Source organism: Falco punctatus, assembly GCF_963210335.1.
Source record: "Falco punctatus genome assembly, chromosome: 8".
NCBI lineage: Eukaryota > Metazoa > Chordata > Aves > Falconiformes > Falconidae > Falco > Falco punctatus.
In genome coordinates, this window is record NC_137588.1 from 63,476,889 (window position 1) to 63,546,945 (window position 70,057).

The following is a 70,057-nucleotide window of genomic DNA, read 5'->3' on the forward strand; positions in this document are numbered from 1 at the left end:
GATAGCTGAGTTTCTCAGCTGGGAAATTACTTTGGTTTTTGCAGATGGGGTTGAGCAGTGAGCCATCCTTTCCTTCTTTGAACCACCCTCCTTCCTAGTTCTTCCCTCCTGGAAGGAGATGGAGCACAATCCCAGTTTCACCCAAATGGAGAAGAGCTTTGCCCTTGACTTTAGCATCGTAACAGCTTACCCTGAACCTTCCTCTAGATGAAGAACTCGAGGGGACCCGCAGGCTTTCTAAATTTTCTCTTTTCTTTTGACAGAAAAGCATTCCCTAAGTGCTTTTCCTCCTATTAAGCAAATTATTTATGTTTTTGATACTTAGCCCATTTTAAACTGGGTTTTGAGCTCCGCCCTGGGTATAACATTCAGCTGCACGCTGCAGCAAAACCAGACTTGTGACCTTGATTAGGGGAATCACGTCATTAGCTCGCGTTTTGTTTGGTATGTTTGAGAAGAATGGAATATGCTGTCTCCTAGCCAGTATAAACAGAATCAAGACAGTTTTAGGAAAAAAAAAATATAATCTGTTGAAGTACATCTTCCCCTCTAATTTATCTTGTCTGTTCTCCTTTGTTTAGAACCAAGAGCATACACAGAGAAAGGGATGAAAAAGCCTGTGTGAGTGTCCAACGATGTGATTTTTCTCTATTACAGTCAGCAAAACTGCTTGATGATGTCTGTTCTTTTGCCTTGGAAACATGATGGGGAAAATAACAATGGAAATCCCTGGTGGCTAACGCTTTTTGTTTTTAATTTAAGTAATACAGCTGGAGTGTGGATAAGCTTTTGGATTGGGAATGGTGTCGGTAGTGTACGCTCTGGACTTGGGTCTCCTTCATGCCAAGGCAAAGGTGTGCACCATTGCCCCGGCCCCTGCTCCCCGTTCCCTGCCTCCCATCAGAGGGCATCTGGGCTGCACTGGAGCATCCAGGTCTCTGTCCAAATGGAGATAGCTGGAGAATCAGAGCCAGGCTTGCCAGACCGCCTCATAAATAACACTCGGCTTAAAGGCTGGCTGGTTCTGTAGAGCCTGCAGCCATCCATTGGCCCTGTGCATGCCCCGGGATGAGCGTTGCTGTCCCGGTGTGCCGTGCAGCTGCACTGGTGTGGGCTGGGCGCTGGCCTGGCCTGCGGAGAGCGGGGGACTCTGGGGCTGTTCTGAGCCTGACGGAGGGGAGCCCAGGAGCACGGCCGTGTCACAGCCTTGGGCAGGGAAGGCTGTAGCTTCCAGGTGAGTTATTTTGTTTATTGGGGATTGCGATGTTGACATGTTTGATTTGGACCTGTACTTGTGAACGTGTCAGGTTACCTCTGCACAGCCACTCCTGAGAACAGAGTGCAGTGCAGTGCCGAGGCAGCCTGATGACTGAGCCCCTGTTTGCAAAGCTTTCCTTTGTTGCTGTTATGATCTTGGAAAAACACCCTGCTAAGAAAAGGGGAAAAAAAAGTGGTGGAGCGGGAGAAAAAAAGGAAAAAAAGGTGAAGAAGGGGATGAAGCAGAGTTCTATGTTGGCTTTAATGTTAGTTTGAAGCTGATTGTCAAACCTAAGATAAAAGCACGGGGCTGGCAGGAGGTGGATGAGGTGATGGACCTGGGGTTACCACTGCTGGGTCATTGATTCCTGCTCCCACGGTCCTGGCGTTATGGCTGTTGTATCTTGACATATGTTATCAAATCCCGTATAGCTTCAGTGTGACTCGGAGAGCACAGAAACGTGGTAATAAGTGAATAAGAAATAACTTGGGCTGTGCAGGGGCAGGGGGATGCTCATGCGCACCTGTTCCGTGGTGGGTTGGCAGAACCCTACACTTCGTGGTCACACCTGCTCAGCCCCGCCATGGGGGGGGGGGGGGAGGCTGAACGAGGCCAGTATGGGAGTCAGTCCTGTGGTTTGAAGGAGCAAACCCAACCATGGTGACCAAGGTCACAAAGAAAAAGCAAGGTCACTGTGGCAAGGAGCGGTGTCGCCAATGAGTTGTTTAGGTTAAGTCACTTAAAGAAGCACTGTCAAAGGTATGAGCGAAGTAGTTTTAGTAAGAGTTTGTGGGGGTGCGACTTCACAAAGTGTGATGGCAAGGTTCATTCATTACTTATTATATGGATAGAACACAAAGAAAAAAAACAAATTAAAAATCAAGTTAGAATTAAACGAGAATGTTTTACACAGGGATCAAAGATGTCACGGGTAAGGGAGAACCTACTGTTGAGTTGTGAGGTTCAGAGTGGACCCCCTGGCTTTCTTACTGATTTGGTCGAGTTTAGCTGCAGCTAGATCCAATCTTAGTTTCAGATTTGGTCGACAGATTATTCTAAGGGTATCTAGAGAGTGAGAGTTTATTCACAGCTTAAGGTTCATCACAAAATTTTAGCAGCACTTAATCATCAATTTAACATTTACAGAGTGATTCAGTAGGATTTACTTCAGTTATAACAGTGATTTAATTACAGACCCCAAATGGTAACACTTGTATTGGTTATGAAGTATCTAAATCTATTCACATGCACACACAAACACAGGGGGATAGGTGTACCAGAGATAGATATACAAATGTATAAAGGTATATATATATATTAAAATTTCCCCCTGAGTTCAGTGCAATACTCAGGGTGAGCCTGGAGGAGCGGGGGTATCAGCCCAGGCTCCATCGTCAGCTCTCAGCGACGGTCCCCCCGACACCGCAGACCTGGGAGTTGGCATGTGACATCCCACGCAGAGGGAGATGCTGTTGCAGCCCACGGTGGTCCAGGACGGCTCAGAGGGTCTTGCATGGACCGCTGTGTATGGGGCAGAGGTGACTGGCTTTAGTCATCCATAAAATTCCATCCTGGCCGTAACCTGAGCCGGTCATTTTTCACTGACAATGGTACCGTTCCACCCGGCTGCGGGTCGGGTCAGGAATGTCCCAGGGCTGTCAGGGGATGACCGATGGCTGGGTTTGTTTCCACCTTTTCCAGACAACAGGAGTTCCTGGTACGGGCAGCACTGTTCCCACCTCAGCCAAGCAGGAGCTGTTGGTGCAGCCGAGGGTGCCAGCTCGCTCCGCAGACACCGGGGCTACCAGGGACCCCCAGGCAGCAGAGCAGCCCAGAGAGGGGATGAGATGCACCACCACACATGTTCACCATCACCTAAACCTGCCAGGGCAGGCAGTGCTGCGTGTTACTGGAGCCAGATAAAGGGTCACTGTTCCATAAAAAAAAAAGTTATGATGTGGTGCATGAACCTTGAGTCATCAGAAGGTAAAATACAGCTTCCCGTAAATCAGGAGGAAGCAGCAGAGGCTGCAGAACCAAGGTGAACAGGCTGATGGAGCCTGTTTCAGGCTGATCTGGATAAGGAAAGAAACTAAGCCCAAAGTGGGGTACTAGTGCGTACCCATTTGCCACAAAACTATTTTAGTTCTCTTATGGAAAACTCTGACAGCATTTAACCCACTGAAAATAAAAAACCATTGCTGAGGAAACTTCCTTTGAAAGCAAATAATGGTTGTGAACAAACCATTTTCTCAAAAACTCAGTTTTCTGCTAAAAGAAAAAGCAGACTGACAAAATTTTTGGCTCATCCTTGTGCTTACATGATGAAGTGGGCAGAGTGCTTTGTACCTAATTAACTGCAGTCTAATAGCAACTGTAATTTTGGCTGCTGGGCTGCATACATGGAAAACTGCCCTGATGTCCAGGTATTATAAAATGCACTATAAAAATTTGAAACATCTTACTAAATTAATCTTTCCCTACAGCTTAATAAGTTGCTAAGGGAGATATATTTCATTTAATTATAACTGTTTAACAAATCCAGCTAGCACCTTGGTTTTGGAGTTGTGTTACAGCCAATGTTTCCTAGACTCATTTATATAATCTACTTTTATTTTAGTCCTGCTATTTTAACCCTGTAATAACCCTTCCAGCTGCCATGTGGAGCATCTTTTCCCATCCCAGACTCCAGTGATAGGAAGCAATGGCCCAAGTAAGTCTGACTTCTAGGCAGTGGGGGGGGGGAAACAAAGCTTTCCCATTACAGATCTCTAACGGCGCTGCCACATGATAAATTTGAAAAGGAATATTTGGTTGGGACACCTTCCAAGGTACTTTGCCATAGCTTTTTGCCTTGTCTTGTTTGTTTCTGGAGCACTTTTTTCCCCTGGTTTGGTGCTCATTTTGCACCCACCATGGCCCTGTCATTGCCTGCAGAGGAACCCTGCAGCCTACGCTCTGTCTGCGCCTCAGCGCTTCCCAGGGCACCAGCTCTTCTGAATCACTCACAGCCTGTTGTGGTTTCATATATTCAGCCCTTTTCATCTGAACCTCTCCAGCTGCCCCATAAACATTAATGAAGTGGTTTAGTACGCATCTGTAGGCTAGGAAAAATGTCAGGATTCCTATTTTATAGATGAAACTGCAGACTAGAGAGGAAAGGCAAATAGTGGGAGGTTTCCTGATCCTTATCTGCTGCTTTAAGCATTGCATTGTGCTTCCTGTTGATGCAGAGCAGTTCCCCTGATGACCTTCATTATATTGTTGATTCGCATCATTAAGGAGAATGAAATTATTGGAGTTCCTTAGCTAGATATTTAGGCAGCCTGGGTTTTTCCATATTCTTGGTTTCGCTTTGTTGTTTTAATTTATTTGCTAGAATGAATCAAGGCTTGGTTAAAGTGATAATTAGATATTCAAGCGTTCCCATTATTCCTACAGAAATTCTCAGATACCTGAAAATAAATGGTACATCACATAGGAAAAACAGGAGCTGGAAGCTTTGGGGCACACAGGCGTACACATGCACCTGCAAACAGGCACCGCGGGCAGCTTGTCACGCAGCCTCGCAGAACGAGCTGCTGCCCATCATCTCCCGTAGCTGGCAGAAGTGGCAACTACTTGGGCAACTTCTGGGAGCTGTTGAAAATTTCTAGCAGGAGCTGATGCTGGGCATGTCGGAGGCAGTGCGGGAAATGCCTGGGTAAGGTTTCTTTGGAGTCAGGGTTTTCGGCCACCCTGGCAGGCAAAGGAATTGTAAGCCTTTCACATCCTCAAAAACTAGAACCAAACCTGCTCAGGAAGCAGGAGAACATGTATGTCTGTTGGATCGGGCCCATATGGCGAAGTACTGCAAATAAAAGAGCAAATGCCATGAGGCTGGTGGAGGCTTCCAGCAATGCACCAATTTTCCAACTCACCTGCTGGTGTCTGTAATCCTGGCAGGTAGCACCAAAGGCATGTTCCTGTGGTTAACTCCCTCGAGGTGTTGTTTCCCATTTCTGATTAATTGTTCTCATGTAATTGCCTTCGAATTGCCTTTCGCTTTCTTCTGCACCTTGGGAACCGCAGGGCTGAGGGCTCCCTGCTTGCCGGGTGCTGCATCTGCTGGAGCTGCGAGCAGTGGCGTTAGCTCATCCTCATCAACACCTGCATCCTCACCAGGTATCTGGGCTCCTTTAGAAAATGTGACCTTAGGAATGGCATTTGCTATTGAGAAACACTGCAATGAATGTTTTAAGGTAATCAGGTAATAAGGGAGGGGGGTGGGGTTTACTCCAAATAATGTGAATCCACTTGGACCAGGCAGTTCATGGGAGAACAAGTCATTGCATGAATCTGCAACAGATGCATTTTGATTAAAGTAAGAAACTGAGAATATGAAGCAATGGTTTATCACGTGTAGGGGTGACTCTGCTGTTTCTGAGGGCTGTGACAGCTGCTGGCAGTGCCCATCCCTCTGGCAGCCCTGCCCTGCCTTTTGCACTTGCTGATGGGTGCTGCCCAGGGACAGAGGGAATTCGCCTGGGGCTGACCCTGTGTCGGAGCTTGAGGGGCCAAAATTCAATATTCTAACCAAACATTGAGATGTAGAGCTGAAAGGGCATCATCAGGGACTGCCAAAGCATTGCCCAGTGCATCTCTTGGGAGGCTGGACATAGAGCATGGGTACCCCAGGTCTGCGGGGCTGTCACCAAGCTGGTGATTCTCAAGCTTTTTGATCCATCTACCAGCTACCCCGAGCACCGTGGACTACACAAGCCTTGGCACCTTTAACAGCACTTCAATTTTTTTGTTATTTATTTTTTGTAGCAGGGTAACCACACTGCGTTTCCAATAGCATCACAATGAATTTCTAACAGTAGTGTTCATAGCCGTATAAATTTGTGGCTGTTTTGTTTGTGTGGGAAGGATGTGCGGGTGGGATTGCACACGTGTGTGTATGTGGGGTCACAGCAGTCCAGAGGAGCTGGGGTTGAGACCAGGGTTACGCACTGGTTTCAGTGTCATTGAACTGGAAAGCTCTGGTTCTTGTGGCTTGGTGGCTGCATGGTGTAAGTACAAGAAGAGCAGATTTATTTTTTTGCAGTTGGCAAACTGGTTAACATGGATGAGGAAGCGAGTGTTGGGGGATCAACTGAGAACTGGGCTCTCGTGGTCTATCCTCAAGAGCAAACACCTCATCCACATCTCTGGAAAGGGGCTGCTGGCTGTGCTGGAGGCTGGCCCAGGAGCCCGCAGGGCGCTTGTTCACAGCCAGGGATGTCAGACAAGGGTGCACATGAAGTCACTTCTCCTCGGCAACTCCCCGTCTTTTAGGTTTTAAAGCTTTTGGGCAATCTTGCTGCGAGAAAGCTGACTGCATACACCTGATGTGAGAACAGGAAGAGCTTGAAGTAACATTTGCATGGTATAAAAAAACAGAACTCAAAGAATCAAAGCAGCAATTGAAAAAGGGAAGAAAAACACTTGAGTACATTAAATGTTCACTTGTGTTTGATGCTCTGAGCATTTCAGCCTGGTTGCTTCCATCCTCTGAGTACGGTCACCCTCCCCTTGCATGTTTTATTAATAACCGCTGAACTTGAACTACACGGTGAGCTCTCCAGGGCCGGGAGCTGCAGTCCTGGCTGGAGCATGGGCAGCCCTGGACCCCACAGGGTGAATTAACACGTAGGAAAAGCCTCAGGGGCGGCTCCTCACCCCCAGCCATTGGGACCTGGAGCTGGTTTCAGAGCCTGAGGCAATGCCCCCAGCAGCACCGGGCCCCTCTGACCTGCCCCGGCCCCACGCTTTGTGCTTCGTTAATGTACAGGAGCAGAGGATTGAAGAGGTGGATCCTCTGCTGCTGTAACCCAGCACACGTAAGCAGAATACCTGCGCTCGCTTGATGTGCATCCAAGACTCTTGCGGGACCTTGCTTTCGATGGGCTTCGCGTTGGAGACCTGCAGGGCTGTTGGCAAATGGAGCTTTCTGCGCTGGGCAGGGAGGTGTTGGCACGTGGCTGGAATGTGTGTCTGCTCCTGGGGCTCTGTGTAACACCCCGCCAGTGTCGCTTCCTTCACCGTCCCCTCCGCCTTCAAGCAGAACAATAACTCAGAGCCTCGGCACGTATGAGGTGAAGCCCTCAGCAGGATGAGGAACCCAATGCAGGCTCAGCAATGGGCATAAAAATGGAAGGAAAGTAGCATTGCCCCTGGTCTGCAAAGCGTGTACCCAGCAGGAAGCTGCCTGGGAACTGCCTTCCTATGGGGAAGCAGCCGAATCTTTGCCCTTTTAGCTCTGAAAGGGCCAAGTCTGCTCTACAGAAATAGCTTGTGATGGGCTCTTAGTAAATAAGTTGGGTCCTGGCTCCCAGCCTTCTCCACCCGCCCTGGGAGCTGGCACCGGTCATAAGAAACGCTGCGACTGAGCTGGACAGATAGGCGCGATGCCAAGAGGAGATGGCTTTTGGTTGACCTAGGAAGATTAAAAATGTTGAGCTTAGTATGGAAAAAAAAACAGACCTACTTGGAGGAAGTTATGAAAAATCATACAAATACATCTGAGAACTTGGCCGCTGTACAGCGGCAGTGCCGAAAATAGCTGCCAAAACTGGGCTGCATGGTGATGAGCAAAGCTTCAGAGAGCTGTGACTTCTGCTGAAGCGTGAGGAGCAGGAGGGTGGCAGGAAGAAGATGATGCCACATCTCGTGGTGAGGTTTTGCTCTGTCTTGAGTAATTCACCTGTTTTTAGCATCTCACATGTTTGAAAGTCAACTTGCATTTATTGGCTTGGTTTTAGGTGGGCTCGAAAGGTATTTGCTTGAAATTTGAAAGAAGAAAAAAACCACATAAGCAAACGGAACGCAATCTCCACAGGAAATTTTGGCGTCATTAAGATGACTCAACTCGTTAATATTAGTGGTATTATGTAACTGTGGGTCTCAAGACTTTATTCTTGTGTTGTGGGTGTGCTACTGGGCACATGGGGAGATAAAAGAATTTTTCAGGTATGAAGCTGAAAATTGAAATTTTCAGGTTTTTCAGTCACCCTTTCCAAATGCAGCACAAGAAGGGCCGGCACTGAGCCCCGCTCTGGGGCCGTCACCCACCGAGGTGCTCCCAAAACAGAGCAGGGTGCGCCGGGAAGCACTGGCACAGCCCCTGGGAACAGGCTCCTTAGTCATCCTGAATGTCCATGGGGTAGCACCAAGGTTTAATTAAAGGTTAAATAGATTGTGTTATGAGCGATGTAGTCTGGCTAAGGGCTCTGCCCACAGAAGTGGGGTCAGGAAGTGCAAAAATTACTTAAAAACTTCATGGCTTGATGGACAGGTGATCACAGGTCAGAAGTAAGGCTGAGCAAAAATTATTTCAGCTCATTTCAGCAAGGCAGCTGTGCTTCTTGTGAGATTGTTTGGTTTTTTTAATAAGCACAACCAAAACATTTTATTTTGATCTTATATGGGGTGATTTCAGCAAAATTCAGATGTTCTTGTGGAAAATCCCCTTTTGATCTAAACCATGTTTTCTGAGACAAAAGCACTGTGATGAGAAAGTTCCAAGCAACTCAGATTTCAACATTTGTTTTAGTTATTTGAGACCAGCGATGCTCTGCACATTCAAGTATGTGATTTCATCTTCTTTCATGATTTAGTTGAGTGACCCCCGTTTGCTCGTGTGCTTTTCCTTACCAGCAGCGGGTGCTGGCGGGGTACAAGGTGCAGTAACCAACGCCGTGAGACCGATGCCGGTTTCCACTGGCTACATAACCAAGCAGGACTGCCACCAGCCACCCCTGCTGTCCAGGGACATCCAGCCTCAGCACGGCCTGAAGGGCTGTAGATACAGGACACAAACCCAGCTGCTTCCCAGGGGGATGCATGAGTCAGTCCCAGCTGGATGTAGGTGGCTGAGAAGTGATTGAGCTTCTGCAAGGGCTTGTCCAGGGGTTTAGATCAGCTATTCCCAACCTTCTTCTTAGTGACTGTGCATCTAGTTGCTGGCAGAGTAACTGCTCCAACTAGCAAAAAATAATTAAAAATGATAAAATAAATGTATTTTTAAAAAAGGATTAAAATACATATGTATACATATACTTTTGTTTTCCTTGTCACCAAGGAAAGTCCATCTGCTGCTGTGAGCTGTCTTTACAGGTAACACAGCACAAAGCCTTGAAGGCTGGCTTTTAAGTGGCAGATGTATTGGCTTTCATCTCTAAACGTTTTGTGCAGGTAAATGACCGATGGAATTAGGAATATGGGTAATTTGGATGTAGAGGGCAACCAGCAGAGGAGCTGGGCTGAGGAAACCAAGGAACACGTGTGTGCTGTAGGGACCTCAGTGTTCATGCATGGACGATACATATCAAAGCATCCTGAAAATGGTGCCATCGCTTTGGATTTAGAGACCTTGTTTAAACAGGCGGTGTGTGACCTGCATGGGAAATCCTGTTAGGAAAAGAGACCTCGGAGAAGAGGTTGCCTTTTTATACTGCTCATCAAAGTCATTATCCCGACATCAAGGCTTTGCAAGGGTTTGTTCTTTTATTTTTCCAGTCTGATGGTTGTTGCTTATTGATATTGTTCAAGAAATTTTGCATCATTCAAAGGGTGTTTTGTGTTAGAGGGGGAGCACCCAGCTGACTGCTGACAGGATAGTGCTAAGCAGTGCCTTCATGTGTATTAGAGAAAATAATCCGAAATACACACCAAATGCAAAGGTTTTGAGGGACCAGAACAATCTGACTTATACCTGTTATTTACATTCCCTTTTCCAGAGAGTGAAAATACCGGAAACAAAAGAGAGGAGCTACTCTGCAGAATTTCCAGTGGTTTACAGAGTGAATTTCAAACTAGTAGAAATCTGCCCTGGGAAGGGGCTGGTATCGCAGGGAGTGGCCAAAGCTGGAACCACTTCCCAAAGCACTGATGGTCTGGCCCTCACCAGGACTTTGGTTCAAGACATCAGACTCCAATCAATGGAACTGTGAGGGTGACCATGTGGACCACCTCGAATAGTGTCCACCTGTCAGTAAAGAGCTGCTCTGTCTGCCCCGTCGTGTGAACGGTCCCATGTGCTGCAGAGGATGCAGGTACAAAACTAGACTGTTCTTCCATCAGATAAAACACGTTCAATCAAGTTCTGTTCATATGCTAAAAAAAAAAAATTAAAAAAAAAATCATTATGGGAGATGAACAGTGTACATGCTCAGACACTAACATCAAGCTGTCTTTGAGGTGGTGGGAAATCTGTACAGTTACCCCTGTTCTGTCTTTTCACACTTTGGATTGGGTCCCCACATAAACGCTGCAGATATACTGGCTGCTGGACTGTTTCCAGTCTGCTCCTCCAAAGTCACGTGTCAGCAGGCATGGCTGAGCAAGAAAAAAATTGTATTTGTTTTTTTAATGTGCAAGATAAGAGGACGTAAAGACTTGGGGTGACTTATGGCTGTAATATGTAATTTTTATTTTAAGCCTATTGATTAATTTACACAGTTTTATATTTGTACCTCAATGACATGTTCCCTCTCCCTCATACAGCTGTTCTTCAAAGTGAGTTTTCCATCATGCTGGTGCTGAACATCATGGTTCCATACAAGAGAATTTAGAAAGTTATTACAAATAAGGGGTATTTTCAAGTGGCCAGCCATTGCTGTAGTATTTGTTATGAAATAAGGACGGGCTTTTGGAAGCTGATGTTATTTTTTACTCACTTAGCACTGCTGTAATCTTAATTACACCGCTTAAGTTAATTCTCACATGAGAAAAAAAAGGACAGTGTTAGGCCCATTGCATTTTTATCCAGAATGATAGAATGGATTATTCAGTCAGCAAGGAGTCTCAGAATAATACAGTTTATCTTCTTTTGCAAGAGTGTGATAAATTTGATTAATCTCATCTTGTGGTCATGAAGATTAGTCCATCTGATGTGGCAAGAGCTGTTTTGATGATTGTACTAGAAGGGGTTGTTTTGTGGCCAAGACCTCTCTCTGCCGATGCTGTGCAGGCGATGGTGCCTTCTGCCATGAAATGCCGCGCTCTTCTCTAGTTCTGCTTCCCACCTAGACACAGCTCCAGCCTTACCTGCCTGCCCACCTGGAGGTGTTGCACGCTCCAAGAGCTCAAAAGGGAAAGTTCAGATTTGGTCCTGAGCTTGGACAATGCCAGTGGTAGATCCAAAACCATCAAGGAATCAGGTCTTCCCTTCCTGCACGAGTGCTGCTGGCTCATTTCACTGGATACCATGGATCCTGGAGTCCACTGTTAGCTTGAGTGAGAGTCCATAAGACACATCCATCTTGTCCTGCCTGCAGGAAGGGAGCGCAGCTCCGCAGCGAGGGGGGCGATGTGGGAGAGACCTCAGCCACATCCTTTGCAAACTGGGCAGTACGGCATTTGGAGCCCCTGGAGAAATGTCACTGGGGGGGCAAAACCACTAAGATGGTATTCTGTAATTGTCTGAGATGATGGATATCCCAAAGCGTCTGAAATGGCCTATTGCGTGGTACCCCCGGGTGGCTGGAGACACCCCGACGGGTGTGCTGCTTCACCAGGGGCTTCTCCAGTCTTTACAGCTGCTGAGCAAAGCTTTCATCGTGGCGACGAGGAAGACGGACAAAGCACAGCTGGGGCATCTTACATGGCACAAGGCTTTGTGTCCTCTGAGTCAGAGGATATCAGATTCCTACAGGAGGTGTCTCCTTGCAGGGATGTGTCCAGCCCTGCCCGACTCCTGCGGCCAGCTCTGCTTTGGACCCACTGGAACTGAGATGTCCAAGAAGAACTTGGAGGCTGAATTTTGTTATTGTCTTAGCTGAAAGATACTTGAGTCTTTTGAACTGGAGTGTCAAAAAGCACAAAAATGTAGAAAATCCCACATAGGGACCTTGTGTCCCATCCCCTTCCCCCTCTCGCTGTGATTCCTGGTGCGCACTGCTTGGTTTGGCTGAAGATCAGGAGTGAAAGGATATTGTTTCTAATTCCTCATTCTGACCCAGACCAGGACATGTGGGGAAGCATTTCTAATCTTTCTACGCTGAAATCTCTTTTTTTTTCAAGCCTGTAAGCAAGTAAAGGGAAATTTGCTTTTAGATCAGAGACATAGATACCCAAAATACTTCACTCACCTTGGGTAAGAAAATATTATGAGATGCTCCAGCTTTTAAATGCACTGGGTCCAGGAAGTGAAGAACTTGCTACTTTTATTTTAGTTAAAGTTAATTCTTGTGTAATCAATCTTTGTTTTTCTAATCTAATACAGTATGTGTGATGTGGGACTTTCCAGAACTGACAACAGATTTGGTTGCTGTGCTGTCTGTCCTGCTGGCCCTGATGGAGGAGTTAATAATTCCCTTTCCAAGGGGAAACTATAATATTTCCAAAGTTCATCTTTCTATGCAGTGTACTTCATAACCTTCTTCATTAACAAAGCAAAAATTATTAGATTGTATTTTAGAGGGGGTTTTGAGCAGAGAAAACTTCCTGTGAAGTTTTTCATTTTACACTTGATTTAAAAATAGAAGCAGAGGGGGTTGAAGGCAAACAAAAATATTTGTATAAATTATCTGCTTTCCACAGGAATTTTCTATTTTTTTGTGATTTGTTGGAAAATTGCTTTGCTCCTCTTCTTTCTATGCTGCTTCCGCCCTTTTGTGATCCAAACAACTTTTTCTAGCCTTTTCAGACAAAGTTTTTCAGTTTTCTGCTGAAGAAAGCCAGGTATTGTTTGGGTTGGGTTTTTTTCCTCTTTGGAGGCAAAATGAAAACTTTTGCATCTGCTATTTTTCCTCTGCCAGCACTCTCATTTTTGGGAGCCCTTTCATGGTGCTGCCTTGTTAGGGGACAGACTCATTCCAGCAATAACTTCGATATGTCTGTTTTGGGAGAAAATGCTGCACAGGAGGGACCGCTCCTTTTGTGTTTTCCCATGGTAGACCTGCATTCCTGAGCACGGTGGGTTTCTCCCATGGACCTTTACCATCACCTGGCTGCATGGACCGATACCGGCTCGGGGATGAGGTGTGAAGAGTGGAAACTGTGTGCACATCCCAGGTGTTGGAAGATGCTGCTGCTGCTCCGCTCCTGCCCCAGCCCAACATCCCGTGCGACTTTCAGGCAAATCACTCAGCCTTTGCACTGCGGTGGGCAGCCGCCCTCGGCTTCCTGGTGGGCAGCCACCCTCGGCTGGGGTGCTGCCTGGGAGCTTCCAGCTTGGGTGGTGGGTTTGCATGTTGAAGCAGAGCCCTGCACACTGAGCTGTGCTCCATGAGACGAAACAGCTTGCGGGAAAGGTAGGAACTGGAGAAATAAGTGATGCCTCGAAAAAGCTGCCGCAGGAGGAGACAAGCTGAGGAGGGAAGTTCCTGAGATGGAACTGCACCAAACCGCAGGAGCTGCTGTGCAGACGGGCGCTGGGGCGCGGTGCTGTCAGGGGTGCTGCTCCTGGGGGCACTCGGGGTTTGGGAGGCACCAGCCGTGCCTTCATCTCTCACAGCTTGGCCCTCACTTTTATTTAAAAGCACGTCTGGGTGTTGCACCCTGTTAAGCTGTGTATCTGGGAGATTGTCAGCCAGAAGCTGGCGCTTATCCCTGTGCCAGAGCCATCTCTCGGCTCTTCATGGCACAGAGCTCCCAACTCTGTTCACACTTCTCATTATACACAATTTGCCTTAGTTTCATTGCTCAAGTCGCCATAAACTCCAGAGCTTCACACAGCTCCCAGCTTTGTTCCTAGCCAGCAGCCAGCCCCGTGCCAGTCACTTCGCAATGCTCTGAGCCATCGCACAGGGCGAGGCGGTGGAAAGCCCAGCGCACTCGGACACCGCCAGCTCCTCCTCGCTGCAAGCTGGACGGTGGGCAAGGTGTGTCCTGCCCAGGTGCTTAAACATTATCTCAGGTCATAGGGAAAGCGGATCTTATGCAGCTACAGCATTTTAAGAGGAATATGGGAAATTAGTTTTCACAGTGAGCTGGGTAGGCTGGAATGTATAAACTTTTGGGCAGCAGAGACTGTCAAGGACTTCTGCAGCTGTTGGTGGAGGACTAAAAAATAAATTCAGGTTCCCTGATCTAAGTTTTCATCTTCCGACTGGACTGCAAGGAGAGAATTTTTATCTGGGAAATGACTTCAGGACAGCAGCATTAGAAAAACGCTGTTGTCCATCTCCACATTTTGCCATGGTGAAGCTTTCTGCAGGGCGGACCCTCCTGCCCACCTGTGCTGCTTTTGGCTGGGATAGAGTTAATTTTCTTCTTAGTAGCTTGTGAAATGCTATGGTTTGGGTTTAGTATGAGAGTAGTGTTGATAACACGCTGCTGGATTTGGTTGCTGCTGGGTAACATTTGTGCTAAGTCAAGGACTTTCCAGTTTCTCAGGTCTTGCCAGCAAGAGGGCTGGAGGGGCATGGGACTTTGCGGGGGACACAGCCAGGACAGCTGGCCCAAACTAGCCACAGGGATATTCCATGCCAGAGGATGTCATGCTCGGGATATAACCTGGGGGGAGTTGGTTGGAGGCCCCGATCGCTGCTGGGGTCTGGCTGGGCATCAGCCAGTGGGTAGGGAGCATCACTTGGGGCTTTTCCCTTGGGGTTTTTTCCTCTCTCCTGTTTCCTTTTCATTACAGTTGTTGTGGTTATTTATTTCAATTATTAAATTGTTCTTCTCTCAGTCCATGAGTTTTACTCTTCTTCTGGTTCTCCTCCCCATCCCAGGGATGAGGTACAGGGGAGCGAGTGTCTGGGTGGCACTGAGTTGCCAGCTGGGGTTAAACCTCTCATGGGATAGTTTCTAGCATGAGGAAGATGACTGTGCTTCCCCCCTGCAAGGGAATATGGCCAGAATAAGGTGGTGAGACAGGAGGTGGTTGGCAGGGTGTAGGCAGACCTGACAGCAGATGCTTAAGTGATGGTGTTTGGAGAAAAGTTTTATAAAATACACCAAAAGTAACATGCTGTCAGCCGTCTTGATGCCAGTGTTGTAAAAACATGTATGTATACATATATATTTATGCTTATACACAACACTTGCAGGGAGAATGGGTATCAGCATGAGAAGAAATGAATACGCTTTGGCAAAGAAGGAATACCTTTTATCAGCAGATCTAGAAATACAGAAATAGCCAGTACATTAACAGTGACGCTTTCCTTACAGCGCTGGCTGCACAGTTCATAGCCAGAGGAGGCATGGGATGAAGGCAAGGCTGGGAAACCTCTGCCCTTGGAAGCAGGGATGCGGATTCTCATGGAGCAGCAGCTGATGGCCAGCACGCCCAGCAGCTCTGGCCAGTGGCTGGTGGCTGTCTGACGGGAGGACACCGCAGAGAAAAGCAGAAGAAAGGTGGTTGAGTTAGTCCTGTATCTGGATTCAGGTTCACAGCCATAGACTTTGCAACTGATAAAGATTAAGATCTAAATTTTGGCATTTCTCATGCATTCTGTAGCCAGAACACAGCCTGTGCCCGCTCTCCGTAAGAGTGGTAGGAATGCTGATGTGCCAGCTGTGTGGTTTTATGTCAGTTCCAGAGAAGTAGATTAATTCCCATGGAACCAGCCGACCGCCTCGGCACCCGCTGTGTTGTGATGGGGATGAAAGACATTTTCTGCCTTACGTCGCCTTGCTGTCAGCGGTTTTAACCTCGCTCACGCGTCCGTTACTGCTTGATTTATCTTCACCGACATTCAGACTCTGACCCTACTGAGACTATTATCAGACCGTCTCTGGATTTCAGTGGCCAAGTGCTCCAAAGTGGGGGCCCCCAGCAAGGGCTTCCCCTGCCTAACACAAAATAAAGACCAGCCTCTGCTGAACTAATTCATCCCACTTCAGTCCCTCTCTTCAAGAGGTCCCTTTGCCCTCCTGGAACCACCTGGGTCATTAGAAATTGGCTTTTGAATGTACTGGAAATGTAGACTTTGTATTCCCACAGGCACGTGGGGGTATGGTGGAATGCATGTGTGCACTCTATTTTAATAATCTAGCCTTTTGGCGTTGTCAGATTTTTTGCAGGAGGTTTGAAACAGGGACCAGTTATCTCACACCAGGCACTGGGTCCTCATTTAACTAACTGCAACTTGGTGTAGACTTCTTATCCTACAATACGGGACTAGATTAGACTAGACTATAGCCAGGTATTATTTATAAAGCATTTGGTAAGTAACATCTGCTGCACTGAAAATTAAATTAAGGATGTTAAAGAAGAGTTTAAAGAAAACAAGTTTTGAGGAGGAAAAAAGTCTTTGTCGATACTTATATTCATTTGGATTTCAAATTTAAATTTCCTCAAAGATGTTGGCAGGGTTACTTTCTCCTTTGTCCATGCAATATATTTGTTCATATATGCCATTATAAAGCTCCTTTCAAGCTGACTATTATACTGGAATACAGCAAAACCCAAATTTAAGATATGAAACTGGAGGAGACTGTATTTCATACTGCATAAAATGCACTTCTGGAATTTTCTGTTCTTCTTTTCTGCAGTATTGCAAATGCCTTTATAAAGTATCATGACTAATGAGCTAAAAAAAAAAAAAAAAAAAAAAAAAAAAGGAAAAAAATAACACCAAACCTGTGGCTTTGGACATATTCACTTCAAGTTTGTGGTTGACATTTCCCAGGCTGCTTAGAGGTGAGCGTAAGTTCAGTCATCGCACTGCTGCTGCTTCACCAGTCTCTGCTGCTGTTTCTAAATGACTCTGATAAAATACTGTGAAAAGTGGATCTGTGGTAAATTGCATCATCCTCGTTATGTGTTTTAAGATGGTGACACACCACAGAACCTGTGTGCCTGGGTGACGGCCAGCCTCCCTGCACTCCTCCACCCCTGCAGCAGCCGCCGGGCAGCCCAGGGTGGGTGCAAGCCCCCTGCGTTCCGCTGTGCTGTCACTGCACAGCCCTGCCGCTCCAGCCATGCTGGTCTCCTTTGCCGTGGAAATTCTGCATTAGCTAGTGGTCATGGAGACAGCGGCTTTCTCTGATGGAAGGTAAAGGGCTGCTCTGGGTGGAAGTCCCCAGCCACCGCATGTGCTCCCCAGCAGCTGCAAGTGTCCAAGTGCTCTGGACCCAGGAATCCTGGAGCAGCACTTCGCTTTCTCACTGGCTCTCACTGTCCTGAACTGGGCAACCGCTCGTTAAACCCCTTTCCTTCCAAAATACAAAGAGCTTTCTCCTTCTTAATCTTTGAGAGGTTTTACTTTAACCTCATTAAACTTCATCGCCAAAACCCAAAGCAGATTGAGCAAAGCAGCTGATGGGTGTGAATGAGAGTTACAAGCTGACACTGAAGAAATGCAACAAAACAGCCTTTCCACATGCATCTTTAAACAACGTACATCGCCATCAGTTCCAATAGGAAGAAGTGGGGAGTCCCTGTTTGGCAGAATTCTTAGAAGTTAAACCAAGCCCAGCCTCTGGGTACAGGCCAGGCTGTTGTCTGCTGGCTCACTGCATGCGTTTTGTTGTTGTGGTGCTGGGAGATATTTATGTGGTTTATTTGTATATAAATATAAGAAAGCAGAAACATAAACCCTCCTGCGTACTTGGCTATTCTAAAATAAACCCACGAGACTACTTATTTTAAGGGAAGTAATGCAAATGCTATGACCATAGCGAGTGCAAGTGTCCCTGCTCACAGCCTGTCCCTGTGGCTACGAGTCGGGGGTTGCGTTATTCTGGGGGTGTCCTGTGATTCCCCGTGTGCAAACCTGATACACACCCATATCTCAAAGCAACTCCTGGTGCTGTAGGTGTACGTTAGGTGCTTCAGCCCGGGAGCTGCATTGCTGGGCAGGGGTTCAGGGCTAATTTGCACTGGCTCTTCTGTAATGCATCCTGGCACCTGCCTGCATTTGGGCACCAGACTGCAGCATGTCTCCTGGACCCACAGTGCTCTTTGCACCTTGCTTCTATCGTTACACATTCATTTAGTAAACCAAAATAGTCCTTAGTACTAAGCACAAGCAGCAGATCCTTTTGGTTTTAGTGTTTTCTCCCCTGGGTAGAAAACTAGCCAAGCCTGCTAGCAGTAAGCCAGACTTCGCAGCTGAGAGATTCCCTAGTGCAGTCTTTGTGCAAGAGGGAAAACAATGTCTTGGATAAGAAGTTCCCTGTGAATCAGTCCCCATGTGGTGGTGTCTCTCCATTGGTACCCTGATACCCTTGGCAATGGAGCCTGGCTCACACCTCTCGCTTTGCCACCTGCTGTAAAGCAGGAGGGATCGTGCGTGAAAGGGGGTGCCTGGATGTGAAACCAGCTGAGAAATATCCCGGCCACTTCTCTTTTCCCACCAGCAGATATTGCTTCAGTTCCCATTTCCCAATACTGCCTCGTTCATCGCCTTCAGGCCATTTTCACCAGCTGCTTGCCAAGGATTTCTGAACCTTAGACCAAGACATACTTGAGCTATTTTAAATTAAATCTTTGATATTCCTTTTGGATTTTGTCTTCGAATGGGCATCTGTCTTCCTTTCTACAAATTTTTCCCCTCTTTTATGACTACAAGCAATACAGGCTAGACTAAGATATTTACACCATGCAGGGCTCTGGCCACAAAAATAATCTCTGTCCTCCTCACGTCTTGCCTACACCCTCCTTTTCCCCACCCTTCCTTTTAGCTAGACCCTTCCGCCAGCTTTCTCTTTTATCAAGTGCCACTTCCCTGCCCTTTAAATATTAAAAGGACACCAACTTGTATCTCAAATACCCTGTAAAATTTGTGACTCTTAGGCCATTGGGAAATTGCTGGGATACTTGTAGTGAATCAGCCTGGAGTTGGCTGAGCAATACTTGCAGTCCTGCTCCGATCATCTCCTCGCTCCATTGCTGCTGCTGCTGCTGCGAGTTTGTGTCTTTTATCAGGGCTGGTCCCACCACGGTGCCCAGGAGCCTCATCTCCCACCACGGATGGTGCTGCCGTTCGGGGATCATAGGGCACAATGGTGTGGAGGGGGAGGAAAGTGGTTCTTCTGATGGTGCAACACCCACCGGGGTCTGGGTGTGAATTTCTGCTCCTACAGTGCTCGGGTGTTCTCTGCCCCAGGCTGTCAGACCAAACATACCTCGTATCTGTAGAGACTATCACAGTCCAATGCTGATTTTGGCCAGGAGCCTCGCTACTGCTTCAACATAAAAAAATCTGTAAGAGTTGGGTTGTTTCCAAGAGACCCTTCGTCAGGCACTACCCAAAAGGAGCAGCTTCAGCCCCAGACCGGGGGCTGGCAGCCCAGCTCTGCATCACTGAGCTGGTCCCTCTGCACCCCGGGCATCCCTGCGCCCCACTGCCAGCTACGGCTGTCACCAAAGCTCCCCCCGGAGACCCGCTCCTGCACCCCTGGGCTTTGTGCCTGATGGTAAACCAGGCAGGAAAGCAGCGGGAAAGATCCGGCTGGACACGGTGGGGGCTTGGGCCCCGGCTCCTGAGTGTGCTCAGCTGGCCCCGAGCAGCCGCCGGGGCTGCCGGATCGCCAGAACCCCCCCAGCCCCCACCTTGCCGCTATGATTTTCAGAGCTGTAAGGAAAAGGAAATAGGAAGTAGAGCTGCTGTGATGCATTTCTGTACACCACTGGGTTCTGGTACAGCTCCAATGTGTTGCTCTTTTACTTTGCAAGTATTTTTTGTTGCCATTTGCATCTGAATGCTGTAATCAGCAGGTGCAGCTCTTCACCCGAGCCACACCAGGTTTTCCTGGGGCACTTTGGCCAGGGGCATCTCTCCGTAGCTGCACCCAGCTGTCAGGGGTTTTGCAGTGATGTCATTTAGCAGAGTGAGGAGGGAAAGGAGCCAGTAGACTCATTTATCTGAAAGCAGGGCTGCCGGGGGAGCGTGGGCGGGTGCTGCAGAGCCTGGCTGGGGGTGTGCGGGGTCTGTCCCTGTGGTGACCTGGGCTGGCAGCCCGCATCACACCCACACCAAGTTCTGGGGCGTTTTTATTGCTTGTTACCTAAGGGTGCAAGTGGTTGAGGGGAAACTGGGAGCCAAGTCCTGATGGTGGGGCTGCACTGGTTTGCTCATATCTAGGGCTTGGAGAGGTGGCCCCAAGCTAATTGAGTGGGACGCTGGGGTGGGAAGCAAGGGCGGGTAAACTACAGGGTCTGGGGCTTCGTAACTCTTGATCTGGGGTTTCTAATGGCTGTTTTGGAAACATATCTAAGGAAATTTGCATCTTGTTATTTGAGCATGTGGCTTAAAACTGCTGCAGTCATTCCTGGGTTTAATCCCATTTTACCCTCAGAAGGTCAGTAAATACACAGTCACATCCCCGCAGTGGGTGCTGTGGGCATCGGGGGGCTGAAAGGCATCACTGGGTGCCCTGGGCAGGGGGGGAGTGTTGGTGGAGCCCCCTGGACAAGTGTGTCTCTGGCACATTAAGGTTGTTATGTTTTAAGGCAAATTGAAACCATTTCTTTTTTGTTATTGTTTATTCGTAACAGAAGCCAAACTATTGGCTCTAGGTGTTATTGTTTATTTTGGTTTGGTTTATTTCTTCTCAGTATTTCTGGTTCTTCCTCTCTCTCTCTTTCCCTGCACCTGTTCTTTGTTCCCACTGTACAGGAGCTTCTGTGTCTGTTTCTCCCATCCTCCTGTTGCGGTGCTGTGGATGGGGCCAAGCCTGAGGGCGGGCAATGCCTGTCCCTGTGGCAATGGGAGCATCACGCAGAACTCCCAAGGCACCGAGTGCCTCTTTCTAACCCGTCTGTGCCAATTGCCCCTCTCTCCTATATACCTCAGTAAGAAATGAGGAACTGTCTACTGTGGCTTATTCTAGTAATAATGGGCATTGAAGGAGCCTTCAGAGAAGCTTCCCACATTGTATAGAGGGCAAGGCACCTCTTGTGCTTTAGTTTTTCTGTATCTAGATTACTTTGGGAGGTTTCCTGAAAAATTAAAAGCACTTGTGAGCACAGCTGCAATGCGACCAAAGCCCAGGGCAGGCGGACTTTGCAGAACTGTTGGCTGTGCTTCCCTCGGGGAATCTCAGGAGACACAAACAGGGGGGACCAGATGGACTTCTGCATCTTCCAGCAGCTGCAGCAGCAGCCTGTGAAGGTTAAACCCCCCTTACAATTCAGTGAAAGCTTGTGGTATGGTATTTCTTGGTGCAGAGTGGTGGGGACTTGCTTGTTGATGGTCTGGCTTTCCTCAGATAGTAAGTTTACAGTCTTTTTTTTTTTTTTTTTTTTTGAGTTAAGGCAAGTATTAAGACAGCACTTCAGAACACCATAGCTAGTAGAAATGCCATGTAAAGTCTGATTGGGATTTGCCCCTGCTTTTGAAGCTGGTATAGATGGTTTCACCTGGGAGCTTTATGCTGTTGCACTTCTGTGCAGCAGAGAAACATCATATAAGTGAGGGAACGGCCACCGATACCTGTATTTCCATGGCTGTGAGGTGTGGAGGAACAGGAGACTTACTACCAGACCTTAGCTGAGACATAATGAAAACCTGGGAATAAAATAGCTCTTCTAAAAGCATGGTCTGGAAGCTAGCTGCTGATTAGAGATGATAAACAGATGGTAAATCAGTGCACGAAGCAGGAGAAAGCAATGAGCTTCTTGTGAGCTGCACCACCTGCAATGATCTGCTTGCTGTTGGAAGAACATAGCAGCATAGCCTTGCAGGATAATTCACGCGGGAAGGGACCTTGGGAGGACTCTAGTCCAACCTCCTGCTCAAGCAAGGTCAGCCCAAGTTGCCTTGGGCTGTTTCCAGTCTTGGAAACCTCCCTGGGTGAGCTGTCCCACTGCTGGGCTGTGCTTGCAGGTACAAACAGCCCCTGGTACCCAGGCTGACCCTGTCGCTCCAGTTTTTCCCTCTTGTCTCTGGTGCTCTTACCATGCACCCTGGGAGGAGCCCGGCTCCATTTTCTCAACAAGCCCCCCTACAGGAGGGTGCTATGAGCCCCCCCAAAGCCTCTCCTCCAGCAGAACAAGCTCCCCTTGCCCTCTCCTCTTGCAGCAAGGGCTCCATGCCCCTGGTTGTGCTGGTGGCTTCAAGCTTTTTAAGGACTTACTGCTCCAGTTTGCCAGTCTGTCTTCTACCATTGGGAACTCAAAAGTGGACATGGTATTGCAGATATGACCTACTGAGTGCTGCGCGAAGGAGATAATCCTTTCCTTGGATCTACTGGGTATGCTTCTGTTTGTGCCTGTTGATGTGGAGGTCTGAATAGACAAGTCTGTGTGAAACGGAGACCCAGGCAGGAGGTGACCTGGTGCTCTGAGGTGAAGAGCAGAGCAGGGAAAGCGGTGAACTCGGGCAGGAATCATGGACACGCTGAGTTCAGTGTTCCCTCAACTGCAGCAGACTGGGATGGAACTGTACCCATGCCCTCCAGGCACAAACCCTCCCATGCTGATGACTGACACCAGCAATCAGCCTTTCCCCTGTGCTCCTCACAAGTGTTGTGAATGATGTTGGTGAAGCATATTTTTAAGTGGAGATATATATATATATATTTATAATGTGTTTTTTGCACAGGAGACCTCCCAGGAGCTCCACTGGGCAGGGGGTTATCATGCAAATCCAATGCTCCCCAAGCATGGAGCTCTGTCTCCTTGTCTTCACTGCACGTGTAGTGGTGGCCTTGGGCAGCGCTGCCTGCTGGGCACTTGTTGGGTGTGGGCTCAGTGGGATAATCAACGAGTGCCTGGAGGGGTAAGAGCAAAAATAAATGCTTATGCAGTGGTCAGCCTGCCAGACTCATGGGGTCATGAGTAATGGCCAAGTCACTTCACATCTCACCAACTAGGTGAGGAAGGAAAGGATAAATCCGTATTAGCTGTAGGGAAAAGAGGATACCCAAGGAAACAAGTTTTTGGTTTTTCAGGTACAGCCTTCCCTGGTGCCCTCAGGCACTTCTCACTATGCTCCTGCTGCAGCAGCATCAGACTGCACGCTCCAGTTAAGCATGCTGTAGAAACACTTTGCTAGAAAGTGGTTTAGGCTAAAGCTCTGCTGGCTCTACAAGCATTTTTACTGCCACCACCCCAAGCAAGATGGAGTTTTCAATTACAGACTCACAAACAGCCACACAGGACGCACCCTGATTTATGCATTAAATACCAGGAAAGGCTTAAGTTATGTTTGTCACTTAGCAGATGGTGACGGTTGCTCCAGCATATGAAATATTTCATGCCTGACACTTCAATTCAGGAAACAGTGGTTTGCTCAGCAGAGGTGCAGGAGGCAGCAAGTTGTTATCAAGTACAACATTAACCTTTCTCATCATTTTTTTCTCAATTTACTGAGTTTTTCCCAAGCAGAAAGCTGTATTGGGCTCTGTGCAGAGGGCAGTGGTGTAGCCCAGCCAGCACGTGTAGGCGGGGGGCACCCACAGCAGGGGATGTGTCCCTAGTGCCAAGCTCTTGAGTGTTTGGTTGGGTTTTTGACACCGTAGCAAGTTCGTTTTCCTGCAGGGCTGGGCTCACGTCCTGCAGACCTCAGTTGCTGAGGTTCCTGTTCCTCAGACACAAGGTGCCTGAGGTTTGCTGAACCACAGCGAGTTTATTGTGAAACTATGCCACCAAAGTGGCTCCAGCTGCCCTTGCGTTGTTATTCTTTAAAGTAGGGTGAAGTCAATCTCTTCCAAGCCCTTGCCAAGCAGTCGGAAGGTAAGTGCAGGGCTGTGCTGAGCAGGTGCTGTGCCCATCCCATGGGTGGGACAGCACCAGCTGGTCTCCTGCACCATCCTCTTGACTTCAGGAGAGAGCTGTGGTAAGGACAACACCTGGGTCCTCCGTCTCACAGTCTGCCAGGTCCTGCACTGAAAGCAAAAAGAAAAAAGCTGGCAAGGGTCTTCTCCTTGCCTTCGCAAGGGCCGTGTGAGAAGGTCACAGAAGTGATGGAGCAGCTCCTTCCCCCCAGGGGCCGTGGGGATGCTGGAGCACAGCCCCCCACTGCCTGCTGGCACAGCCGCCTCCACTGCTTCTGCGGCTGCCAATACCTGCTCGTGCCTACAGCAGCCAGCACGGGTTCAGCAGAGCTGATAACTCTGCGAGAGCTGTGGAGCTGGGGCACTGCAGGTGGCCTTCAGCCAGCCCCTTCAGGATGGCCAGGGATGCAAAATCTCTGCAGGAGCCAAGCAGTGAAAAGGAGCTGGTTGCTGGAAGCGGAGCACAGCCCACTCGTGCCTCTCCCTGGGGTGCAGAAGGGTGCTCGGCAGTTCCCAGGGCAGCAGGGAAACTTGTCTGCTGCAGCATGAGCCTCACAGTCCCCAAACTTGGCTTGGGCTGTAGGTTTTTCTTGTTCATGGCAAGCACCTTCTCCAGGGCAGTTAGCTGGTTTCCCTGAAATGCAGAAATTTTGCCTTTACTTAGATCTGACTATAAAGCACCACACAATGTTTATGTGGCACAGCATCAGCGCTCCAGCCTCGGCACTGGGAAGAGTGGGGCATCAGCCATGGGGTGCCCTGTGCGGCTCCTGCGCCCCAGGCAGGCTCCTGCTGTCCCTGCAAAAGGGGCGATGGTAGGGTCATTCCTGGTCCGGGGGACACCTCCTTGGAGGGCCACGGGCTCAGCCTGGCTGTGCTTCTCCATGACAGGAGATGACACCCTGCCGTGGAATACAGAAGAATGTTATTTCAAGGCTTCCTCATACCTATGTGCAGTTCAAGGGTTGTCCGCACTCCCTAACCCTTGGGTGCTGGCAGTACATACAGGTGCATGCACTGTAATCAAAGCACTCAGTGAGTTGCTTCTCTAAAGATGCTAATTAGGCAGAATGTTTGCTCCCTGTTTATCACGAGTAAAGTGCTGGAGGAAAGTGAGCTGAAATCTTTCCCCTGCTGATCTGTTCATCAAGAATGGGGATGAGGGGCTCAGACTGTGCTTCCACCAAAACTCTTCTTGCTTTTCCATGAGGAATTGCTATTTTGAGGGAGGAGAATTTTCCTGGAGGTAGGAATTATATTCACGCTTTGCCTTGGCTTTGCTGTCAGCACATGCACGTGGCTTTTATGTGCCACTGCCCATCCCAGAGCCAAGGCACAGGAGGTGCTCAGCCGCAGCGACGTCGGGTTCTGAACTGTGGGGACGAACCCAGCAGCAAATGGGATCCGGGAACTCAGGCCCAGAAATGAGTCAGTGCTGTGCATAGCTGGGAAAGGGTATAATCCAGGTAGGCCCAAGACTTTTAAAAATCATTGGGAAAAACTTCTGTTGCCTTTATCTCTAAGGGAAGATAACAGTAAATCAGCTAGGAAAGGGCATGTCCAGTAATAGTGCCTTAATTAAACACACCACCAACCTGAAATTTGGTCAATCACAAGATATATAGGTCCAAGAACATTCCTATTCATTACAGTGGGTTTTTAAAATCCTTTTCCTCTTGTTGATGATTGCTTTCCTCTCCCTGCCTCATGGAGAAAAAGCCAGTCAATGAGACAGGCTGATCACCCGTGCATGGAAATTGCATGCGAGCTGTGCTGGTTTGGACCATTCCCCTTGGCTAATCTGGTAGTGTTTCGCACAGCAGCTAGGAAGCACATTTCTGATGTAGCCAGTTGTAAAACTTCTGCAGCTCTTGTGGTCCACGTAATATTCTGTAGGCAACATCAAAGATGTTTTTGGTGTAGCTCAGATGCAGTTGATGGTTGCTGTGAGCTTGATGGATGTTATGCATTAGTAGATACAAACTACATGAGATTTCTTGATGTCGTGCAGCTTGTGCTGGCACGCCGCCCGTGATGATACAGCCATCACGTGAACATTAGGCAAACGAAGCGCAGCTTTGCTGTGGAGCCAGCCTGTGTCAGGTGAGCTGGGACCTCGCTGTAGGGTGGGGGCGGGAGGCATGTGGAGCTGCAGGGCAGAGCAAACGGTGGAGTGAATCACTTGCCCCAAGACAGGTTGCTCTGGTACATCCCTGGGAAAGTCTGTCTGTGGGCTCCCAGAAGCATGAAGTGCTGCACGTGGAGCTGGAGGAAGCCCAGTGAGGCTTTTCCAAAGCTGATGGCAAAGGATTGCTCTGGGCAGGAATGGCAGCTGCTGAATTATTATTTCCGTGTGAAACGTATATGTGCTAACATGGTTCAATTGCTGATTTTAAATAGTGCTGTGCTGCTGGTAATCTCTGCCAGCTCCCTCCAGAATTTTTTAAAAACATCCTAAAATCCAGCCACAAGGCTGGGAACAGGCCAGCACAGTCCACGCTCAGCTCTCTGCTCCCTCCGCTTTCCTTAGCGATAAAGTTGGTGAAAACAAAGTTGTACCTGTCTGGACTTGGCTTCTCAATTAACTTCTTCTGCCTGAAGACTGTTGGTGAAATCTTTATAGGACTTAGTTCATGACAGAACAAACTCAGTGAAACATATTCTTGCAATGCAGATATTAAAACTGGGCATGTTCAGTGTTTATGCCTGTGGTTAGCCTGGGTCTGGTTACTTAATAGCCCTGCTGCAAATAGCTAATAGGCGTAATTCTTGTGCTGGATTCGTTTTGAATTAGGGCCAGCATCCTTACGCTGTTTTCTGTTCTTCATGCTCTGTGCTGTCACTGCTAAACCACCACATGCTTTGAAAGGAACAAGGACTTCCATCTATTTTCTGGTCGCCCAGAACTCCTCAGACCATTTCCCCATTCTCCTTCTAATGAAACTGACCTTTTAACCACTCCCTTGCTTTTGTATTTTTAACCATTGGTCCATGCAAACAGAAAACAAAGTCCTTCCTTTTGCCAGTGGCTGGTGAGGCAGCCTGTTTCTGCTAAGGGAGTTGTGTAAAGCTGGTGAGGTTGAATTCCCCTGGAAGATCCCCAGAAGCTGCTGCACACATCTCCGCTTGCCTCAGCATTTCTGTGCTTTGATGCTGTGGCCACGTGCCCGCAGCATAGCATGTCGCGGCGGGGCAGTGGGGAACAATGCACAATAGGCAGGAGTGCCTGAAGTGCGACATTTCCTATACCAAAATAGGTCATGAGTTCATCTGCGACGGCTGAGCATCCTCCATGCAGGCACCTACAGTCATTGTTCAGGATGCTCATGGTGTCCAAGTAATGCATGTTGCTGCTGTTGTGACCCAGGATGCTGGGACCTGACCCTGGATGCTGTGTGTCAGGTAAGAGCCACCAGCAACCTGATGTGCCACCAGCTCAGCCACCTCCTCCCCACTGGCTTTTGGTGGTTGAGAAGACATCAGTGAGGTGCAAGAGGTGGGTCTGCGCTGGGCAGACTGGCAGCACCTCACCCCTAATCCTTCCTGGCAACCCTGGCCCGTGGCAGCAGCTGCACCCAGCCGGGTACCAACTGTCTGGCTCTTCAAAGGCTTCACAGTGAAGTTTCTGTATGAATCATGAGCAAAACAAATGAGGTGGATCATCCTGAAGAGGATGAAGAGAGCACAACCAGCCTGGGTCTGCTGTCCTGTTTGCTGTGCAGATTGGATTCCTTATTCCTGGAAATCTCCTGATAACCATTGATCAAATGCCTATTCCATCCATGCATTTGTCCTGACTTCATTTATCAGCTTTATAGAGCAGAAGGGATGACTAGCTGCCTCTACTCGTGCAGGGGCAGAGCCTGGTGACTTCCGGCACCTGGGTCCCAGCCCGCAGTGATTTTGTACAGGTGGGTGGTGAGATCTGCCCCCTTGCCCACTCCCTGGCCCTCATCATCTCGCCCTGTGGCTACAGACCCTCCTGGCTGCCCCCTGCTCCTCGTTGCTCCTGTCATGCTGTCTGTGACCTGGCATGGCTCTTTACGCGGGTCAGCCAGGCACTTAGCGGAGCCAGTATCCGATCGCTGGTGCCTGGCCACCCCACGTCCTTGGTACTGTGGTTTGAAGCCCCTGCTAGGCCAGCTGGTGACCAGTTACCTCCATCAGTGGGGTGAGCAGGTTCTCTAGGTTTTAGGTGATTTACAGCTTCTGCTGGCTTGGGTTCACGTCTGAGCATCCAGCTTGGTGGCAGCGCAAGCCATGCTCGTGTCTGAGCTCTGGAAAGGGCCATGGGAAGCTTTCCCCATCCCTTCCCAGCTGCTCCCTGGGGTGGCCACCTGCAGCCCAATGCGACAGGGAGCCAAGCTGGCTGAATTTGCATCCTGACGTTATCAGAACAGGCAAGAGTCAAGGTTAGAGGGGGATGACTTGGTGTGCAAGTAGCCTGAGCTACACGCACCATGCTGCCTGCACGAACACACTGGTGTTACCGCCTTGTTTCTTCCGTGCATGGGAAGGCTGGGAAGGGACAGGTGTGAGTTTAACTGGGAGAGAAACATTGTAGGGGATGGAAAAATGTGGAAAGAAGAGGAGCTCTGAAATGTGGTGCTGCAGTGGCTGAAGCACTTGTCGTAGAAGAACAGGCAACTCAGAATTTGTCCATGAAAATATGGTTTTCCAGTACTTTTAGAGAAACTTTTTCCCCTTCTAAACTCTGAAAGGGACTTTTGTACAGGTAACACTTCTTCCCTTGGCCCTCCCAAGCCTTTGGGAGAGAAATTTCTGTCCTCCTTGTGTTGTGTGTGCAAACATGGGGGGAAAAGTGGACCCTTGGGGGTCCAGAGAGGAGGAACGATCCAGCACAACAGCAGAGAAATAGTGTTTGAAGTCAAAGTCATTCAGTTGCTACCTAAGCTATAGTTTGCCTCTGCACCACAAACAAATATTCCACTATTTTTTGCAGTTATAACTTCATATCTTTGGTCTGAAGCATGCTATGCTTTACAGACGTGATACTGTAAATCCTATGACTGCCTGGAAACGTGCCCAATTATCAGGATTCAATGGCCATAGCAAATAAAGGTGAAACTAATCACAGCCTCTGCTGGTGAGCAAAGCTCACGGAAGGTGCAGGCACTCTGGGCAGCCAAGAGCAAAAGGCTCCTTTAGGCAGCTTGGTGCTGAGCCGCTCGCAGGTTTCTCCTAATGAGTGAATAAATTGTAAGCAATGTGGTAAGTGGACCCCAGGGGAAGAAGTTATGTTCCCCTCTAATTATGGAAGGGCATTTTAACAATCTGTTTGGACAAAGATCAGGGGAAAAGCAACAACTCCGTATTTATAGTTCAAGGGTTTTCACTAGGAAAAGCTGCTGTGAACAGATGTGTGACATCCTTGCCTCTGCAGCACTGAAAATCTCTATAGGCAAGGTCTTCTGCCACCTTGACGCAGGATGCTGCAGCAGCGAAATCTGTGCCTGAGCCGCTGTAGGGCTTTCCCAGGTTCCTGGCTGTGGGACTGTTTCTGAGGCTGTCATGTTATTTTCAGGAGGGTTCATCCTGTTGACATCCTAAAGCTCTAAAACTAAGGAGAATTTTTTTGTTTGTTTCTAAATGGTTTCCAAGGTTTGCAAGTAAGCTGCAGCCAGCGATGGTTTAACTATGGTGTAAGTGATGGAGAGCCTCCGCTCCAGCAGCCCTCCAAGCCCGTGGCATAAGCTCCTGTGCATTTCCCAAAAGACCCTGATTGTACAACAACTTCTCTTTGTTTTCCACCGCGGAGAGGTGATCTCTTCTCATTTTTACAACAGCGGTATTGCCTATAGATCTATCTTGCTGTCATGTGAGGTTCATAGCACAAGAAAGAGCTGCTTGCTCTTCCAAGCTCTTCCCATAAAAACTTACCTTTTATTGATTTGTCTGGGTTTGGCAGGGATGAGCTCTCCCCAGTGACCTGCTCCCCTGGTATGTAGCTGTGTGCATGTTAAAGGTGAAAACAGCTCTTACTCCAACATGGGAAAGCCAGCTGAAGTTTATTGGATTTACAAAGAGCTTAATTAGGATAGGCGAGTTTGGAAAAATTCAATGTCAAGGTTTAAAAACTGTTTTCATTGCATAGTCAATGCAGGAGGCTTATCCTAAAGAGCTCATGATGCTCCTTTGGGTACAAGCAGCCTAAAGGTCTCCTTAGTTTGCACTGGGAGAGGAAATGCCGCTTACACAAATCCCACCTGCTCTAGGGGTGATGGAGGAGTCCAAAACAACCATGAAAAAATGAGTCTGGCAGTTATTCAATCAATGAAGCGACTGGACAGATGAATTCCACCCTGTTGTGGGACTTCACCACTTCCCACTGGCAAAATACCTGGCGTGCAGTCAGTTACACAGGTACTTTGGCAGGTGACAAAGGCAAGCGTCTCTTCTGTCCTGGTAAAAACACTCGGAGCGTGCCTATGGCCCCTGGGCGTGAGGCATTAGCTGCTGTTTTCTGTCCTCAGGTGTTGGTCAGACCTTTTATGTGTGAAAATGTAAGTGCTGGGGTTTTTGCATCTGAGCATAACTGTGAAAAACTTGCTTCTTTTAATGCATGAGTGGGCAAATTAATTTCTATTTTTAGCACTGTCTGCATCATAGAAAGTTTCCCTTCTCTCCCCCGCCCCCCTCCCCCTATGTGTAACAAACTGGCAGCGGTTCCTAAACAAAACCTGTTTCTTCTGGTTGTGTTGATGACACTGGGATGGCGTCCCTTCCTGGGTGTGCAAAGGATGCTCAAGATCCAGCCGCCCCACACGCTCTCCCTGGCAGTAGCTGCTGCTGCAGCTGGCTGGGCACAAACCTGATCTGGTGGGTGATCCCTTTGCTCGTGCACAGAATGTTCCTGGTCTAGGTCTGCACTGGGTAGTCGTGCGGGATTTTAGGCGAGTGTGATCCAAGGCAGCCATGGCCTTTGCTCCGGCAGCCCTGGTTGGTACCCAAAGAGTTCCCGGCTGGATGGATCCCTTCCCGGGAGGTGGACCAGATATGCTGTGGGGGGACAGCAAGGTCATCACCCCGCAGGCTGCTGCCCACACAGAGCCAGGATGAGGCCATAGGGAGCTGCTCTTTGCCTGGTCCCACCTGGAGGGTGCTGCCTGCTCCGGGCTGCCCCAGAGATAGGGCCAGTTAATGACTAACAGGCGCTGCAGTCGCCCTGCCCAGCCTCTCCCTCCCTGCTGCCTGCCCACCTTGCTGTGCCGTCGCCAAGGCTTTTAGCTCTGCCTCATTGGAGACCCACCGCTTACTGTGGTGGTTGTAGCACTTGTTTTTCCCCTCTTCCTTTGGTAAACCCCACATCTGTCCCTGCGTGTCTGCAGGTTGCGTCGCAGCAGAGCCCGTGCCAAAGGCGGTAGGAAACGTTCGCTTTGTTCCAGCCCTTTGGGTTGGGTTTTCCTCTCCCACAGCCTGATGTTTATTCTCCTCGGGCCGCCCTCGCTCTTGCTCGGTGAATGAAGTTATTCCCCAAAGGCCACGGCCTCACAGCCCTGCTCGGCACGGGGGTTTTCCAGCCAGTGTCAGATGCTGGTGGCTGCAGCTGGAGACACATTGCATCAGCCACACTTGCCTCTTATCTCCCACCCCAGACGATGCTCTAACATGTCAGACCTTTCCAGCCTAAAATTATTGGCAAATGAGTAAAATATCAGGGGAAAACCAGCTTGCTTTCCCCTTGCCTTCTGAATTGTGCCTGTGCATTTGTTTGGGTTTTTTTTGTAAACCTGGGTTATTTAGCTAGGTCTTCACTGCAGATTGGCTTATTGCAGAAGCTGACAGCATTGGTGACAGGGACATCCACAGCAGGGGCTTGGTCCATAGCGCATTTTTTTTTTAATAGCATAGCCTCTAACCCTGCTCCGAGGTAGGTCTGACTTGCAGATGATGGCAGATACAAACCAGCTCCCCTACACGTGCACAAGACCTGGGCTTCCCTTCCCAAAACAAGCAGGATTCCACCCACAGCTGCACTGGGAAGAGGGGAGGAGTGGAAAACAGGAGTAAACTACTAAATTCCCTATGCTTTCATGACTCATGAAAAACCCCCTGCAACCGTCTCTGTCAACAGCATGTGTCTGGGTTTTTTCAAGGAATTTGGAGTGCATTCTCTGAGTTCTCCCACAAGATAAAGTAAACATCATATATAAAACATTTTTATTAAAACAAATATACATGACTTTATATACAAAAATAAAATGTACATGAAAATAGTCTATTACAGCTTAGTGATTTGGTTCCTATGTGTTACACACAAACTAGAACCTTCCATTCTGCACTCTCCTGCAGGTGCAGGTCCGGGGTGAGTCTGCAGGGTGTTACAGCTTGCTGCATACAGTACTGTGGGTGTCCCAGCAGAGTGCGAGAAGGGATCTCGGAAAGGCATGGTATAAATAAAGAGCTCTGCCCCATCAGTGCAAAAATTGTTTCATGCAGCAGCTCTTCAACTATTATGTGGAAATAGATATGGCGTGTCTATGAGCAGATAACATCCTATGAGTAGACCTGGGTAATGTGGAAGCAAAGCCTAAACTGAATTTTCACATTTTATTGGTCTAAATTATTTACAGTTTAAAGTTGAAAGATCTGAAAGGTGAACTATGCAATGGAGTAAATCAAAGAAGACAGTGCCAATTAGTGCAATTTTTCTTAAGTGTAATGACAGTCATTAAGCTCACTGTCACCAGTGTTGCACAGGTAAGCAGCAACTGAAACTAACAGGTAAGAGGCTCTCCTAGCAGCATCTCTCCTAAGCACTCCGTGAGTAAAGTGCTCATCACATCTCACACGGGGAGGATGGTAACCTCTTCCCCAGGCCTCCAGCACAGCAGGGTACCATTTGGCAGCACCCTACCAGGTCAGACCCCATGGCACGTTGGCAACCTTCCCAGCAAAAAAGCTTCAGCTCCCAAGTGATGACAAGGTGCGCACTGTGGCTGAGCATCTTCACTGCCAAGAGTCCTGCTAGTGAGATTGGATTCTTTTTCTTTTTTTTTTTTTTTTTTTTTTTTTTTAAATTTATAATGGCGTTTTTCTTGCTAACCTTTTCAGGCCTAAAAGTTAAACGGAATATAAAAGCTACTTTCTTTGCTCAGTCAGTAACAAACAACCTCTTCCACCTCTTCAGGCTTGTCAGAGTTTCTACCCAAGAGCAGTTCGTGGTGGGAAGAAGCCAGGGGTTTACAAGCCACAAGGAATGACCTGCATGGTAGGTCTCACTGTGTCCAGCCAGGAGAAGTCTAGGCAGCTTTTCTGGTCAAAGAACCTGACCTCCAGCTCTCCTAGACAAAATAAAACAAGGATGAGTACTGAAGCACACCTGGTAAAAGCAAAATTGTGTGTGTGTATATCAAAACTTGAAAGCTTCCTCAGATGTGAGTAAACACCTTAGACTAAATACTCCAAACACTCTATCAAACCATCCCATTTAAGCTATTCCTAGTGGAAATTCTTCAGTTACGCTGCAAGGAGTTCCTGAAAGCTGACATGACTTGCAGGTGTGTAACTGTAAAACAAGTCTCTAGTATTCTTAGTGGAGGCATTTTTTGGCTTTTCCTCTTTATCAAAAATTCCTTGCAGCCTTCCGACAGGCTACTTGGAAACCTCAGAGCACAGGGATGCGTGAATCCCTCCACTGGCTTTGCTCCCTCCCATCAGTGTGTTGCATGAAACCTCTTGCCCGCGCTCTCCTGTGGCCGTGGCTGCCGGTGATAGCAGAGGCGGTGGTACCTGAGGTTGTGTCGATCTCCCCGTCCTGCTCCTTGTAGTTGTAAGTGCTGCACATGGTCTGCGTGCCCGGCTCGTTGGTGAGGAAGCCTTTTCCCCCAACACTGGTGGCACGCCAGTCTTGGACTGGTTCAAGCAGCTGCAAGAGAATAAGGGGATGGTAAAAAGTGCTCCTGCTCTCTGTGGGTGCAATGTTCTATTCCTTTCCCTTAATCAGAAGACAGACGAGCAAAAATGACCAAATTATATCTTCTCAGGCTAAGTTATATAAAACTCATTTTATTCCCAGAATTAAAAAAAAAAAAAGTTAATGCAAAACAAGAAGGGCTGGAAGACCTCCAGTGATGAATCCCCCCATCTTATCAGCGGGATGAGCATGACATGTCTGGAAATGCAGATTAAGTGCCATATGTGCCAGAGGGATGGGCCAAATAAAGTCTAGAAAACCTTTGCAGACTCTGATAATAGCAACCTCTACTTCTAGTAGTACTCAACAGCTTTCTCTGACTTTCACATGAAGAGTAAATATTTCCAGGGATGTGTCTTCTCCAGCACATGTTTGCAAAGGAGCCTTCTTTTTGTATTTAATTTTTCAGGCTTCCTCATTAAATAAGGGCCTTGTATTACTTAAGTGTATGTTCAGCTCATATAGGACTGGATCAGATAGCTGCTTCCCTTCCTCTCTTGATGCAAACAGCAACTTTGGCCAATTTTATTCTGACCAGAAGGATTGGTTTTACCTTAAAAATGTCCGAGTTCATTTCTTCTTCATCTTCATCCGTGACTGTTTTGTAAGCACATTAAAAAAAAAAAAAAAAAAGAACATAGATGTCAACTTTTCACATGTTAGCCCTTGAGCTTCTGCTTCTCCACCGCACAACCCACTTCATGTTCTCTTGTCACACAACAGCCCTACCCCTTACTTCCCCCTCCCCGGGGATGACACCGAGGAGAGGCTCGAGGGTCTGAGCTCCTTCCCCGTGGCTCTGCAGCCCTTCATCCCAGATGCTCTGCAGCCCCCACATGTTGGGGTGTGCGGCACAGCCGGCTCCGATGCCTCCCCAGGACTCAGCGGAGCAGAGCCCGCTTGGTATGCAGGAGGAAGATATTTGCACCCTAAGTGAAGAACCACTTTGCTCTATCTATGTTGATTATTTTTCTTCCCCACTGGAAGCATGGTTACCTGCACTGACACTACTGTACCCAACTCTGTCCTGCTTCTGGCATTGCCTCGTCCAGCTGCCTCGGGAAGCCCCAGTCCCACCCTCCCAGCTCAGAAATCTCCCCTCTTCTTTACAGACCGACCTGTCTGTGCCATCAGGTGGAGCCTGCAGGACAAAGCCTGCCCCTTTGCCCATGTGTGCAAAGCAAATGGCATTTCAGAGCCTTTCACCCATGAGTAACTACTGCAGGTGGCACCTGCCAGGTCTTCCCTTCTGTCACCTGGCCAGTTTGGTGGCTCCAGGCACCCTCATCCACCAGGTGGAGGTTGGTTTTTCTACAAAACAGCTCTTGCTTTTTCTCATGTCCCAGACACTCCTCCTTCCCGCTGTCTTGCCTCCAACCTGCCCCCAGCAGACTTATAAAAGATCAGGGTAGGAAAACAGAAATAGCCACCTTCTGAGGACGAAGGCAGGGGGGACACCTGGAGCTGGTAGAGGTCGTTGGTGCTGTCAGCCATGCTGATTTCCATCGGTGGCCTCCAGTCAGTCAGGGAGCCGCTCACCTCGCACGAGGAGAGGTCTGTGGGATGCACCAGGAGTTGGCACTTACAGGAGAGACACAACCACCTCTATTTCCTCCCTGCCCGCCTGACGGCACGGCCCCGAGAGTCACCTTTGTCTTTTTGGTGCAGAAACTGTGGGTTTAGCACAAACGACACTTTCCACCCTGCTCAGAGCTAAAAACTGAGTCTCACCTAAGGTGATGGCCGTGCTCTCCACCTCCACTTCCTGCCCCACGTAGTCCTGAACGGTGTAGCCACTGTGGTCATCTGGCAGAGGAGTGTTGGTTAGTCTTTCTGTCGACTCCTCCGTCTTCATGTCTTCATACAACTACAAAAATAAGAGCAGTGCATGAAAGGCTTGTCAAAGAATACACAGGTTCCCATACGAGAAAAAATTAAGCATGAAAACCACCAAAACCTCTAGCTTCTTCAGCTGCCTCTACAGACACATACCTTTCTCTTGCTCCTGTTTCTTGCTTCTTTTGAAGACTTCGACTTCCTTTCTGTTAAACAAAAAGATGAATGTGAGAAAGAGCTGCGTGGCTGACATTTCAGGCGAGCATGAGCTCTTGCAGCTTTGAGCCCTGCTCAGCAAGCTCTGCTACTGCTGTCAGCAGCATCCTGACAATGCCTTTAGGCACATTTAAAGACTTTGGGATAAAACCAGACCATTTCTACAAACTGTTACCAACGGCAGTAACCAGCTATTAACTCCAGCAGCACCGGTGCTACCAACAGGTCTGTTACACCCCCGCCCATGCGGAACAGGAAATTTAGGCGGTGCTGAAGCACAGCAGTGGCAGCTGCACAAGCCCAGCTGGGGTGCTGAGGGGCTTACCTTTCTTCTGATCCTTTGTCAAGGGCGGCAGCATCCTGTAAACCCTGACAGCACTGGATCCTTTGTTGATGCTTTTATCCTTCACTTCTTCGATGTCAGGCAGTGAATTCATAGCACAGCGGAAGTTTGCCTTCCAGGTTTTCGGATCTGGGTCTTTCTCACCTACTTTATACCTTCCTATAAATAAGAGATGGGGTGAGTATTTATAGACTTTTCAGTGTTACTTCTTCCCGCTAAAAAATAACACCTTACTCTTCTATTTTCTCTGACATCTATACTAGTAGTTAATATAACTACCTGAGGTGTAAGTCAAGACAAAACAAAATGCCTTGCTTGAGATACGCAGATGAGCGATGGGAATGTGACACTGGCACACACCTGTATGAATGGCCCAGCTCCGGAAAAGGCAGGCGTCTTTCTCCATGTCCCAGCCATGCTTAGCTGCATGCTTCCACGGGATTTGAAACATCATCTTATCCTGAAGTTAAACCAACAGAGATTTGAATTAAAATAGAAGCACCACATGCCAGTTTAGAACGACAGATTTAATCAAACAATTCTCAGTAGCAGCTCAGAAATTTTATAAACCCCCCTGCTCTATATCTTAATTAAACATCCGTTGTTCCATCTATTCTGTTCCAGGCATTTAAGGCTTTTTATGATTTCTGAAACTGGGGAAAAAAAAAAAAACAACAACACATGTGGCACAGTACAGTTGGAAGTAAGCAATATTGTCAATTTTATCCCAGAATCGTTTAAATGCATTGCATCTAATCATTAGTATGTCAGGAACTATGGCATATTTTCTAGGCATGCTTTGGTAGAGAATCCCTTTTTTAAAGCTGCCCATAAGATCCTACAAGAATCCCGAGAAAAGCATGTCCTAGCTTAAATATCACCTTGGGATGGATATGGAAACTTCAGAGAAAGAGACCTGGGTCAGTAAGCCTACTGATCTGACCCGGTGCTACAGGTACAGGGCATTGCCTTCCAGAACAAAAAATACAGTGCTGCTTTCAGGCCAAAACATAAAACTGGAAGCAACTGGGAGTGTAGCAGTAGCCACTGAACTGGGACAAGAGGTGACTTGGCTCAAGTGGGCCGCAGGAGTTAAAAGAGAACTTGGAGTTTTCTTCGTTCTCCCTCAAGTTCAGACTGCTTTTATTGTAATTTAGCATTTTTCCCAGGAAAAAAAAATTGAACTCCTGCATTGCATACCAACCAGAGCTACCTTTTCTGAAATCAAGAATATTTGTTTTTTAAACATAATGCCTGCAAGTTTTCTCCATGTTCTTCCTTCCTTTCTGATCTTGACTCACATTTACCATCATCTAAGAACGAGGATGGTTAATGACACAGAAGTAACAGTAATAATAATGATGATCATAACAAACAACCCTCACCTTGTTAATCCATATCAGTCCTGGTATTTGATTGGAATTAATCTGCATTTCCAACCAGGGCCTCATGCGCATTCTTGACACTGGCATGTTGTCTATGAAAGAAAGAATAGGTCAGCAAAACCACTCATCACTTTTCCTCATTCTGCAATGTCACCCCCCTTACCCTCTGTACTGCCAGCACTGCCCGTAATGCTAGCAATGCAACTAACTACTTCTCTAGATTCATGACTCTTTTTATTTCAGTAACTTCCACCTGCTTGAGCAGGGCGGTGCATCCCACTCTGCCTGGTGAGCCCCGAAAACTCCAGTTTGGAATTCTGGCAAAGGGACTGATGGCGGGAGCTCGGCCCCCGCTGCCAGGGGTCGGGGCAGCCCGGCCCCTCGGGGAGCCCCCCGCCCGCCCCGGGGCCGGTTGCCCAGGAGGGGATTCGGTGGAACCGGCGGGGACCGCTGCGGGACCCCCCGGCCGCGGCGGCGGGGAGACTCTACCGGCACGGCCGGCCCTTAGAAGTTTATTATTGATAAAATTGGGCGCGGGGGGAGCCGGCCCTGCCGGGGGCCCGACTAGCCGCGCAGCCGGCCCCAGCGAACCGCGCCCGGTGCTGCCGCCGCACAGGGGGAGCGGGGCGGCGCGGCGCTCCCAGCCCTTCCTCTGCACAAATAATTTCCTGTTTGCGGTAGTTTTTCAAGGCAGCCCCAGATTTCCCAAACAATACTGTTCCAGCTTGCACCACCAACGCGCGCGGCGGCGGGACAAGGGCCCGCAGCGTGTCCGCCCCGGGGAGGGCGGCCCGGGATGCCCCCCGGGGCTCGGGCCCCGCGGCTCGGCGCTGGCACACGCTCAACAGCGGGAGCGAAGCCTCCGGCTGAGCCCGCCGAGTGGCAGCCGCGCCCGGCCGTGCCCGGCCCCGCGGGTGCGGGACGCCATCCCGCCCCCGTCCGTCTCCTGCCGTCGGCTGCGTAAGGGGCCGCGGCCGCCGCCCGCCGGAGGGATGCCCAGTGCCCACCCGACGGCCACCGGCGCCCGCCAACCGCCTCCGCACGACAGATGCCGGTGCTGCCCCCTCTTGCCAAGCAGAGCCGAGCCAAGCCGTGCCCTAACCCTTGGGACCGCTCCCGCGGACCCTGCGGGGAGCCTTCTCCCGGAGCCCCGGGGCTGTGCAAAGCGCGGGTAGGGGGCGAGCGACAGGACGTACGGCGACCCACCTGGCTGTGCCGTGTAGTGCCGAGCCGTGCAAGCCTGTGCAGCGATGCGGTAAGCCGAGCCGAGCCGTCCGCGCCCGCTGCCCGCCGACCGGCCTCTGCCGCCCGCGGGGCGCGCCCTCGGGTATAACGCGGCGGCGCCCGGGATTCCCCGCCGCCCCGGGCCCGGCTGCGTCTCCACCAATCAGCCCCGCCGCAGGGGGCGGCCGCGCCTCCCATTGGCCGCCGCCGCCAGCATCACTTCGGGGAAATCACGCTGTTGTAGCACCAGCGGCGCGGGGGGAGCACCGCCCCCCGCCGCGCGCCCCGCCCCGCCCCGCCGCCGTCCAGCGCGGGTGTGCGCCAGGCCCCGCCGCTCGGCACGGGGGGGCTCAGCCCGGCCCCACCGGCCCTCGCCGCACATCCCAGCCTGGCCCCGTGCCTCCCCCGAGGGATCCGGCCCCTGTCCCCCGCCGAGAGATCCGGCCCTCGTCCCACTGAGCGATCCGGTCCCTGTCCCATGGAGGGATCCAGCCCCTGCCCCGCCGCAACGGATCCAGCTCCTGTCCCTCCCGAGGAATCCAGTTCCCGTCCCACTGAGGGACCAGCCCCTGTCCTCCCCAATGGATTCAGTCCCTGTCTAATGTAGGGATCCTGCTCCCGTCCCACTGAGGGATCCAGCTCCTGTCCTCCCGAGGGATCCAGCCCCCATGCCACAGAGGGATCCATCCCTGGCCCGTGCTCCCCCCGCGCGGCAGCTGTTCGCGAGCATCCCGGGCAGCTGGAGCAGCGGGGTAATGGCGACGCGCAAAGCCCCAGAGCTCCCGCCAGCCACAGCAGCCCTCATCCACCGGAACCGGGTGAGCAGGGAGCAGGGTCCGGATGAGGCTGTTGAGAGTCGGGTGGGAGCATGGCCAGCAGCTGGGCTGCTCCCGGTCACCTCACTGCAGAGTGTCAAAGAACCGGCCCCAGTGCCGACGGTCACTGAGCAGCCCTGCTGCCACGGGACCCAGGATGGTACCAGCTCCAACGCACATGCTTTTGCTGTGAGCAGCAGGACTGCTGGACATGGAGGGCCAAAACTGCACGCGGGTTTTGTTATTTGGTGTTAGCAATTTGCAGGGATTTGGTAGGGCCTGGAGTAATAGGAGCAGCCACGGGTGATAGAAAGAAGGTCAATAGAAAAGGAAGGTGTTGAGGATTGTGAGCAATGATGCTTCTGACCATCTCCTCCGCATTGATGCTTTCAAGGCAGGTAGTGGTCTGTACCCAGCGTGCTGCCCAGTGTCAGCGTGAGCCACCCCAGTGATGCAAGCAGACGTACAGGGGTGTGCTGCTGCCTTGTGGTGTTGAATGCTCATCAAACACCCAGCTGAAAGAAAGGGCTCGGGGCAGTGGGCAGAGCAGTGCCAGTGCACGTCACAGTGTGCCTACGGCGTGTGACACAGGCCTGGCCTCAGCAGACCACCTCTTTGGTGAGCAGCAGTGCTACAGACGCTGCCTGGACTTCCTCTGTCATTGGCTTGAACACCTTGATGCTCCAACGGGGTTCCTCAGCCTAGTTAGAACTGTAACACAGCCCGCTTCCAAGGCTTTTTCCCATAAAGCTCCCAGCCGAGATCTGGTCTTAGTGGCTTTGCCGCAGGAGTTTGAGACTTTGAGCTGCTCTAATTTCATAACACGCATTTGCCATAGCTTGTGCAGTAGCTTATAGCAAGAGGTGCACTGCCCATCATCTGCTCTCGGCATAAATGACGACAGGTGGGAGGCAGAGCAACGCAGCCATTTTGCAAAACCCAGGAATGTTTTTTTCTTCCGTCTTCCCTTGGCCTGGGATGTGTGTCAGGCTGGGCTGACCTGAAATAGCTGTGTTAGGAGACATAAAGCGTGGCCACTGGTATTGTCCTCTCCTGCTGCTCACAGATGAAGCACACGGAAGAGAAATGACACTACAATAGAAGGCCACTGGTGTCATCAGGATTTCCCTCTGATCCACTGGATCTGGGTGACATTGAGATCAGATTTGCATCCAATGTCTTCAAGGTACCTGCAGTCTAGCAGAATATTAGGGCATTTTTAGTTACTCCCTTTTCAGTACTTTCAAGGCAGGTTTGAAGTTGTGTGCGATGGGAAGGTTTATTGGAAGAGAGGTGGAAAGACGTGTGGGCAGCCCATCACCCTGCCAGCACTGGCAAGTTCTCTTTCTTTAACACAGAGATTAAAGAAAAGCCCAAACTTGGTTTTAAGTACAGAAAAACACACTGTAGATGGGCCATGCTTTCTCTAAACTAATTTTTTTTGTCTGCTTGACACTTTTATCTTGCGGTAGTATCCTCCAGTCGGGTTGTTGTGCTGGGTGAGGCACTGTTCACCAGCAAGCTTTCACCGTAGGCAAAGATATAACATATTAGGTAAATTAAACAAGTAAGCAAAGAAGGAGAGTGGTAGACAGACCAGGTGGGGACAGCACTAGGAAATTTATAGTTCACGGCCTGTGAGAGGCCATAGGTTCACTCCTCGGTGTAAGATGTCCAGAAATCTAGAATAATAAGAGGTAACATAAAAGTGGCCTGAAAAAGATGACAGAAGGTATTTGAGGTTTCAGTGCAGATGTCATCTACAAAAATAGTCGCAACACCTCTTATAAAACCTAAATATTAACGGAAAAGATCATGCTGTCATTCCTTTCAAGCTCCATCCTCCCATGGTTACTCTTTACCCTCTCAGCCAGCTTTAAGAAAAATTAATTCTGAGCTTTCTGGTCTGACAGGCCAATGGTTGCTTACACTAAATGTATCTTAAATACTTTAAATGACAAAATTGAACAGCAAGCTTTTTGATATATGACTTTGGTACTGTTGTGGTCCTTACTGGCTATTTTTAATCTGTATCTTCATCAGGAACTGGCACCAGGCACCAAATAAATAGACCTAGAACAGAGATGCAGGAGGGGAGGTTAACAGTCCCAGCCCTAAATCTCCACTTCTTTCCTCTGGTTTAAACCCATACAGATACTACTCAGTGGAACTTAATTGACCTTTATATCTGCATTCTATCCCATATCTGCACAAGTTTCCATGAGGCATGACCTGCCCAAGCTGGGATGCCTTCTGTTTGTTTGCTTCACTGTTATCTCTCAGCTTGAAACAAGGAAATAACAACTTGTCTCTCCCTGATGTTACTGTGTGTCAGGCTGTCCTTACACGACAGCTACAAAACCACCTCCTTACAAAACCAACTCCTTCCTCCCATTTATGCCACTACGCTAACAATCGTTTCAGCAGTTTTCTCAATATAGCAAGAATATGCACTTAAATTTGACACATGTGTAAAAGTATAAGCAAGGAATAATCCATGCACCTCAAGGGCGTCAATAAATGGTTGGCTGTAAATCCCTTCTGCTCCACCCAGGTTATCACCCAGAGAGAGTTTCCATGAATGTCAACATCTCTGATCCTCTGCAGGGTTGCAGCTGTGCTCCAGCTTTACTTCACAGCAGTCGTATCTCAGACACTTGCTTGGCCTTTCGGACACCTTCTGAAGTTCCCCCTTTTTCATATTCCCCCTGTGATTTGCCACTTCTTTTGTTTTAACTGTAAACTGAGTGACAGAGAAACAGATTGCTAAAATACTTTATCAATTTACCCAATCCAGGGAGATCCCAAGTCTGGGATTGTTTTCCTGTTTCAGAGGAAATATTTAATAATAATTTTATTGAAAACACAATCAAATCCCCAAGTGCTGCTGCAGCAAGTGGTAATTGTTACTCTAAAATGACCACCTCTGGGTCTCAGTCAGTAGCACCCTTGAAGGAAGGTGCTCCTAGGAAGACTGTATTTCAAGTAATGCTAAAAATCGTGAACTGTTATGGCATCACTACAGACCTCCTGGGGCAGCCAGCAAGGAGGGAGGGTGATGAACTGGGCATGCAGGTGCTAACGAGCTTCTTTGTTCCCTGTCTTTGCTGCTGTGCTTGGTTGAGCAGCTCAGGATGGATTTGCTCCAGTGCTATATAGAATGAAGAGTGGTTAATGTTGAACCCTGTGTGCCACGAAATGGGCCATTCCCAGCCAGCAGTGCTGTGTAACAGCCAGGCAAACCTGCCGCCTCCAGCTGAAGGCAGCTGAAGCTCTCTCCCTAGTGACAAGCAGCATGGACTTTCTCACCCATGGGCACCCAGCCTGATGCCGGGGCTGCTTGGAGTAGGTTGTTTTTCTGGTAGTGCAAAAGGAGCATCTTTTCCACCTTACGTCTGCCACACCTTTCCCTCCTCACTCCTTGCAAAATTACCCTTGAGTGGGGACGAGACCTTCCCTGCTTTACCCCCCAGCAAACCCCTAAGGCTCTGAACATTCACACACATCCTTGTGGGAGCTGGGGGGGTGAAGGGGAGAAACCAGCTGCGGGAGAGCCACGTTCACCTCCAGTATGTGCCGGGGCAGCAGCACAGGAGCCTGTCAGCTTCTGCTAACTGCCCAGCCCACGGCTCCCTCCCAAGGTAAGCAGAAGGCAGATTGCCCTTTCCCCACACAAGGCGATGCTGCAGGGGCATGTGTGTGTGCAGCAGGATGGGTCTGCCCCATAGCACATCGCTCAGTGTGTGTATCATGCCACCAATGCACTGGCCCTGTGCTCGCCCAGTGCTATACGTGAGCTGTGGATAGGGCAGATGACCCTTGGGTTTTAAATCCCTCAGGTGTCTTGCAGGGAAAGAGCTTGAGCATCACACCGAGTGCTAAAGGCAGTCTTCACTTTGATGATTGTCCCTCCCCGAGACTGTGAATCCAACCAGAAGAAGCTCCACAGTGGGGAATCTCTGCTTTGGCGATGGAGAGGTGGGGAGGTGGGGATGGGGGCTGCCAGGGAAAGCTGTCTCTGGTGCCTGACAGCGAGCCCTGGGAGGGAGCAGAGCCCGAGGTCTGCGTAGCCAGGCAGTATTTGGGGAGGGGGGGGAGTGAACAACCACAGGATGGAGCAGGGGTTGATGGAGGGGAAGAGCGGGAACATGGCAAGAGAGAGCCTCTTATCTGCTTCCTCACGGCCCTGGCTGCTTCCTTCCATCGCTGCATCACGATCTTTCCATGCCCACTAGCACCCAACAGTCCTCCCAGACCCTGCTCCAGGAGGGTTTGTTCCTCCTCCCTACCTGCTTTTAAAAGAAACCTGCTCTAATGCAAATCCTTTCTCATTTTCTCTCCCACTTGTCATCCTCCCCTTTCCCCATCAAAACCAGAAACAACCCGTCTGTTTTGGAGCAGCTCCCTGGGGCATGCAAAATGGGTACAGAGCCTTCGCTGCCACACCACGGTTCCCCGGGCAGGCAGTAGATGCACCTCAGCTCTCTGGGCTGGGAGGGGTTAATGGGAGTATCAGCCTTAAAAGCTGCAAAGGCTAAGGAGAAAAAAAAAGCTGCTCCGGTCAGTAGCCCTGAGAGCACAGGACTTGCTGCAAGCTGTTTCCATTTCTTATAAATGCCTCTCTTACAAAAAGGAAGTTTGGTTGAAGCACATGCAGGAGAATGAATAATGTCAGAAATGTTGAAACCCTGCCCTGGCATGATGTAACGCCAGTGAGCGCTCTGATCGTGGCTGCCATAAATATATCCTGGGATGGGCCGTTTACAGTTTCCTGGAATTGGAGAGACCTATCTCAGGAGCTGAAATCAATTCAGTTCTCCCCACTGACGGCACGGTGGATTTTTACACTAAACCAAAATGAGATTCTGTGCTTGCTTTGGTGGGAAAAAAAGGGAATTCCAAGAATTTGACTTTGACTCCCGTCCTCAGACTTTCTGGGCTCCTTACTTTTCTCTCACCCTTGCAGGAGGACACAGACCTTTCGTGAAGCCTTTGCCGAGGCAAGCCTGGTGTGCTGCAGGCAGCTGGCAGCTGTGACATTTGCCGAGCGAGGGACCCACAGCAGCCTGAGCCCCCTGCCAAAGGTCAGAGAGACTCAGTCCTCTCCCTGTGCTCCTGGGAGCATGGCAGCGGCTCCCTCAGCTCGTCCTCCCTGCCCAGCCCAGGCACAGTGGGGCAGCCGTGGGGCAGCTGTGGGGCCATGCTGACCCGGGGTGCCCTGGGGTGCCAGCATCCCAGCAGCTAGCCCAGGTGGAGGTCAGTGGGGAGCCCGTTCAGTTTACATTGCTGATGTCCCACCGATGCAGCTGGGGCTGATACCAGCAGGGGAAAAAATGGTGACTTGGATATTAAAGACTGGTTGGGGTTTTTTTAATGCCCTTAGAGTATCCAGCTGAAGGTAATCAGTCTGAAGGACTCCACCTCCCACCCAGCCATCTGAAGAGCAGGAGTTAAACCGAAGGGAGCTCCAGCCTGCAGGGCCAGCAGCAGGCTGTGGGCAAGGCTGGCTGTGCCTCCAGCCTGGCCCCCCCGGGAGGGTTTGCTTTTCTCTGAACTGATCCAAAAAGGTGCCCAACAGGCATGACAGGGTCCAGCTGGCACAGTGCTGGGGCTGGGGGCTCACCGGGGCCACCCCCGCCTCCTGCCCAGCCCCTGCTGGCACCCTGCTGTTGCCCACCAGGCAGCTGGGGTGGGCCAGGGTACCTGTGAGCGCGGAGGCAGGGAGACGCTGGGAACTTACTGCAGCTCCCCAGGGAAAGCCATCCCGATCCAGTGACCTGCCAGCATTTTGCCTCTGCTCTGCCCCAGGACAAATGGCAACAAGCCCGGCTTTGTCTGAAATACTCCATCCCATCTTTGTCCAGCGTGGCTGCCAAGGAGGAAGCTCTTAGGGATGCTGAAGAGAGCTGTGGGGTTGGCACGTTCGTGCTGTTAGGAGCCAAGGATGGGAGAGCGGGGGTGTGTGGGATGTGCTGGGACAGAGGCTGGCACCTGGGGCGGCTTCTGCTGGCATGTGGCACCTGGGCTGAAGGGCTGGTCCGGGCACTGGGAGGGCACCCAGCTGCTGTCGTGGCCCTCATAGGACAACCAGAGCAAATACGTGCTGTGAGCAACAGATGTTAAAACATCTGCATCTTATTCCCTAGGCTTTTTATTATTATTATTTACTGGCTATTGACCTTGATGCAGACTGCAACAGCTCTGTCCAAATACAGACTGCAAGCGAGAACAGCCTCGTTTGATAATAATGTCGTTTACATAGGCAAGAGTCAGATTCGGGGGGTGGAAAACATTTAGATGCATTTCAGCAGGGCCGCTGGCACAGTCTGGGCCCCCGCGCCACGGCACCTGCCCTGCTGCTGCCCCACGCTGGACTGGTCGTGGCTGCTGCTTTTGGGCATTGCTTTCGGGTGCTCGAAAAGGGGGGTCTGCAAGCGCTGCTATCTGTGTCCCCCCCCCAAAAAAAAAAAAAAAAAAATTTGGGAAAAGCTCAGTGATATCTCCAGCCAGACCCCAGAGAGTTCACTGCAGCCCAGATGACCACCTGCAGAAGGGATGGTGGAGGTTCTGCCGCAGGAGGAAGGACCCCTCGCATCCTTCTCCCCACCAAGAAATGGAGGAATCCCTCCAGCAGCACCCACGGGCCAGGAGGGACCCCCCCCAGGGGAGGGGACACCTTGCAGGGAAAGGCTGTCCCAGGCAACTCCGGGTTGGAACACAGCACCGGCCCCTGCCAGGTGGGTGTGATTTCTTCTGGAAGAAGCACAGATTATTTGGTTTATTATTGTTTTTTAACACCTGATGTCCCAGCAGAGACCCCTGGCCACTGACTCACCTCCCACGGCTGACATCTCAGCAGCTGCCACGTGAACAAACAACAAAATCCCAAAAAACATAGGGGGGAAGAAAGTGTGCGTGTGTGGGAGAGGCAGGTGGAAGGTGGGGGGGGGGGGGAGGGGGAAGGAGGAAAAAAAAAAAAGAAAAAAAGGGTAACAAAAAAAGGGAAAGGGGGTGGGGGCAAATAAAAAAAGGGGCCAAAAAATGCCAGGCAGCCACCCTCACCTGCGCGGGCCCAGCAGCTCGGGGCCACCTTGGCCCCCTGGGCAGCCATGTCACCTTTTTTCCTTTTCTCCTTTTCTTTCCCCCTCTTTTTTTTCCCTTTTGTTGTTCTTTTTGCCCTTTTTTTTTTGCAGGGTTTTTTTTACCTTTTTTTTTCTTTGGCCTTTTTTTGCCTCTTTTTGCTCTTTTTTTATGCCCCCTTTTTTTTGCCTCGTGTATTTATTTTTCCTTTTTTATCCTTCCCACCCCTTTTTTCTTTTCCATTTTTGTCGGATTTTTTTGCCCCCCTTTTCCTATCCCTTCTTTTTTACCCTACTTTTTCCTTTTTTTTTCCCTTCCCCTCCCCTTTCTTTTGCCTTATTTTGCCTGCTTCCAGCCACTTTTTTTTTTTTTTGGGGGGGGGGGGCTTTTCTACTCTTTTTTTACCCCTTTTTCTTTGTTTTTAATTTTCTTATTTTTTTGGCCCCCCCTTTGTGTTTTGGGGATGCTGTTGTTGTTTGTTCGCACCTTATCCATTTATTTCTCTCCTTCCGCAGAGCCAACGTGCCCGGAGCGCACCCGGGACCAGCCTGGCCCTTCCCCCGCGCTTCCCCGCCCCGCCCCCCCCCCCAGTTTCGGTTTCCCGCAGCGGGGGCGGCGCGCGCCACTTCCGGGAATCAGCGGGGCCGCCAGGGGGCGCCACGGCGGCGGGAGGGGGTTCGAGGGGTGCGGGGGTGCCGGGGCTGGGGCTGGGGGTCCGGGGGAAGCCCGGCCCGAGCCGTGAGTCAGGGGCAGGAATGCGCCGGGACTTCCAGCCACCCCGCCGGGAAAGTCCACCCGCGCCGGGAAACCCCCCCTCCCCGAGGCACCTGGACGCTGGTGCGATGATCCACGGGGAGGGGGGGGGGCACCGGCACTGCCTGCATCCGCTGCACCCCCCGGGGGCGAGCCAAAAAAAAAACCCCAGACAGCCCCAAAACACCCCTCCACCCTCCCTGTCTGCTGTGGCGCGGCTCGCAGCACCGCCAGCCCCGGGCTAATGAGCTGCTCTAATTACCGGCGCGGCCCCCGGCCCCTGACCCCCGCACGGGTCCGGCTCTGCCGCCAGGCTGCAGCCCGAGCGGGGGGCGCGGCCGCGGTGGTCCCGGCCCGGCAGTGCACTAAGGGAGTCCCGAGCGCTTCCAGTGTCCGCCTGCCCTGCCCGAGCGGTGCTGCGGGGGGTCCTGCGGGCCCCCGAGGGTGCGGGTGCCGGTAGCTGCTCCGTGGGTACCTGCAGCCCGGCACCCCCCGCCGCCCCGCCAGCGCGGCCCCCGCTGCCCCCGTCCCCCCCCGACCGCCGGGCATCCGCCGTGGCCCCCGACCCCCGGGCAGCCCGCGGCGGTCCGGCCGCTGGTCCCCGCAGCCGGGCTCAGGCCCCGCGCGGGCCATGTCGCGATGCCGCGATACCCGCAGGGCACGTCCCGGGGCGGTGCGGTGGAAGGAGCGGGGGGTTCGCGTGGCCGCTGGCCCGTGATGGAGGCGTTTGCGCCACCCCCCCGGTGCAGAGACAGCGGGAGCTGTCGGAGGCTCCGGAGCCGAGGGCTGCGACACCCCGTTGCAGAGCGTGGTGACCCCCGCGCCCCTGGGAGAGCGCGGCAGGACCGAGCTGGATGGGGACGTGGTGGAACGGGCCGGAGGGGACATCCCTGCTCCGGGCTCAGGCAGAGGCAGCGCTGCCCGCAACGGTGCTGGGTGAGCCGCGGCCCTGCTGGAGGGGTCTACGGCCAACCGACCCCTCCCCAAGACACACTTCTGGAGTCGTGGTCTTAGAGGTAACTTCTGTATTTGCTGCCGAAATAACAACGATAATAATAAGAATATAATGATGAAGATAAGAATCAATAGAGAATTGCTTTTACCAGGGATTAAATCATTACCAGGGTAAATTAAAGTATTAGAAGGTTAAATAAAGTAAAAGAATGTTGGTTTACATTAAGAATGTACTGGTTTTTCCCTGGGCATGCTAGAGAAGGTGATTATCTTGAACTATAATACATCTGAAACTGTTTCCATCTGAAAAGGATGCAGGTGGGTTGGGGGGGCAGGTGACAGAGGCAGCGTTTTGGGGACAGTGACTAGCAGGCTGCTTTCCAGAGCTACTGACTCTGTAAAAAAGGTCTTGGGGGGTTTTTTTGTTTGTTTGTTTGTTTTGGGTTTTTTTTTGTGATACTGATCTTGCCCTGCTTGACTCAGGTAAGTGATGGGAGAGTGGTTTGTTTTCTTTGTCACAGGTAGTTTTATCATGACCTCTTCAGTTTCTTTGCACACTCGTTTCTAGGGATTCCTGTGGTGTTTTCTGTAGCCTCATACAGCCAGAGGCTGGTCAGGTTTTTCCTTCTCTCCACCTTTTGTCCCTTCTGACGTGCACACACCAAACCCTGTGAAATCTGACCCGGTATCTTTACAGTATTTGTGTGCCTATATTTAAATTGTATGCCATGATTGTACTGAGAGGTTATACTTGTTATGCTTGTGCCCACTGGTTTTTAATGACTTTATATTTTTGGCTGATGCATCCTTCCTGCCCCTGTTAACCTTTTGCCTCAGCTTTCATACAGCTGGACCCGGCAGCTCCCATCTCATTGGGACCGACGCTGGTTTGGCCTGGTAGCATCGGCACCGGGTGGGCGGTGGGAGGCAGTGATTGCTCTGGCAACGTGCTGAGCACCCACAGGACTTTGGCTCACCCTAGAAATCAGGATCGCTATGAAAGAGGGCTGTTGCACCACAGTGTTGTTCTTTCATAGAATGAAATTGTAGGTAAAAAAGGGAAGACATTTTTTTTTTCCTTTCTTTACCTTTATGGTGTGTCCAAGTGCTCTGCCAGCTTCTGCTTGGAGCTCCCTGCAGGACTGCTGCTCTGCCTGTGGTCAGGGGCAGGGCTATAACAGTATTTCCCTGCCTTATGGGAACAGGTAGTTGAGTAAGAGGTAGCAGGAAGAAAAATAAGCATCATAGCTATGTGAAAATGTGGCTAGAACAGTCTCCTGTGCTGGCATAGCATCCAGTGCAGTCAGATCGCTAACGTGGTCTCATTCAGTGAGACCTAAAAAAAAATAATATGGAAAAATTATATGGAAAAATAATATGGAAAAATATCCTAAAATAATACGGAAAATAACAAAAATATGGAAAAAAAACCCCAACAACAAAAGAGCCAGTGGCGTTAGAAGCTTCCTTTGGAGGTTTTCTGGTGCTGTACTTGACATTTTGCTGGGCTGTCTATACATCCTCTGGAGTACTACTTGGAAACCACCTTTTTTTGGCTTTTCAAGGCTGTGACAGTGCTGCCTTCTCCTCCTGGTGGTCTGTCGCTTTTTGACACAGTTCAGCTCTTCAGAAATGCCTTTGAGGTATTAAAGCCCAGCCCTGCCTTGGCTTAGGTGGTGGCTCTCCGGTGCTGGGGCTGCCGCTTCGTGGGGTGCAGGATGGGACCCGGCGGTGCAGGGTAGGGCAGAGGAGCTGTGTGCAGCTGGACGTGCCGCGTCCCACCTTCCCCACCTGGGTATGAGTGTTCAGAGCTGCGCACCCTATTGCAAAGTGCTTGAAGGTTTGTTGTTGCGTGTTAGCAGGCTTTTCTATAGCTGAGGTACTTGGGAAGGGATGTGGTGAGCTCCAGGGAACGCGTGGCTTTGCCAGCCCCGTGCGCATCTGTTCCTGTTTTGGCACTGACCACTTTCTCTCCGACATGTCCCACGCAGGGATCTGGCCAACCCTCCTGGGTGAGTGGGTGGGTGATCCTGGGTGAGTGAGTGATCCTGGCAGTTTGCTTGGCCGCTCTCTGCCTGCCTGGGTGGGTGTTTGCCTGTTCTGATGTGGGGCCGGAGGACCCCAGCTCACCGTCAGCCCCAACCCCAGCCACACTGTCCAGGAGCCGTGTGTGCATCTCTGCTCCCACCTTGGCCGCAGAGGTGGAAAGCAAGCAGGTGGAAGGGGCTGGCTCTGGCATGGCTGTGCCCACAGGGGCTGCTCCTGTTCAGCTCCCTCTTTCCCAGGGAGTCTGGAATACTCAGAGATCCCTATCCCTGGATGAGCCAGTGGCCGGGGACACCAGCAGCCTCTTCCAGCCCATTCCCTGAGGTGCCGAGTGGTTGCATCCCTAGGACAGGTACTGCTGCAAAGCAAAAGCAAAATCTTTGTCTGCTGGATAACTCTCATGCCTGGCACTGCTCCAGAGATGCTCCAGCTGCCAGGGGATGACAGTTATCCATCACTTCCTAGGATATCGTGGGTTGCCAGGTGCCTTGAGTCTGGACCCCCTCCCAGCAAACTTTGTGTGGGGCTGAGTGCTGGGGCCAGCACCATCTCCCTGTCATACAGAGGGGTCACAGCTCTGAATCTGGGGGACATGGCTGCTCAAGGGGAGAGCACAGCAGCCATGTGAAGCCCAAGCCCCACCTGGGAGCAGTGAGGGCCTTGGATTCAGTTGGCAGGGCAGGAGATGTCAAGGGGAAAGCATCTTCTGAAACAGAAGAAGTGGCTGAAGACAGCGCCGTTTGCTGGCAGGGGCTGGCATCCTGGGTTTGCACGGTGATGGGCTGGCCCAGGGCACAGCCAGGGTCAGGAGGAGAGGCAGGGATGGGGGGGTCTGGGTTTAAGTCTTCTGTACTCCCAGCAGCTGGCTTGTATGGAGTGTGTAGCCCAAAGCCCGTCCTGGAGAAAAAGGCTTCCGAGAGGCGGCAGGGGAGAGGGAGCTGTGTTCCCGAGTTGTGACCCGCGTTGACAGCCCAGGAAGGAGTCACCTGATGGGCAGCCTCGGGCTCGGGGGCTGCTGGCGCGGGGGCTTCACCCTGGGGTGCAGCCAGGCTGGGGTCCCCGCCGTGGACGGCCAGCGGGCACCCCGCGGCTGCGCTGAGCCGCAGGGATGGAGCCCGAGCCTCGCCCCCAGCCCCGTCCCTGCCGGAGGGCAGCCCGGCAGCATCACTCACTTTCTGTGAGCAGCGCTTGCCCGTGGGAGAGAAACCCCTGCCCGTGGCTCGTCCTGCCCAGCAGCCTCCCCGCTGCGTTGCTGGTACCCGCTGCGTTGCTGGTCCCCGCTGCGTTGCTGGTCCCCTGTTGCCACCTGCCGTCAGCCGCCCGGCGCTGGCCTCGGCTCCGCCGTGCGAGGCTACGGCTTTCGGCCGCTGGGCTGCGGGCAGGCGGAGGGAAAAGTCTCGTAGATCGCCGTCTGCGCAAATAATTTATCAATAATTTTGCTGATTAATCCTTGTTTCACAAGCAGCTGTTGCCTCCCCCCTTATGGAGATGTACTGTGTATTTCTCCTTCGTAGAAGCTGGATGATGACGCTTGAAAATGCTGGGGAAATTGGTACTGGGGTGGCAAGAAAATGTTTTACTTCTGCATATTTGTTCTGGTATCAAAGGATTCTTGCCCGTGCTTCAGCAAGGGTCTCCAGGATGCACGCGAAAAAGGAGTAGTAATGCTGACACGTTCTATCAGGACACGGCGGACCCGGGAACTCAGAACAACCAAAATCAGATGCCTGGGAACACTGTGCCTACAACTGCCTCACTCAGTTGCTCAGCTGCCTGTTTTTACGATGTCAAAATCGGTAAGTTTTGCAAGAAGCTTTTTTTGTGATTAGGAGAGCATCAGAGAACCTCTCTTTCTCACCAAAAATCTCTTCTCAATTTTCTTCTCGTTCCTTTTTCCTATATTTAAAACTTTTTTTTTTTTTTAAGGAATTAATTTACACTGGGATGTTTATAGCAAAAAATGCAAGCATCACCCAGGGGGCTAAAGAAAACCCGTTGACAAGGCAGGGGCTGGCATCCTGGGTTTGCATGGTGATGGGCTGGCCCAGGGCACAGCCAGGGTCAGGAGGAGAGGCAGGGATGGGGGGGTCTGGGTTTAAGTCTTCTGTACTCCCAGGAGCTGGCTTGTATGGAGTGTGTAGCCCAAAGCCCTTTTGTGAGCTCTCCTTTTGTGTCCTCCAGCTAAAATTGGAGCCTTTCTTGCGGTGATCAATGCAATTTAGGATGAAGTAGAGTAACGTCAGGGTAATATCAGGATTTTAAATATACCTGGCACCAGTGTCAAGGAGTGATGGTATTACCAGCAGCCTGCCTGCTCCGTGTCCCATGCCACAACACCATGTTTCAGGCTGTTGCGAACCGACGTGCAGCTTCGGCTGGGATTACACTTGTCTGTACCTGCCCGTTTCTGCTGCCCCCAGCTCAGAGATAGCTTGTGAGAATTAGAGTCTGTGCTGAAAATTAAAACTCACTTTCAGGTTTACAGAAAGGTGATTTTATATATATATATATGTATTAGACAATCTGGTTTTATTCTGATTGAGAAGCAGAAGCGAACACAAGAAGCAGGTTTGTTTGAGGCACCTGGCATAAGGGTTTTCTGCGATGAGATACATCACCCATGACCGTAAGAGCTGCCAACCAGGTCTGTAGTTGCTCCTGCAGGGGTGGAATTGCTAGCTCTACTGATCTGAGGTGCCACTGAGAGGGGTTTTAGGACTGTGGTTAAGGACAGTCCCGCCCAACAAGCCACAAGCCTGCAGACGTGTTCCTTGAGAAAGCTGCTTTGGCTGGACATTTTGGAGTGGCTTTGTCCTTTCAGCAGAGCTGGAGGAGGATGCATGTGCCCAAGACTCCCCTGATTTCAGGCTTTCAGAAAAGCGTGGTTTGATTTTTAAGATTCTCCAACCTAATGCACTTTCTAGGAGCTGATACTTCAAATACAAGTATCAGAAACTTCCATCTGTTTGTGCCCAAATTTTTGCACATGGGCAGGCAGCTGTTTGACAACATATATTTTTGTGGTCAGTATGCAAGTGCTTAACTACCAAATTATCTTGAGAAAATGTGAAAGAAACTCAGACAAAAACTACACAACAGGGCAGGGGAGAGCGTTCAGAGCTCGAAAGCATCTCAGAAGGCTGAAACTGCCTCCCAGTGCAGACTAGGATTTTGTTTTGAGCTGTGAGAGCAACAGAGGTCGGCTATGGTGTTTTGGTCTTGGTGTCTTGGTGAGGGTTCTGCTTAGCAAGGTGCTCCAGAGGTGGGGATCAGGACACCCTGGCGATGCTCTTGTTGTAGCAGCTTCCAGGAGGAAAGTGAAAACGTTTTCCATCAAAGGCGCTTTCTCAGCAAATGTTTATTTGTGAATGGCAAGGGCTGTGATTTCTGTTGCAGGTCCGAGGAGATGCTTGCTTATTTATTTTAAAGGTATTTGTTTTACATTAGAAACATCACCAGCTGTTTTTCCCTCTGTCTGCAGCATGCTTTTCCCCTTTGCCTGGAGTTACTCAGGCTAAGGTGGACAATCAGCATGTAGGATGCTTGCCCAGCGGCGGGCAGGTGCCTGCACCTGAGAATAAGCACCAAAAGCCATTCAGCGTTGAGCCCGAGACTCTGGCACCACCTGGAGCAGGGTTTGCAGTTAGGCTGTCACTTGGGTTCTCTCCCAATCAATGTTAATTGTTGAAAAGGAGGGTGAGACCAGTAAGCTTTTCTACAACCAACCACTCTGGTCTCCATGAGCCATCACTCCAGGTCCTAGCAGCTCCTCAACAGCTCCGTTAAACCAACCGTGCGAGCTCCGCTCTGTCAGAGGTGTGCACCTTAGTGGTCTCGCTGCTTTTTAACTTGTGCCTTGTTAGAAATAGCTTCTAGCAATACACTTGCTCATTCATCTCACAGATCATTTTCCCTTGGCCATCAGAGGTTTTACAATAACTAGATTTGCTTGTGTGGGAAGAGCTTGAAAGAAATTTGTGGGGAAAAAAAAGGCAGGGACAAACATTTATTCACTTTGTTAAGTGAATACAGAAAAAGTAAAAATACAGAATAAATATTTTCTCCAAAATACATATATCTATAAAAGGTACTATTATTTAATTGACACCAGAGAAATAAATTCATACTGATCTAAACACTCCTATTATCTCCATTAACTTTAGAAAAAAACCATCAATTCTCTAAGTGGCATACTCTCAAATCCTTACAAATCTTTACTTGCCAAATTTACACTGTCGACCAAAGCTGCAGGCAGAGCAAAATCTCAGGAAGTGCTTCTTCTCAGTGCTTGTGGAAGATTCTGGGCAGAGTGCTGAGCATACTAAACGGAGGTGCGGTGCCGCACGCATGAGCGCGGTGCCCTTGTGCTACTTGCCGGTAAGTGATACACATACAGATAGCGAAGCTCAGGCAGAGCTGGGGGGTGGTTGTTGTGTGAATATGATTTTGCAGTTCAGTCTCATCTGGATTCAAAGCAGTGGCAAAGCTGGCTCAGTGCTGGAAAAGTTTTGCTTGTATAGTTATATCGATTAATCCTCTCTACTGTAGATAGGCATTGCGACGTTGAGATTTTCCCAGTATAGCCATACCAGTTCCCTGAGCTAAATCACTTATTTCAGCAGCACCAGTTGCGTACTGGTTTATTGTCCTATACATGGGTTCTTGCTCTTCCAGACATGTTATATACCCATCCCGCCTAGGTTGTATGACACCAGCAAAACTTCCCAGCAGAAATTTGACCTTAGACCTGAGAAGTTCTAAGATCTCCGACCCATATTGCTGGAGTGCCTGCTGTCCTACGCCAGCACTGGTCCACAAGAAAGGCAAAGGAAATATATTCATATCACATTTTGATATATCACTCAGTTCTTACAGCACAGCATGCGAAACCCGCAGGGCCAGGCAATGGTTAGATAAGGTGCGTAGCATGAACCAGTTGCTTTTGCTCGCATCCATCTGTATTTGTTCTCACTGTGACTGTTCAGCAATTAACCTGACCTTTTCATGAGAAACCCAAAAGTTTTATGCCTAGTCAGGGGCTTCATAATCCCCTGCACAATTTGCTTATCAAGCATTTAAATTTTCATCTAGAAATATGAACAACATTTTGCCATTGATACTTCCAGAGATGTATGCCAAACACAAACCAGCATGGTACCACTGGGACTGAAGATGCGCCCTGCCAGATTTTAGCACAAAGTACATTTAAAACAAATAAACATATTACTGGTCATTTAAATATACTGCAATTCTAGAAACTTGTACTACACTCTAGCTTTTTTGATGTTTCTTCGAATGAACATCATCAGCTTTTCTACAAATATTATTGCGTTCTTTCTTTCTGTATCACATTTCACCTGAAAAGTTAATGAAGAAAATTAAATTAGTTAGTATTTAACCATTACATAGAGTTTTTTCCATCTTCAAATAGTTCTGTAAATGACATGATTTTTCTTAAACCTTAAAGATACTGATCATACATATGAATCCTTATTTTAAAGGTGGGCCAAGCTAAAGACTAGAACAAGGGAAGGCTATATATGTGAAATGATGCTGAGAGTTCTTCTTCCATGTATTCAACACATGCAAGTACTAAAATTATTCTCTCTTTCGTAGGTGTAAGGGCTCGGTTATGAGTTATGGATCACATTTCATTACATTTCTGCTGCATGACCTCTGATAGACAAGAAATTAATTCCTACCTCTTTTGCCGGGCTTGGTGTGAGTGATTGCTTCAGTCTTTCAAATTTTTGGAAAAAAATGCTGAAGTTTTTCATAGCTGCATTAGTTTTCAGCTGTTCTGCTCCTTCAAAGATTGTGCTGACACAATTCACATCCTAAGATGGGAGAAATAGCAAAACTGAGATACAAGAATATGTAACCATGAACTGCAAAAAGTTTATTAGGAATCATCTTGAGTTATGGCTAGCTGCCTGCTGGCAAATAAATTGTTACTGACTTTTGGGCTTATTTTTGCAAAAGCCTGCGGCAAGCACAGTTAGCCGATGTGCATATTTATTTACTCTGCAGAAACCTGGCAAATGATAGTTTCTACTAGTGTGTTTTGTCATGTCCACTCACTCATCCCTTCCCCTGCTGAGGTCCCTGGCAGTGCCACATTTGTTTTTAATAGTGTTTTATATCTTACAATAACATTTTATATCTTTAATAATATTTTATATCTTAAAATCTACATTTCATGTAACTGTTTGCTCTTAAATATAAATAGAGTATTTTAGGAGATAAAAACTTTAAAATTATCTCAATTTCCAATTACTAAATTAATGAAAAAGTTACTTTTACTTAAAAAAAATGAGTTTTACTTACGTCTATATTATCTGGAGTTTCAATCCTCATATCCTGAAAAACAATAAATTAATTAACCCTTTCAAATATCATAATCAGTAACACTAATGAGACAGTCACATAAATAGATTGTTTGACTTTCAGAAGAGTGAAGTATTCAAGAACAAGAGGGTTCAGTATATCCAATTTTAGATTAGAAAAGTGGAAATTAAGTTTACCCAGCTGTCCCTTGCCATTGATGCCTGCATTTGCTGTACTAATGTCAGTAACTCAGCCATGCTGCTCATGTGGGGAGCAGCAGAGATGCCTACAGCCAGCAAAAGGAGGTAGAGATGGGTCTGCATCCTCCTGATGTGCTCAGAGAACCTGTAAGTGCCTCTGGACCAGCCCTCTATCATTTTATGGTCTCTCTACACGGAAATAATTGTTTCTGATGATTTTTGAAACTGATAGAAAACAGGCCAATTGAGACTTTCTGGAAGAGAAAGGTTCCAGTAAATTTGGTGTTTAACCTTGGGCCACACTCCTTACCCAATCACCATTTCCACAGAAGTAGGTAATAAATATATAAAGATGTGGCTTTTCAATTTTGAAATCAGTAAAACATAGAATGACCCAAAGCATGACCAAGCAGTTGCTGTCTCCACAGCACTTCTCTAGAAATTGGATCTTTTCTGATAACAGTCTGCAGTCTTCTGATAGGCGATAGGAAAAAGATTGTGATGTAAGAAAAAAAAAATAATCAAACCCCATAGAAAATATGTGGTCCACTGCCTAGAAAGGGAAAATGACAGCAGTTGTGCAATACTTCCGACAAAGTTTTGTCAAAACGCAGGTGTTCTGTAAGAATTAAATGATTTCCAGTGGGTGAAGCCACTGCCCTGGAGCACATGCTGCTGGTGGACACAGCCAAGTGGTCCCTTTTGCGTGGGAAGGGAGGGGGGCAGCACCTCAGCCCGGACCCTGCTGGGGCCAGGGGGTGATTCCCTGCTGGAACAGCTGTGCCCACTCCGCTGGCAAGGGGGAAGCCTGCCAGCTTTGCTGGGGTCACCTCTAAGGTCTTAGTTCATTGACAGCATCGCGGCTTGTTATCTGGCTGAATTAGCCGACTTGTGTTTCGCTTTTCTGGAAAATGGAGCAAGTGCTTTTGGATTTCATTATGAAAAGAACAGTGCTGTTTTTCAAGAAGTGCTCCTGTTGCTTTCTGCTCGCTGGTCACAGCGAGGGCACAGCCATGGTGATGGCCCATCCAGCCCCGTTTCTGCTGGCTCCCCTCCACGTGGCCTGGTGGCCCACAGCCCGATGCCACAGCACTAAATGAGTAAGTGCCTCAATATCTCAACACTTTGAACTGGGGAAGTCAAAAGTCAGTAGTGGTTGTGTGGCTCGTGTCATGGTAACCTGCAAGCCGGTCACCGCCAACTTCACTATACCCAGTTTGTCATCTCTAACAGGAACAGTAGGGGGTTTTCATGCTGCATGCTTATCTGTAGAGCTTTCTCATCATGCAGCTCCAAGAATCGTGTCCTTGCAGGAACATGGTCTCTGCACCAGCTCGTTGCTGGGAGCTCTGCGGAGAACCTGCCTGGCACGGCCGGTCACCCTTGGGCTGAGCTTGTGAATCATGCAGCTGAAAATATGAAGCTCTGTTCTTGGTCCGCTGTGGTTTTGGTGTTTTACAGCCCGTTTGTGGAAGACCAAAATAAATTCATACTGATTTTTCAGGCAAAGCCCCCTCTCCCTGGGCTGTACCAGCCAGGCTGAGGTTTGACCCCACCACTGGAGGCCTCCATGGACGACCTGGGTTTCAGTGGCTGTGGGACCCGGTGGGCAGCTGGGCCATCTCCCTGTTTCACCTTCTCCTGGGCCGCTGGCTGGTCCATCCCGCAGCACAGCGGTTCCCATCCCCACTGCGAGAGGTTGCCCCTGGAGCCGCTCCCCCCGCGCTGGGGCCGCTCGGTGCAGCCGGCACGTTTGTCTCCGCTGCTGCTCCTGGCCGGCACCACTGCACACACGTTTGACGTCTCAGGATTTTCCTTTTCTCCCCCTCTCTTGCATTTGGGATTTTCAACTGCTTCTGCAGAATCCTAGAGCTGACTCAGAACCTTGATTGAACCATATAATTTCTTTTTTTCCCCTTGGCAGATTCTATGTTGAGCAGATAATTCCCAGTTCCCAGGAATTACGGAGTATTTTTGTTGTGTGCATCCGTAGCACGAGCTGGTCTTTCAGCGGGGCTTTGGCTGGCTCCCCTTCAGGGGAGCTTTTTCCTTTGAACAAGTTTGGTTCTTCACCACCATATGACCCCTCTGTCTTCTTATGGCACAATCCAAAATCATTGGACTTTGCAATGCAGGGGAGTTCTCTTTTTTTTTTTTTTTTTTTTTTGGCTTATTTTCCTCTTCTGCTTGAGAAGACAGCACTCAAGTACTGGTTTTGTCTCCAAGCTGGCTCAGTGTCCCTACACAAACTGTAGTCAGCTCCACTTTCATTGTTGTTCAGGTGGTTCGGGGTGTTTTTTTAGTGTGAGTGCAGGGTTAAGAAGCTGAAGGACAATGTAAGAATAAAATAGGGCAACATAAGCAATAGGTTCTCATCTCATTGTTGACTGTCTTTGATCCCTGTAGCTCTGCAATTTGTCTGATCTGTGAGTATGGGCTGAGTAAATTCACCACAAACGCTGATAGAATTGGTAGCAATAGGAATAAGAATAGAAATAGGAATAAGCAAAGAAAATAATTCTGAAGAAACCCTGAAGGCTGGAGAAAAGGACAGCAAGTGGAAATCCTAACTGTTGGGTTAATGCAAAGTGACTCAGTTTGAATTTGGAACGGTCATGAGTATGGAAGGGAGTAAATAATGTAGTTATTGGTGAATTCATAAATTCTGATACTAGTGAAAAAGATATTTCACTGGGAGCCAGGGTGTGGTAAGCGGTGTTTGTGTTATAGCTGATTTAGGAATATTATTGAAAAAAGGAATCAGGTGATGCTACGAATGTGAAAACAAAGCTTTCCTAGAAGCTGTGCAAGGTGCTGCCACTGCCTGAGCTGCAAGCTGGGACCATCCCCCGGGGCGAGGGCTTCTCCGTGCGGAGAAGCAGCGATTCCTGATTCGATTCCCATGGCCTGTGCCTGCGGTAACGGGCTTGGCAGAGCCGGTGAGCGCCTTGGGAGAGTTGAGCGGGTGAGTCGCCAAGCCCGTAATGGGCGAGACTAACGCTGAGCTTGCTTAAGCGTGGCCTTTCCCGAACCTGCTGGTGGCTCAGTTGCATTGCCAGCACCTGGGCGGCCATGGAAGCTGCTCAGCACTTGCTGCCTGGTACCCAGCGCAGGATTGACCTCCCAGCTGCAGCAGCACCAAGTCCCTGCAGAAACCATGGCTTGAAACACTGTGGTGCCCAGAGGAGGTGGACCTGAAGTGCACGCAGGAGCTACCAAGCTATTGTATGTTACTGTCACTTCCTATCTTCTTCCTGGCATCATTAGCTGGAAGCTGCAACTGTTTGCAGTAGCTAATTTTGCTCCTTCATCTAGATAAGCATGAAGTTGTGATGCTCAGATAAGGTTTCTCTGCTGGTGCGAGTACAAAATGTAGCATGGATGTGGTGCAGTAACTGTGTCTCTCTAGCCTGCCAGGCTCAGGAAAATGGAAATTTCTGAAAATCGGGGAACAGACTTCATTTCCTAGATCGTCTTTTCCCTGAAGACAGCCACGGCTGCTCGAAGCCACCAGGGCAGGTCCCCGGGAGATGGAGGGCTTGGTCGGAGCAGTGCTGCGGGGTGCAGGTAACGCTCCAAGGTGAGGATCTCTGTGATTCCTCCCCTGCCCCCCCCTCCTGAGGTGTTAACAGCAAGGAGGGGTCCAAAGGGTGTCCAGGGGGTGTCCCTAATGCCCAGCGCTGCTGGCCAGGGCGTGCAGCCCACAGGCGCTGTCGAGGGGATGCGCTACAAAATGGTGTGTGGGTGTTTCGGTGGTAAATGGGATGAATGTGTGTGGGTAAACAGAGCCCTAGGTCAGAGTGACATTTGTGACAGATTCTGAGTTGTGTCTGCATTTTCCTCCCTTATCTGAAAGGGCAGGCTAGATGTATGAGGAGATCATGGGACTCTGGAGACCATATCTTGGTTTTTAAATCCTGCTTAATAAATAAGCAGCTTTTGACTGATGTAATCCTGTACATGGAAACTACCTTTCATCGATTAACCTCATCAGTAAATGTTATGTCTCATTTATTAAAGATAAGTGTTTCCTGGGCATCTCCAAAGTGGCTGCAATGCCCAGCCTCTGTGGCCCGTATGGATTTCAGCTGCAGCCAGTGTCACGTACTTGGTCACCTAAAAAGCTGAGACCATGGTTTGTGGGAACGCCTCCTGGCCAGCTCTTCTCTCTGCTCCTGGGAAAGCAGAGCTGCTCAGGACCGCAGGGTTTGCCTCCTCCTGATCCGGATCCATCCCAGCACCCAGAGATGAGTCAGTGACTTGCAGGGGCCACAAGTGCTCCCAGCCACCCGCTGTCCTTTCTGTTAGAGTATGAATATACTTTCACTAATCTGCAGAAATGCTCTGAAATGCTTTCTGTCAGTAGTTATGTTTCAATATTTTGTGGTAGGTGCTTAGTTTAAAGCAATCCAACTGAAACAGAATTTTCCTTTATGCTGGCAAGTCTTCTAACCCCAAACTGACCCTTCTCCTGGGGTTGTAGAGACTGTTTTAACCTTTAGTTATACTCTCACCTCTAACAGAATTAGAGAAAAGCTGGATAAGTGCAAACAGCAAGTCACTAGCAGGGGGTCTTGACTCATATTCACCCTATTTAGGGAATGAATGCACAGCTATTTGCTGCCTTCCTCCAGCGCGTGCCCCTTGTTAGGGTGCTGGTGAAGTGGGGTACATATGTGTGTGCAAAACCAGGCTGGGATGTGCCAGCTGTGAGCAGAAATCCTGCTTTGTGCAATAGAGATAAAAGGTAAATCCCTGGATTTTGTTCTTGCTAGAAAAGCATCCCTAAGTAGTGCTGCTCTGTGGTGCACCAGGTCCTGGATCACCCCTGCCACAGAAACTGCTTGGCTGCTTGTTCAAAGGCCAGTCCCAAGCCAGGGAAATTTAGAAATTTTGGTCTTGACCTAAATTACATGGAGTATAATCTTTTCTTAGGAAACAGGCTGTTACAGTTCTGGAACGCTCCATGGGAGTGACTGCTTTCTGGAAATGTGCAGTATCTGGCCAGTTTCTTCAGGGGAGAAAGGTTTTTACTTTGCTTCAGTTAAGAAGGGAGATCAGAGCCTGCCACTGTGGACTGGGTCGAGGGTACAGTATGTATAGTTTATTAAGTATCTACTAATTCTTTAACATACATAATTGAGTATGTTTTTTCACAGATTTTCCCTTTCTCCACACAAAGTGACCTGTAGCAAGAAACACCTGATTTTGCCAGGCTCCTCCATGGCATTAAAGACACCTGGAAGAAAACGCAAAACACTGGCCAGATGCCCTTGACTTCTTTATTCTATTGCCCTTGGCTTTCACTATTGCTGCTGCTTGAAGACGAGCCAGGGCAGAAATTGCTCAGGTAGGTGAGGGGAGCAGCACGGTTCATGCCTAGCACTGGGCAATGCTCTCAGGGGGACTGTGCCAGGTGCCACCCTGAGACCAGTTTGGCTGAGCTGTTGCACCACATGGGATTGTTCCTGGAGAGAAAAAGAAAGGCAGAAGAGAAGAGGGAAGCCAGGGAAAGGAAGATCACCCAGAGGAGCCAGCTGTTGCTCAAGACTCAGCCCAAGCTGATGGAAATGTGGGTGTCATCTGCTGCTCGCTCTCTGCCCCAGTCTGACCTAAGTCATGACCAGTGGCCAGCACAGGCTGCACCAGAAAGCTTTTCAGCATCATGGGAAACGTCAGTGGGAATGGTAGCCAGGATAGTTAAAAAAATATTCTAAATCATTGTCCTGCAACTCCCTGAAGTGATGAGGCAGAGGAGCAGTGGTGGGATGCTCTCCTCTTTGGATCTCAGTAATTCCTTCTGGCAGCTTTAACATCTCTTCTGGTTTCTAAAATCCTTTGGCTTCTCCAGGCAGGAGCTCAGAAACCTGTGATTACAGTTCTTTCAGCTTAGACAATTCAGTATATTTGTCTCTAGTTTTTTGTTTCTTTGTTTTCTGATGTTTATTGTGGAAGCAGCTCGCTGGGTTTCGGTTCCCACACGGCAGGCTCTGCAGGTGGAGCCCGCCGCGGTGCAGGGTGCCCTCAGCATTTAGCAAGAGACATTCCCAAGAGCAGTCTCTGTCCCTGTTTGATTTTTTCAATTTTTTTTTTTTTTGCCTATACATCTTGAAAATTAAAGCCTTAAGGCTTTTCCTTTTCACTCACAGGGGAGAAGAGTGTTGTGTATGTGGAATGTGAATTGCAAAGGTTGCACAGCCAGCCTTGTAACTCCTGCTGCCCTCGCGTGTACCGCCCTTCCCTCCCAGGGCTCCTAAAAGCCTCATTCATGTGCCTCGATCACTGTGGTTTGAAAGAGCACCTTGCCTTTCCCTTCTGAAATGGCTTTTCAATAGTTTAGCCAGATGGCACACAAACGATGCACCACATTGTCAGCACACTGAAAATCCATTTGTCCCACTCAGTGTATTTTTTAAATGCTCCTAAGGACTCTAAATTGTCTTATAATCCTGGCACTAGTTTTCCTGAAGAACACACAGCACAAAGTGAGAATTACAGGTGCTCCAAACTCTGTTAACCTGAACTAATGCAGGAAGTAAAATCATTCCAGAAGAGCAAAATAGAAAGAAAAGTTTCCCTGTGCTCTGCCCTGCGTGGACGGACCCACTGCAAGGTAATGTGAATGAGTAGTGAAAGAATACGCTTGTTGGTGTGAGGTGAGTTGCATTAAAATATACTGTAATTAGAGCTCTCTTCTGCTTAATTAGTTAATTAGGTTCCAGTGTGGTCTTTTAAGCAGTCAGGAGCATTTGTCTGTGTTTACCTCGTGAGTTAGCCTGGCATGGGTGAGCAGTATCATCCCCACCCCTAGGTGCATCACGTTAGAGCTGACACTTTTAACGTCATTTGGCATGGTCTGGAAGGAAAGGTGAGTTTTTAGCATGACTTGTAATGACGTTACAGTCACTTGGCAATGGTTGGTTGAAAGGAATTTCTTTTGGCTTGGATTTTGATTATATTGTTTCTGCAAACGCTGTGGTAAGGTGCTGGCTTTGCTGCTGTTTTTCAGTTTTATGCAGAAAGCTGGAATGAACCATGAAATAGAAGAAAAAAACTTATGTTCTCCAGCCTTGCATCAATTATAGCAGTTGTGCAGTTACAGTTGCTTGTGAAAGCTGTTCTTCAGGCACTTAATATCTCCTCTGCATGGGTTAGGTTTCCCGGCTTATTGCACCTCCGGGAACATGCTGCCGTTTCCTTACACACTGCACGGGAAGGGCGCTGTTCAGAGAGGTGCCTTCTCATGACCGGGCACCGTGCGCCCGCAGCCCAGCGAGGCACCCACCCCGGGCTGCGTCCCCAGCAGCGTGGCCAGCAGGCGAGGGGGGGGATTCGCCCCCTCTGCTCCGCTCTGCTGAGACGCCCCTGCAGCGCTGCGTCCAGCTCGGGGGCTCCAGCATAGGCAGGACACAGACCTGCTGGAGCGAGTCTAGAGGAGGCCACAGAGACGGTCAGAGGCTGGAGCCCCTCTCCGATGGGGACGGGCTGAGAGACTTGGGGTGGTTCCTGCCTTCAGAAAACAAAGATTCTGCCAATTTTGTAAATGTCTGCAGGAGAGCACGTTAATGGACCTGTCTTCTAATCTGTATTTTATTAATTTCACTTACATAGTTCTATCCAAGCCTTGACATATACTTTGATTATTATAGTGCACAAAACCCACAAAAGAATTAATAATTTTAAGTTCTTTTATTCATTATCAATTTGAATGTCAGGACTCTGTACAAATATAAAAGTTTTCTATAAGTTAAATAAATATGTTAATACCTGCAATAAGACATAAATATCTGATAATACACATAGAAAACATTCATGTAAATGTTGCGCTATCGCTTCGTGGGGCGCTGGGGCAGCTTCGCAGCATTCCGTCAGAACCAGCTCTAGTGTTGAGTAAGACGTCTCCAACCAGCCGGGTCGCCAGCACCCATCAGCAGGGTTTCTAGCACCTCTCATGCAGCTTTTGAAAGAACCTCTCATAGCACTTCAGAGCGCTCTGCAGGAGCATCCCTTTTGTGGGACAGGAACGGTTGTTCTCAGGTTTCTAGAAGAATAATAATAACAACAGATAATAGCGAGAATAAGGGAGGGAATAAAACCAGCATATCACTGCCGAATTGTTGGCTGGTTGTTCAAGGTGATATTTCATCTGAAGAAAAGATAGATCGAATGAATGGAGATTTGCTTTTGAGGAATGAATGCTTTTGAGAATCAGGAATATTTCTTCCTGGCTGACTTTGCTTACTGAGGTGTGGCTTAGGGCCTTTTCTTATTAATATCCTGGCTAACACCAAGGCCAGGATGTGTCTAAGGGTGATGCATTTCTTAGAAAACTCTAACTTCCATCCAGACTCTATGAATGTCAGGTCAGTATTTTCTATAAAGCCATTGCTAAGTGGCAGACGTAATGCTCAACATTGCGAAATTAAGAGTGTACAGAGGTGGCATCAAAATTTTGCTGTTGACTTTAGTTGATGAGAGTGCTGAGTTGCTTCATTTCATATGTTTTGAAAATAAATGAGCAGCCATTTCACAGTAATTTCACATTTTTACCTGTTTAATCATTATAAATTACTGACAAGAAACTTACTGCATGTGCCTTATTTACAGTTGCTATTATGTGGTCCATGTTTTTCTCCATCAGAGAAACATGTATGCTCATTTGATCATTCCTGGAGTAAATTTTCAGCTGTTCCATGGTTTTTTCAAGGTGACAGGGAACATGGTTGCACTGAAAAAAATATAACAAACAGCAGCAAAATTATATTCTGCCAAATGAGTTAAATTCTATCTTTCATTAAATTCAATAACTGCAGGCAGAGCAGAAACAGAAATTATCTATTGCCTACTCTGTTTCTGTACAATTAGGGAAAGGCGCCTTTCCTGTGTTTTCTGGGATTTGATATAAATCTACAGCAGGAGAGAAAAAAAAGCATATAACAAAAAAAAAATCATTATAAAGGAAAAACAGGGAAAAGAGTTCTAAAAGAGGATGAAAATCCATTGCAGTTTTATCAAAATCACACCAAGTAGCCTGGGGAGATTAGATCTGCTAATTGCCTTCCACAGCTACCATCTCCACACAGAAGCACCATACTCGTCTGTCTATAAAGTGCTGCTTTTCACCTTCCTCTAAAGATAAGGCCTTCCGACAATAGGCTGCCTGTTCTTAGTTATTTTTCACGAACCTTTTCTTTGTTCACAGAGCCTGAGAAACCTGCCAACCACAGGCTGAAAACCACTGATCAACAACGCTGTGTCTGTCGTGCCTGTGAATTGCTTCCTTCGGAGACAAACTCCATTATGCTCAACTCATCTGTTTGCCAAGTGGTAAGAACATTTTCATGTTTCCAGTACTAAACGGTATTCACTGCCTTCTGTCCTAAAGGAGAGCGGGTCACATTCAGGGTCTGCACCTCATATAGCTCTGTTGAGAACACCCTCAGTATTCAGATTCCTGCAACAGCTCCTGAGATTGCCTCTGGTAGGAATACAGCAAGTCTCAGAGACCGTGGTCTTAGAATTGGTTATGTATTTCCATAATTTTTTGCATATGAGGAACTTCACTGAATTTGATAGAACTGCTCATGAACATGCTATAAGCATGTGTATTCCCTTTTGGTGAGACTCGGTCTTTTTTAGGAGTCTAACTCTTTCTCTCAAGATCTGCTACAAAGCATCATCATTTTTCGAATTATTAACAACAGCAGTAATAAAGAAGCTTTAAAAGTCTTACCTGAAATTTCCCGGCAGGTACTGGAAGAAATATCTAAAACGTTAAAGAAGAAAATAGCGTTAGAAGGTATTTCTCTTCTAAGTGAATGCCATAATGTTAAGCATCTCTACATATCATCTTCATCAGGTTTTCTATTTCTGAACTTCCTTTGGGGAAACAATTGCACCAGCTTCTGAGGAGAGGTTGATATGCAGTGGCTTCAGCATCTCAAGTTTAACAAACAAAACACAGGACACGCAAATTAGAGCTGAAACTAGCCCAGATTTGATTTTATACTTCCATCAAAAGAACTGTAGAAAATGAAAAAGACAATGACCCACCTTCTTGTCTGCTAAATCCACCAGAGCCCTGAAGTTTACTTGAAATTCTTCTGTTGCACTTCCCACTGAGCCAGATAAACAGCAACTCATTAAGAAGATACAGAGCAACAGCATTTTTGCTTCCAGGAAAGCTATGTTTGATTCATGCTTTTTTAAGACCACATGCTGCCTATATATACTCATGTACACATTGAATATTAAATCAAAGGGAAAGTTTTCTCATATAGGAAAAGGCACAAGATCATTGTGTGAATTATTATAGGCACTGTGGGATGCCTCGTGGGGACAGGTTGGGGGTTTCCTTCCCTCTGACATCAAATAAGGGGAAAATACCTTTGTAGATAAGAGATGTCATTTTCTTACACGATATCAAAAACTCATCACAGGAAATAGGAGTATTCCTTGTACAACGCATGTATATAACAATTTATGTGGTTCTGTTCTTACTTTTGCATCATATAATCCGATAGATGGAGATCTGGAAACCTAAGTAGTTCTTACATTCCACTCAGTAACATGACATCCTTTGTTCAATATGATTCTTTAACATAAATCGCAGTTCTAGGTGTAGTAAAAAATAATAGCAAATTCTTAGACATATACAGATCCTAACACCACTTAACCGATTTCACTCCTTCACCTTCTCTGTTCTGTGAAATTCAGCATATAATACATATCTGGGAAAAGCATGGGTTTAATTAGCAATAGCTAAATAGTAAAAGCATGGTAGGCATTAATGGCAGAAATTAGCATCCCTGGCATCAAGCAAAAACCTTGTCTTTCAACGTTAGCGGAAAAACTTTATGTACTGAAAAATACTGAAGTGCTTATAAATGGCTAAATACTACTTTCAGATGGCTGGCAGGGGCTTGTGAGTGGGTAACAGTCATTCATTAAAAGGTTAAAATTTTCCAGAAAAATCAGACAAATCATTCAACAATGTGAGAAGAGTCATCTGGTTTTCCACAGCTATCTGCCTGAGAATCACAGAAACAAAGGGGACCTTCTGCACGTCAAATAATTAATTTCTCAGTATGTGCTTTTATGAACTGTTTAAGTCTTTTTGAAAATGCTGCTAAACCATCAACTATTTTTAAAATATTAAAATACTTATTCTTGTCCTAAATTTCAGCAAGTGTAACTAGAAGTTTAAAAAAACCCCACAACTGTTGAAAGGATCTTTTGATCCTAACTGAAAAGGCTCCTGAAAAAGCTTTTTACACTAGGCTTATAGAGCTTCCTATAGTCAGAGCACATCAAAAGCAACACAAGAGGCTCTCAGCTGAAAATGTTTGGATCCTGGAAAAGCACGTGGAGAATAACACAACATATACTTTCATTCATCTGCAGAAATCAGCATTTGACTACTCTTAGAGGCAGGATGCCGAGTAAGATGGACTTTTGCCTGACCTGGTATAGCCACTCTGTTCTAGAGGGAGAGGGATAAAAAGCATCTACGATAAACTAGGCAAAAGAAAAAAATATTCTGAAAGGTTTCCCTTTCCCACAGCATGGATATAAAGCAAGCATTTTTGTTATATTTCACAAATAGTGGTACTTTTGCTAAAAATTATTAGTATAGATGTTAGAATATCTATCATGTGATATGCTAATATAGTATATATGTTGTTATATTTGACAAGAATTAAAGGAATAGATGTTTCTTGCTATATTGGGCAACAATCTGATCTTTTTGGGCTGTCACCAGCATCTGAATCACCAACAATGTCTTAGCTGGTTTTGAAATGATGAGAAATTTTGCTCCAAACTGATCACTCATGGTGACATACCACCTTGGTATGATTAGGGAGAGGAACAAAACGCACATTTTTAATAACAAAAGACTTCTGTCCATCATCATCCGTGGACAGAACTGTGGCAGTTCCTTGTATCACAGTATCCATGAGCCTTGCAGAATTTGAATAAAGCAAGACTTGTGACATCACAAGAGGTACGTGGGAGTAGAATGGAAAATATGTATGAAGGCAACATAGGATAGGTGTCTCCCAGTAAAATGCCATGCACCCAATGCAGCAGGAACAAATGAGATTGATATATAAAATTCCATTTCCCAGCTGAGTGCAAGTATCTAGTCTGTTAGACTTTGCATCCATACTTATCCTATAGTGTAAAGTGAAATCAGAACTGAGGGTACATGGGAATTAAAACCCAAATCAGATAAATAAAGATATCACAGTGGTTAGAAGTGTCAAAGAAGCATGGGCAGTCAAAGGAAAAATACTGATACTGCAAGACAGGCAGTGCAGTGAGTAAAGAACAAGTGTCTGAAGTGACAGGGTGGACTGCAGCAAAATGAGAAGGAAGACAAAATGATTTGGCTGGGTCAGCAGCTCTTGGGGAGCCAGTCGAGTGTCTGTGGCATTCCTCAGGCCTGACTTAGAGCTGAACTGAGTTTTCAAATCGGGGAATGATAAAGTCTACGTTCCCCCAATGCTATAAAGTGGTGCATTGTTAACACAAAAAGCAACCTGGACTAGTGAAGGCTGGCTCTTCGGATGTGTTGGCTTTTAGAACAAGTTTAGAAAGAAACATTTGTTAAAGGAGTAGAAGAAAATGGTAGGATAAGACAAAATATAACACTGATTGTGCTGAAGATGGATCATGCCAAAGTGAGCAGATACCCTTGTATGTGGTAAGAGAGTTCAGGCTAGGAGAAGACAAGGATCCTAGGTATTTGGGGTTTAGTAAAGCACTGTAACAAATTATAATGTATTGGTTAATTTGGAGAATGGAATATTAAGGCAGAGGAATAGTCTACTGGGCTATGTTAAGAGTCATGTTGAAAAGGAAAGTTATTAGGCTGAAGTAGGTGACTAATGAATGGCCTCAAGGCCTGTCCTACTGTCATTAATGTTGTTGGCCAGCTGAACAAAGAACCTGGGCAGTGGAAGATCTTGGCTTGATCATCTAGGAAGATGAAGGCTGAGAACAGGTGCAGTCTATAAACAGATTGGGAGATAAAAGCAGGACAATG

General features: G+C 48.7%; 2 protein-coding genes and 1 long non-coding RNA gene across 3 annotated transcripts; 1 reads left to right on the forward strand and 2 right to left on the reverse strand.

The window, feature by feature from the left end:
- Nucleotides 1-1,248: 1,248 nt before the first annotated feature.
- On the reverse strand, nucleotides 1,249-7,951 carry LOC308067989. Its single transcript, XR_013929814.1, has 3 exons — nucleotides 7,136-7,951; nucleotides 5,179-6,627; nucleotides 1,249-3,188 (listed from the first exon to the last, which is right to left on the reverse strand). It is a non-coding gene; the product is annotated as an uncharacterized lncRNA (long non-coding RNA).
- Nucleotides 7,952-32,057: 24,106 nt separating this feature from the next.
- On the reverse strand, nucleotides 32,058-38,963 carry IRF1 (interferon regulatory factor 1). The gene is made up of 10 exons (XM_080397803.1): nucleotides 38,817-38,963; nucleotides 37,611-37,702; nucleotides 36,586-36,685; nucleotides 36,208-36,384; nucleotides 35,823-35,872; nucleotides 35,562-35,697; nucleotides 35,261-35,386; nucleotides 34,384-34,427; nucleotides 33,647-33,782; nucleotides 32,058-33,198 (listed from the first exon to the last, which is right to left on the reverse strand). The coding sequence occupies exons 2-10, from the start codon at nucleotides 37,695-37,697 to the stop codon at nucleotides 33,098-33,100; spliced, it is 957 nt and encodes a 318-aa protein (XP_080253929.1). The 5' UTR covers nucleotides 37,698-37,702; nucleotides 38,817-38,963; the 3' UTR covers nucleotides 32,058-33,097.
- A 13-nt stretch (nucleotides 38,964-38,976) lies between these two features.
- LOC308067981 (uncharacterized protein) lies at nucleotides 38,977-52,276 on the forward strand. The gene is made up of 4 exons (XM_080397800.1): nucleotides 38,977-44,528; nucleotides 44,616-44,733; nucleotides 46,156-46,386; nucleotides 47,245-52,276. Exons 1-4 carry the CDS (start codon nucleotides 44,311-44,313, stop codon nucleotides 47,725-47,727), a joined length of 1,050 nt encoding a protein of 349 aa, XP_080253926.1. The 5' UTR covers nucleotides 38,977-44,310; the 3' UTR covers nucleotides 47,728-52,276.
- Nucleotides 52,277-70,057: the final 17,781 nt, after the last annotated feature.

Coding starts and splice junctions, on each gene's coding strand:
- LOC308067981 (XM_080397800.1), top strand. CDS start 44,311: ATGAATAATGTCAGAAATGTTGAAACCCTGCCCTGGCATGATGTAACG. Junction 44,734..46,155: donor GCCTGAGCCCCCTGCCAAAG/GTCAGAGAGACT, acceptor TGATATCTCCAG/CCAGACCCCAGAGAGTTCAC. Junction 46,387..47,244: donor ACAGCACCGGCCCCTGCCAG/GTGGGTGTGATT, acceptor CTCCTTCCGCAG/AGCCAACGTGCCCGGAGCGC.
- IRF1 (XM_080397803.1), bottom strand. CDS start 37,697: ATGCCAGTGTCAAGAATGCGCATGAGGCCCTGGTTGGAAATGCAGATT. Junction 36,385..36,585: donor GAGCTGGGCCATTCATACAG/GTGTGTGCCAGT, acceptor TCTTATTTATAG/GAAGGTATAAAGTAGGTGAG. Junction 35,873..36,207: donor GACAAAGGATCAGAAGAAAG/GTAAGCCCCTCA, acceptor TTTGTTTAACAG/AAAGGAAGTCGAAGTCTTCA.